Here is a 72,089-nt window from a genome sequence, read left to right on the forward strand (position 1 = left end):
CCACCCAGCCAGTGATGACATCATAGACGGCTACCAGGTTGGTCGACCATGACCTCCCCCTAGTGAATCCATGCTGACTACTCCTGATAATCTTCTTGTCTTCCATTTGTCTGGAGGTGGCACCTAGAACAAGCTGTTACATCACCTTTCCAGGGATGGAGGTGAAGCTGACTGGCCTGTAGTTTCCCAGACCCTCCTTCTTAAGCTTTTTGAAGACCGGAATGACATTGGCCATCCTCCAGTCTTCAAGCATCTCTCCCATTCTCCAAGACCTCTCAAGGATGATAAAATGTTTCCACAGTCACCTCTGTCAGCTCCCTCAGCACACGTGGATGCATCCCATTGGGGCCCATAAATTTACACATTGATGTTGCCTAGACGCTCTCAGACTATCTCCTCTCTCACCAAAGGTGAGTCTTCCATTCCCCAGACTCTCTCTTCCCTCCAGGATCCTGGAGATTCCCATGAGGGGGAGTCTTAGCAGTGAAGACAGAAGCAAAGAAGGCGTTCAGTATCTCCACCTTCTCAGCATCCCCCACTACCAAAACACCCCCCTCATTTACTAGAAGGTTCACATTTTCCGTAGTCTTCCTTTTACTGTTGACTTACTTTAAAAAAGCATTTTTTATTATCCTTTATCTTCTTTGCCAGGTTCAATTCCAGGTTGGCTTTAGCCTTCCTTGTTGCGTCCCTGCAGATCCTGACAACATTCCTGTTATTCCCAAGTGGTCAGACCCTTTTTCCACATTTCATGGACATTCCTCTTCCCTTTGAATTTATGCATGAGCTCCTTGCTCATCCACACAGGTCTTCTGCCACACTTTCCTGATTTCTTACTTATAGGGATGCACCAATTCTGAGCTTGGAAGAAGGGCTGTTTAAATGCTGACAAGCTCTCACAGACTCCCTTACCTTCTAACACTCAAGCTCACAGGATAGCTCCAAGTAGGTCCCAGAAGAGATCAAATTTGGCTCTCTAAAGTCCAGGGTAGCAATCCTACTTTTTGGTTTGCCTTTTCCACTCATGTTGAACTCCACTATCTCGTGATTGCTACACCCCAAGCTGCCCCCTACTTTTACTTCCCTAGCAAGCACACACTTATTAGTAAGGACTAGGTCCAGTAACACCCCACCCCTTGTCAGCTCCTCTACCACCTGCATCAGAAAGTTGTCTTCAGTACATTGCAGGAACCATCTGGTGCATGTGTGCCTGGCCACACTGCTTACCCTACAAATAGTCCCCCAGAAGAACCAAAGCCTGGGATCGTGAGGCTACTTCCTCATGAGCTGCTTGTACAACGCCTCATCAACTTCCTCCTCCTGATTAGGGGGCCTATAATACACACCCACAACACTGTCACCCGTAACTAGCCTGCCTCTTAATTCTCACCCACAAGCTCTCCACAGTACATCACATTCTCCCAGGTGGACTTCGATACATTCTAGCTGCTCCCTCACATAAAGAGCATCTCTACCACTCCATGTTGCCAGCCTGTCTTTCCTAAATAAAATAAATCATTTTTCCTCATATTTGTATGGAACTTCTTGAGTTCCAGTTTTTGTCCATTGCACATTGTTCTGCTGCTGGAACACTGTTGAGAAGAGCCTGGCCCCATTCTCTTGACATCTGCCCTGTAGATATTTACAAGCATTGATAAGATCTCCTCTCAGTTTTTTTCTTCTCCAGGCTGAATAGCCCCAGGTCTCAGCCTTTCCTCATAAGAGAGATGCTTCAGTCTCTAACCATTTTGTTTTGCTGCAGAGATAATCCCTCTATACAGTTGCTTTAAGTCAAGCAGCCTTTCAGTAGTCTTCCAGGGCTATTTTAGTTTTTCTGTTCATCACTGTGCAGACCTGTCTCTACATACTAATCTCTGGAAAGGTTATGGAGAAAATTATAAAAGGGGTTACTGAAATGTGGTTAAGAGCAAACCAATGATCAGACATAGTCAACATGAATTCGTCAAGAGAAAGTTCTGTCTTAGTAATTTGATCACTATCTATGTTATCATCACCTTCTTAGTGGATGAAGGCAGTGAACATCAACTTTCTGTATTTCAATAAGGTCTTTAATACTGTATCTAAAAGCAAATTTCTGAACAAATTGTCCAACCATGATATAAACAAGTTTGCTACACTGGGTGATGAACTGGCTCAATGGCAGAGCCATTGGATCATAGTGAATAGGGCAATATCTGGCTGGTTTCTGGTTGCAGTAATGATCCCCAGGGCTCCATTCTATGGCCAGTCTTATTCAATGTTTTTATCAGTACTAAACTGAGAGGTGCTTTTGGCAGAGAGATTTTGATAAATTGGAGTATTGGACAATGATTAACAGCATGTTTAGAGGCTCTTATCTGGGATGGAGTAATACCAGATAGGTATAGACTGAGAGATGAGTGGCTGGAGAAAAGCTCAGCGGAAAGGGATACAGGAGCGCTTGTTGACAGAAGGCTGAGCATGAGTCAGCAGTGTGCCCTAGCTGCCAAGAAGGCAAACTACATTTTGAGGTTCATTGAGCACAGCATAGCCAGCTGGTCAAAAGGGGTGATTCATCTGCAATATTTATCACTGATATAGCCTCACCTTGAATGTTGTGTGCCTTTTCTGGGCTCCATGATATAAAATGGATGTTAAGATCATTGAATATGTCCAGAGGAGAGCAATAAAGCTGTTGAAAAGACATGTCCTCTGAGAAGATGCTGAGGATACTTGGTTTGGAGAAAAGAAGGATAAGAGATGACTTAATTGCTTTCTATAGCTTACTGAACAGAAGAAATGGAGAGGAAGGTACCAATCTCTTCTCATGGTAACCAACAGTAGAATATGTGAGAATAGAACAAAGTTTCATTGTGGAGGTTTAGGCTGGATGTTAGGAAAAATTTCTTTACCACAAGGATGGTCAAACAATGGAATTGGCTTCCTAGCAAAGTGACTAAAGCTCCATGCCTGTCAGTGTTAAATAGGCATTTAGAAAATGCCCCAAATAACGTTTTAATTAGTCTTGAGAGGATCAGGCAATTGGACTTGGTGGTTTGTGAAGATCTCTTCCAATTGAACTATTCTAAATTGTAATCTCTAAATCTATCTCTTAAGTCCTGTTTCTGTTTGCTTCCTGCTTTTCTCAGCAGTTTCTCAGCAGATGCATTTGTTTGCTCTGTCTCATGCTACCCTTTTTAATTCTGTTCCCTACCTATCTTAACTCTATTAATTGGTTGCTGAGGAGACACGTTTCTTCTGGAAGGCTCTAATTATCTCAGCTTGGAACTGGCAAGGAAGCAAAGCAAACAAGCTACTTTCAGGCTACTTTCTTCCTTAATTATCTCCCCTCCCCAAAATTTTAAAACAGAAATTTCTGAGCTTATTTTTCTTCCTAAACTAGAGATTACTGGCTTACACTGCAGCCTTTATATTTGTTCACATAGAACTTGAGAGAGTACATGAATTAGATGATGTCAAATGTGAGATGGCAGACCATGATTGCTTGCAGTTTAAGTACCACACTTGTTACTGGCAGACACCCCTTTCCCTCCACTGAGGAATTGGAACCAGCTTTCTCCAAAAGGACTCTAAACTTTTTCTCCAGCTGAATCTCACCTATTTATCAAGCAAGAGAAAGCAAATTTCCTATTGTGTATTTTACTGAAAGTAGCTAAATGTAAAGGGGATAACAAACATGAATGAGTACTCCAAAGAACTTGTCACCACAATCCTGAAGTTATCAAAATACTAGATATTTTAATTAGATGTCCCTGAGGTTTCACACTGAATTTGCATTGATATATGATGAACATATTTCTCTGCTTTCCAAAATCTAAACTACAGAAACAACTTTATTGCTTTTATCATATCCTCATACTCAGACTTTTTATGCATCATCCAACTTTACCTCTCCTTTTCATATCCCAATATTTTTTTTTCAAAGCCTGCTTTTAACCTAAAGCCTCCTAATTCTCATTTGCCCCCTCCCTGCAATATGAAAGTTGGGAATATCTAGAGCCACAGAACTTCTTACTTCTGACTTTTAACATCAGGCCCCTTCTTTCTATATCCTTTCTTTTTCTCTTTTTTCTCTGTCTCTCTCTTTTTTTTTTAATCACTTCCCTTCCCTAATTCTAAACTTTTTTTTTTTTCCTTACCCCACTGAAACGAGTGATTATTTATTTCCTTTTCCTATCTGATCTCTCACCACATCTCTCTTTGTAGTATGAATATCCTGCTTTATAAAGCTGTCAGGCTTTTTTTTTTTCCTTCCCCTCTCTCCTTCACATGGAAGTGTTTGTCTGCACCATAATGTTCTTCTTCAAAACCAGTTTTTTTGTTATTGCTTTCTCATTTTCTTCCACATAATTCTCCAAATAAAAGTATAAGAACATTCTTCTGATAAAGTAATGTAGCGCTTCATCATTTTTATTTCTCTAGCCCTCCATTTGTTTCGCTTTTCTCCTTATCTATGTCATTTTAATGGACTCAGCAATCTCTCTGAGGCATGGGTAAGGGATCCCTATAAAACAGTAAATGACAATGGTGAAAACATGCAAAGTTTTTAAAGCAATGGAGATAAAAAAATAAAAATAAAAACTGCTGCCTCTAAATGAATTGCCAAACTCAATTTTGTAATGAAAATAGTACATCTACTGATTTAGGTCTGCTGTTTTCATGGTCCAAAATGGAGTATATAGAATGCATGAACTTTCTGCTTAAAAAAGTTATTCATTTCTGTTTTACACTATCTTTCTTACCCTAGCAAATATTTTTTTAAAACTTTTTAGGTAATCTAAGAATGATCGTAAGTGCTGAAGAATGATCATTTTTACCTAATTTCTTTTGTAAAGTACTAAATATGTTTTCTTGTGCACTGATGTTATTTTTTTTTCCACAATAGTTCTCAGTACCGTGGTTATACAGCATACTGAGATGGATTGTTTAAAAACAGTGTCTACAAAAATAACCACTTCTATGATAAACTTAATTGGCTCCCATTGGTTGTTAACTTTGAATATGGTTACTTGCTAATTGCTTGTTGTTTTCTCCTGAGCTGAGCTATTCACAGATCGGATCAGCAAACTGACACTTTTTTATAATAAATGTTACATGAAAGTCTTTCATCTTCTAGCTTTTTTTTTTTTTTCTTTAATCTTTCACAGTGAAAGCTTTGAAAAATAATATATTTTCTTTTTGCATTTCAGAATTCTATTCACTCATTAAACAAGTTGATATTTTATCTCAGATTTTTGTTCTATAGAGACTATATTTTTACTTCTTCATATAACTAAAATTACCACTAGGTAGCTTCTGCTTTTACTTTTAGTGTGTTTGTTGTTTGTTGGCTGATTGTTTTGTTTCAGATGTTTGGAGGTTGGTTTGTTTGTTAGACCAGATTTGCAGTGCCATGAGTGAAATTAGATGTCATATAGAGAATATATGTCAGAAAATATATAACATTTAGGTTAGGTTAATATTCACATTCCATAAAGGACAAAAAGGAGAAAAAAACAACCTAGCAAACAAGAACAATGGGTGAATACACACTACTGCTGTCTTCCTTAACTTGTGTTATGTAGCTGCTTTTTTTTATATCATGCAAGAGGGTAAATGGTAGAGACAGTGGCAATAACTACAATGCATGATAGTAATTATTGTCCTTACCCTGAATTTTCACGCGCTGTCAATTAAACTCTGCCTGTTCTTAATGAAATACTTAGTCCCAAAAGGTTGGTTACTATCTACAATTTTTGTGATGTTTAGAACCAGAATTTCTATGTAGGCAAAAGGAAATAAATACAGAAATTTCTACAAGATTCTACAATATTATTCTACAGCATTCCACAAAGTCTTCTTTAGAGGCCATAGGAGAGACTGAAAATTTCTCTAGATTTCTTATGCTTTTGAGAGAACAGAGGGAAGTAAATGGAAAAAGAGATCATCTCTATCCAAAGATTCTTCCCTTAGGGAAGAGGTTAATATTGTACATAAACACCCCTAATCCTCTGTGCTGAATCAAGTTACTTGCACACAATGAATTGCTAAGAAGTACTTGTAAATATTTCAAAGTTTTTTTTTTGTTTTTTTTTTTTTTTTTTTTAATACTAGGTCAGTTATTTAAAGGGCTCTCCAGCAAATGATCAGAAAAGTTAACCATGAACCTCTAATTATCTTATATAGTACTTTTTATTCTGACAATTGTATCTGAGTACTTTGATTACAAATTTTTTGTTCATGCAAATGTGCTTTTTTGAAATTCAGTATTTCCATATTGCTGAATTCTAAAATCTTTACCTAACAAATTGAAGGGAGAGAAGGAAGGGTAGTACCAGCTTCTTTTTTGAGGGGGAAATACAGGACTATAGTATAACTGTTCTGTGTGGTTGTGTTGACAGTGCTGTCTCCAAATAAGAAATGAGATGTAATGCATCCTGCAATCCATGCATGCCTCCTCTTGCAAATCGCGCATCATTTCTGTGTGGAAACCTTTAAGTCCTAAAATCCAGGAAAAGACAATAAAAACATTATCATGAACCTGAGGGAATTTTACTTGTTGATCGCTTTGATTGCCTGTTTAAGGCTGGATTCTGCTGTAGCTCAAGAACTTACACTTAAATAACAAGTTCTGTAGCAAACCTTTCCTCTTGTATCCTTGCAGAAAAGGATGAGACAGTAAAATTTGTTTATTCATCTGCACATGAGGAAGTCTACACCATTGGGGCATAAAGAAATCTTGGAATAGTGGTGCCTGAAAATAGCTAGAAACAAACACTAATGACTCTTTGTGAAGACTAATTTTCTTTGCAAAACTTTTATTTTGTGAGGAAAATCCATAAAGTATGTACTTAACCTTCTACAATATGAAGTATATATCAGCCAACAAAACTTCCTTCATGTCACTAATTTTCACTGAAGAATTAAGTTAAAACAACCAACAAAGAGTCATAAAATCCTGTCATTTTTTTTCTCAGTATCTATGCCATTTCTTTATTAGTATTATTCATGATTTATTCTGAAATACAGCTGCTGAGGCAAATGGGTTAAACATAAAAAGATAGTACAGTAAAGATACAGGAACTAGAAGATAGATATAAGTGCTAATTAGAGTAAGTTGTTTCTCTGGGTAAAATGAATTAACTGTAATCAAAGTTTATTTAAATTTGTCTTCATAAAACACTTTCTATAGCTTAATCAAGCCAATTGTTGAGAAGAATGTGTAATCTAAACCAAGCTCAAAGTTTTCAAAAAGCATGCAGACCATCTACAGAGAGTAAGACTTTGATCATTAAATAAATATATTTGTAAAATTTATATATAAAAACTTTTTATAGTAGTACTTTTTCATAGTGGTACTTGTTTATACCAAATTATGTCAAATATTGGATAAACGCTACTAACAGAATAACTGTATTTCATGTTTTTATTTGACTCTTGGGCTGGACTTTTATTATACTTACCCTATCTTTATCTAATCCTGGCTCTTTCTAGTGTTTAACAACAAATTAATACTTAATGACACAAAACATATGAATACAGTTAAATTTCACAGGTATGTTAAGAAGTAAAATAATAATAATAATAATAAAAAGATAATATTTAAATATGAATATAAAAGCTTTGAGCAAATATATACACCTGCATCGGCTCAGATTAAAAAAAAGATTTCAAAAAAATCATTCAAAAGCCTGTTTAAGTACACCTATACATTCATTGGAGACCTTATAGATTTATAAATGAGCAACAATCTTGAAATTCTGCGGATATAAAGAAACTACTCATTAATCTCTTCCAGATATTACGCAGCTTGCTATTTAAAACATCCCTTTAGTAAATTGTAAACCCAAATCTACTGAGTCAGTGTTATAAGGTTTTCTTATACTGTGAGTAAGCATTCAAAGCAGTGGCCTCCTCTTTCCAGACTGAAGAATCCCAGTTCCCTCAACAGCTCCTCACAAGACATATGCTCCAGACCCCTCACTGGCTTCATTGTCTTTCTCTGGACATGCTCCCAGGGCCTTTCTTGTAATGAGGGATCCAAAATCAAACAGAATATTTGAGGTGTGGCCTCACCATTGTTGAGTACAAAGAGATGATCACTTCCCTGCTCCTGCTGGCAACATTATTTCCAATACAAGCCAGGATGCCACTGGCCTTCATGGCTATAGAATCACAGAATCACAGAATGGCCAGGGTTGGAAGGGACCTCAAGGATCATGAATCTCCAACCTCCTCACCATATGCAGGGCCACCAACCTCCACATTTAATACTAGACCAAGCTGCCCATGACCCCATCCAACCTGGCCTTGAACACCTCCAGGGATGTGGCATCCACAACCTCTCTGGTCAGCCTGTTCCAGCACCCTACCACTCTTAAAGAACTTTCCCCTGACATCCAACCTAAATCTTCCCTCCCTCAACTTAAAACCATTTCCCCTTGTCATGCTGCTATCTACCTCTGTTTATAGGCTCCTTTTAGGTATTGAAAGCTGCAATTGTCACCCCGCAGCCTTCTCATCTCCAGGGTAAACAAGCCCAGTTCCTCAGCCTGTCTTCATATGGGAGGTTCTCCAGCCCTCTGATCATACTTGTGGCCCTCCTCTGGACCATCTCCAACAGCTCCCTGTCTTTCTTGTACAGGGGGCTCCAGATCTGGACACAGTACTCCAAATGGGGCCTCACAAGGGCAGAGTAGAGAGAGGCAATCACCTCCTTGTCCCTGCTGGCTACCCCTCTTCTGATGAAGCCCAGGATACCAATGTGCAAGAGCACACTGCTGGTACATCTTAAGTCTTTCATTCATCAGGACCCCCGGGTCCTTCTCTACAGTACTGCTCTCTAGGACTGCTCCTTCCAGTCTGTATGGATGCCTGGGATTCCTCCGGCCAAAGTGTAAAACCTTGCACTTTGCTGTGTTGAACCTTATTAGATTCATCCAGGCCCACCTTTCAAGTCTGTTGAAGTCCCTCTGAATGGCATCCCTACCTTCCACATACTGTGGCTACCTGCACCTACTGTTGACTCATGTTCAATCAAATACTGACCAACAAACCCAGGTCCATTTCTTCCACACAATTTTCCAGCCCCAACCCTATAGTGTTGCCTGGGGTTGTTTTGGCTCCTGGGGAACATCACTCGAGAGCAGCTGCCAGATTTAACTCCATTCACCACCACTCTTTGAGCCTGGTCTTCCAGCCAGTTGTTTTTGTTTTTTTTTTTCCCCAACAAAGCATGTACACGTACAAGCCATGGTCTGCCAACTTCTCCAGCAGAATATTGTGGGAGATAGTGTGGAAGGCTTTGCTGAAGTCAAGGTAGAATACATCAACAATTTTCTCTCATCTACCAGACTGGTCGCTAGAACACAAAAGGAGATCAGGTTGGTCAAGCGGGACCTGCCTTTCATGAACCCCTGCTGGCTGGGCGTGGTAGCCTGATATCTTGCATGTGTACCATGTGATCTAACTCCATAATCTTTCCTGGCACTGAGGTGAGGCTGATGGAAATTCTCCTTAGTCCTCTTCTTAATATTAATATGCTTATAAAGAAGTTTTTAGTTCTCTTTTACCTCAGTGGCCAGTTTGAGTTCAAGCTGGCTTTTTGCCTTTCTAATTTTCTCCCTGAATATTCTAACAACTTCTTTGTACTTTTCCCAAGTTGCCTATCCCTTTTTCTACAGGAATTAAACTCTCTCCTTCTCCTGGAGATTCAGAAAAAATTCCCTGTTCATCCATGCCAGTCTTCTTCCATGACAGCTCATCTTATTGTACACCAGGACAGGCTGCTCTTGCGCCCTTAAGGCTTCCTTCTTGAGGAGCAACCAGCCTTCCTGGACCCCTTTACCCTTCAGGACTGACTCCCAAGCAACCCTTCCTACCAGGATTCTGAAAAATTCAAAGATAAATCATCCTACAATTCACATAACAAATCTATCTTTATATAAATAATTAAGGACCTACTAGAAAACAAAGAAACTAAGCAACTCCGAAACAAAGTAGCATGTTACAGGAATAATTATAGTGTATTTATGATAAGATATCATGAAGTCTGTTATTTATAATAAGATATCATGAAGTCTGTTGGAATCAAAATTTTCATTCACAAAAAAATGCATTTTTGCTATCCTTATTAACACCTTGGGGTTAAAATTTAAACACAATCTCATTTACGGAAAGACCGTGAATTTAATACAAACTACATTTGCTATCAATCTCTACAACTAGCCCTTCATGAGATTAAACAATTAAAAACTATTTTTATTTTTATTTTTTTTTTTGAAATCAGCAAAGCAAAGATCAATATACCACTTCAAGGGGAAATATTTTTAAGGATTTAATAATATAGATGGAAATACGTTTCCATTTTGAAATTAGTAAGTTCCTCTAGCATTTATTTTATTGGGTCTGAGATAAATAAATAAAAATAATAATAACAGTGACAATAAATAAATCTCAAAAAAACTAAATTTTAGGAGATTGACTAAGTAGTTGACAAATTTTCACCCAAGTTCAAATATATTTATCATTTCTTGGAGCCTATATCCCATTCCAGTATCCAAGTTCAGGAAGAATGCAGGGTGGGATTCAGTTGTCCAATTCCAGGTATTTAATGTGCTTTAGTAGACAGGAGATTTCTTCTAACCTTTAGTTCTTGAAGCAGAAATGCATCAGTTTCTTGTAGATCCTTCATCAGTGCATGTCTGCCAGCTATATATGGATGTCACAAATAATCTAAGATGTTTCAGAAAGCACTAGAGGTTGTGTTTTGCTCTCCATCCCTAGTTTCAACAACTGGAATTTTAACACCTATATTTCAGATAGTAAAGTAAGTTGTAGATCTGGGCCTATTCAAAGAAATACTGTTCCGACGGAGAAAAAGTAGTTGAAATAATTGCCACTCAAATATGGAATGAAAAAAACATACATATATGCAGTAGTAATATTGTAATCTGGTTAGTGAGAAGTACTATCTCTTTCATTATGCAATATTATGGTAGACATTCTGTCACTACTATCCCATCAATTTAGATCAAAACATATCAAAATACTTTTACAATGTCGTGTTGAACAGCTCCAGGGCCATTATATAACATCAACAGACAGAAGAAGACAGGAAACTTTTTTTACCCTTTTCTATCCAAGTACTGCCATTTGTGTTTATTTAATAGTTACAGACTTATCTGAAGTGAAATTCTTTTGGAGGTTCTTGCTTCATTTTTTGTAGCCTGTGTAGCATGCAGTGTGGCTGACTACAAAGAGATTTTTCAGATTTGCAAACAATATATCTTAAACTCCTAACAGCTGCAGATATTATAGTAAAATTATAGAATCATAGAATCATAGAATCATAGAATCATAGAATCATAGAATCATAGAATCAGAATCATAGAACAGTTTGGATTGAAAGGGATCTTCAAGATCATCTAGTTCCAGTTCTCCTCCTATAGGCAGGGACACCTCCCACTAGATCAGGTTGCTCAAAGCCCATGCAGCCTGGCCTTGAATGTTTCCAGGAAGGGGGCATTCATAGCCTTGCTGTGTAACCTGTTCCAGTGTCTCACCACCCTCACAGTAAAGATTTTCTTTCTAATATCTAGTCTAAATCTACCCTCTTCCAGTTTAAAGCCATTTCCTCTCATCCTCTTGTTACATACCTTCATAAAAATTCCCTCCCCAGCATTCCTGTAGGCCCCCTTCAGGTACTGGAAGTCCACTATAAGGTGCCCCTGGAGCCTTCTCTTCTCCAGGCTGAAGGGCCCTAGCTCTCTTAGTCTGTCCTCATAGGGAATCAGCCCTCTGATCACCTTTGTGGCCCACCTCTGGACCTGCTCCAACAACTTCCATGTTCTTCTTGTGTTGGGGACTGCAGAACTGGATGCAGTACTCCAGATGGTTTCTCAGGAGAGCAGAGAAGAGGGGCAGAATCACCTCCTTCAACCTGCTGGTCATGCTTCTCTTAATGTAATCCAGGATACGATTGGCCTAATGGACTGTAAGCGCACATTGCTGACTCATTTTGAATCTTTAATCAACAGACACCCACAAATGATACCCTGTGATGCCTAGTAATCTTATTCTTCAGTATTTTCTCTGGCTTTTTTTCAAATGAACAGCACTTGCCTCACTGATTGTACATCACTCAGTTCTCAGAGAAGTAGTATAGACATCCTTCACATCTGAGGGGTTTCATCTCAATAGGTATTCAGGATGCGGCCTTGAGGTGCTATGGATATCTGGACAGTGCTCTTTGCTATTTAGGGAAGTGTTTTATGATAAAATAAAATTGAAAAAAAACCTGGGGAACAATCTCAGGCTTGGAGACAATGTAGCATACACAGTTTTGTGAAAAGTAATTATGTATATGTATCAGCTATATATAAGAATGAACTACTTAGAAAAGCTAATAATTCTACTTCATAATTATTTCATCATTTATAATCCTCAATTATAATAGAATTTGTTTATTAATATAAAATAATATGTATATTCTCTAGCATGATTGTTAAATTATTTCATGGAAAAAGAAATTCCTAAAGGCTAAGAGAAATCCTACAGCCCTTTTTTAGGAACAAACAACATGCTATTATGAGTCTTTGTGGCCATACATTTTCAAATTTATGTACAAAGAAATAAACAAATGGTTAAATACTGAGATATGACAGCCTATTAATATACTTGCAAATAGTAGATCAAATTTTGACAGTTTAGTCTCTTGTTATTTTAGAAGCAGGTTATGTAATAATAGGTTGAACAGTAGAGATACATGGGACAGAAATACATGCTCTCTCCATTACTAGTTTTAAGGTTTTTAGGTAATTTGTCTTGTTAGTTCTTTCAAGTAAAGTCACCTAGATATTTTGAAATTTTAGTTCTTATTTTATTTGAACATATATTTGTTTTAAGTGATGGATGCTTTTAATTATTTGTATTGCTCTTATGGTTGCTTGCAGGTATTGTTTACATGCAAATTTAATTCTGAATCATTCATCTTGTAAATTTATCTTCCTGATAAGCCATGAAACAATTAATATATATTTGCATTAAATGTTTGCTCTTTTACACACAAACCTGATGTTGTTATTGATTTTTTTTTTAATTTTATAAATAAAAGCCCCTAACAAAAATAACAATAAAGACTTAAAAAAGGCAAGATACCTTTATTAAGTATATACAAATTCTAATAAAGAATGTGATTTTCAAACCTGAAGGAGTCTGATCTGATCTGGAAATAGGGGTTTCTTTTTCCTAATCTCATTTTTTTGAGAAGACACTACAGGTTAACTGCAGGTTAAACAGAGAATGTGTCGACGGTTTATGGGCTGGTTTGGCCCGGTTCTGTGACTAGCCGGGCAGAGGGATTTTGCAAATCTGTGCCTCCGGAAAAGGGGAAACAGGGGACCCCAAAATAATTAAAGACAGCTGCAACAATCTGAGGAGAAAAAAACTAATTTACAAAATATGGTATCAGAATGCAAGATGAACTATGCATGTAAAAAGATAGGGAGAGCATCTGAGGAGAATGCTCACCTCCTCGCTTAATACACAACTCTCAATAATCTTTATAAAGACAGTAGTGTTGCATCTCTGTCATGAAGAAAAGTTTCTTCATGAAATCTTCATTTCTTCTTTCTGTCTACTGAAGAAAGAGAACATAAATTTTAAAATACTACTACTACTACTACTAATAATAATAATGATAAAACAAAAAAAGGCAAGTAAAGAATTGAACTTTGAGAACTACTTAGTGTTCCTGGTTGTGTTACTTATGGAGCTTTCTGTTGAACTGTATCATTCACTTAAAGTGGAAAAAATTAAATTTATTGCACATATTACAAATAAAATATTCAATAAGAAATACGTATTTCAAAATATATCACTAATGGCAGATTGTAAAGTTCCAAATGTAATAGAGAGGAAATCTACAGAGAAGGACCAGGATGTCTTGGTGGATCAAAGGTTCATTATGAACCAGCAGTGTGCCTTCGTGGCCAAGAAGGCTAATGGTATTCTGGGGTGCAGTAAAAATAACATGGCCAGCAGGTCAATGGAAGTGATCCTTCCACTTTATGTTGCCCAGGTGATACCACATCTGGAGTACTGTGTCCAGTTCTGGCGTCCCCCATTCAAAAAAAGGCAGGGATCTCCTAGAAAGAGGGCCACAAACATGATAAAGGAACTGGAGCAAGGAAGGAGGAAGTAACCTGGATGTGTTCAGCCTGGGGAAAGGGAAGATAATGATAAATGTTTATAAATATCTAAAGGAAGGTGGGAAGCAAACAGATGAGGTCAGGCTCTTCTTGTCAGTGTGTAATAATAGGACAAGGAGCAATGGCCTAAAATTGAATATAGGAAATTCCATACAAACATGCAGATGAACTTCTTTTTGGTAAGGGTGACAGAGAACTGGAACATGTTGTCCACAGATGTTGTAGAGACTCCTTCTATGGAAATATTCAAGACCTATCTAGGCACGTACCTGTGTGACCTATTGTAGGGAAACTGCTTTAGCAGGGAGTTTGGACTTGATGATCTCTTGAGATCCCTTCCAACTTCTACAATACTGTGATTCTACAATCACCTCAAGATTAAACAAAAATCACCGGTTTTATAAACATCAATTTTTGTCTTTCCAATTACGACCACACTGAGAAAGCTAGGTGAGCTTTTGAGGATGACAGAGGTGTTTTATGTATATTACCTATCACTGTTTGTCTAGTGCTACTAAAAGAATAGGGAAAATAATGGAAAGTGAGTATTAACTGAAGGAAACAGTTCACGTTATGACACAGAGGATTAAATAGGCAAGTCTGGAAAGTCCCCAGGTTTCTCCTGGTCAAAGAAGTTAAAAGAAGTGAAAAGAAAAAGTTAAAAGAAGATAAAAATATATGTGTCTGTAGAAATATTAGCATTATTGTGTATCTAATAAGAAGAATGTAAAATTCATGGACTTCATCACAAATACAGCATATTCATTATTTTTAAACAGTTAGCCATCTAAAGCCCATTAGCCTCACACTACCTCTCTCAAATGAACAAGAAATGTCATACCGTAAAAAGGAAGGTTTCTTAACAGTATGTTAAAAATCACATAGGAATAGTATTTGTAATTACTCATCCATAATGTGTTGACAATACTGAATCCTGTCAAGATGTTTGCAAAAACTTAATTAATGTGCAGAGGCATAATTAATTTCACTTTAAAGCACTCAGATGCCACCACATTAGTCACTGCAAAAGTGCTTGAAAAGAATAACATACCTATCTACATGCTGCTTTGAAAATATAACTTCAGTAAACAAGTGTTTGTGGCACATTTTTTAGAAAAGACAAACCATTTAGAAGCTGCTACTTAATAAATAACTTTGCAGTTTCATAGCCCTATATTAAAGGAAGAGCTGTAATTTCTCTCTTTTTACATGGCAGGTGAATTATCTGATGCTTGTAGCAAATTGTTTTGTCTGGCCAAGATATATGAATACATCTCCTGCATTTTTCTTTTTTTTTTCTACTTAGTTCATAAACTACAACCAAAGCAAATATAGATCAATTTTCCCTTTTTTGTCCTGCTTTTAGTATAAATGAACTACCAGCAAGCATAAGGTGTTACATTGCCACCAATCTGAGAGAAATACAAGAATATCTATCTTGTAGAAAAATAAAAAAAACTAATTTTTTTCAGTAATGCACCCTAGAATATATCAAGAGATTGACTCTAACGTTCTTGAAGTTAGATACCAATTTTATAAAATAATTTTTAAAAAATTACAAAAAAAAAAAAAATCCATACAAAGGTTTACTGACAATACTAAATGTTGAGGAACAGATTTAAAGAACGTTCTGGAGGAATCAGGGCCTGTGGGATAAACCTTACTATTCTTTGAAGCTATTTTTTCTCAAATTTGTTGCACAGATAGTGCACCAAATAGGCCAGAGGACTCTGATGGAGAGTCAAAACAAAAGAAAACAAAACTTCCAAAATATCAAATTCTTCAACAAGGTTCTACTTACTTATTAAATAAATAAATAAATAAATACTCAGTGAACAACGTATATTTATGAATATTTTTACAGTTTATTAGATAACTTGTTAATAAATAAATATAAATATAATTAAACAAATAACTTCTATTTACGGTACACTCTGAAGGATCTATCTTTTAATGAGGACTGTATGGAAAGCTGAGGACTAATTCAGCATCCTAAATTCCTCACTTAAGCCCCATTCAAAACTATTCCATAAATTTCTAAGAAAGATAATCTCTACCTCTCCTGAGTTCTAACACTTATGAGCCAACAAAACTCTCAAAATTGTTCATTCAGATTTCCTCTAATGAAAAACTTTTCAAAATAAAGTTGAAGTAACTCCAAATATTAGAATTTACTACTATATATGTATTTTAGTCCTGAAAAAAAATCTCCTTAAAAAAACTAATGCAGTTATTTTATTTGATAGTAATAATAATAATAATCAGGTATCAGGTATCTTAATCTCAGGGGGAAAAAAAAAAAAATGCCACTAGAGGAAATGTATACAATGTACCTACACTAGCATTTTCAGCTATCGAGCTATATTCAACTTAAGCTAACTGACAATTAACTTTAAGTGAAAAATTTTTAAAACACTAGGGAGGGAGAAGTAAGAGCTTGATAAATTAGCCCTAGAAGAATTGTTTCCTGCTATGGTAGGTAGTGATCTGATTGTATCAGATACTTAGCATCTCTTGTGCAGTTTTTGCTACTAGTATTTTCCACTGACTCTTGCGCTTCACTGGACTAAGGATGAAACAGATATGGTGCCTAGAAGGCTGAAAAATTTATTTTGTTGTACGTGGTATAATCTGTGCTGGTGAGAACTCACTTGGAGTACTGCATCCAGATGTGGAATCCTCAGTACAGGAGAGACATAGATCTGTTGGAACATGTCCAGAGGATAGCCACAAAAATGATTCAAGGGTTGGAACACTTCTTGTACAAGGACAGAAAAAGCCTGGAGGAGAGAAGGCTCCAAGTTGATCTCATAGTGAACATTCTGTATCTAAAGAGGAAGAAGGGGACAGACTCTTTAGAAGGATCTATGGTTATAGGATCATGGGAAATGGTTTCAAAGTTAAAGAGGGGAGATTTAGGTTGGATACAAGGAAAAATTCTTTTACAGTAAGCGTGGTGAAGCACTGGAACAGGCTGCCTAGAGAGGTGGTGGATGCACTGTCCCTGGATACTTCCAAGGTCAGAATGGATAGGGCTCTGAACAACCTGTTTTATCTGTGTTTGTCCCTATTCATTGCAGAAGAGTTGGGCTAGGTGACCTTTATAGGTCACTTCCTAAGGATTCTATGATTTGTGATTCTGCATCAGCATAAAATTTAATATAAAAAAATAATGAGCACTTTTTGTCAGTATTTAGTATTGTGTTCAGCCTTTGCCTTAGATCCAAAGAAGTTCTTGTCCATAAAACTGAAAATAACCCCCCCGCCTCCTCTGCCCCCTCCCCCCCCCACTGGAATCTGCTCCTTTGGTTTAAAAAACAACCAAGCAAAAATGAACCCACAAAAACATGACTGTTTTAAATTATTACTGTTTTACTTTACTTTGCTAACAGAATATTAGTGTACTTTTTCTTCTATAACTAGACATCATAACAAATAAGAAATATAATAAGAAATCTGACTGGCAGATGAAAGGTAAATGTTCTACTGTGAAGAAAGCTAAGGAAAGTTCAAACAGCATTTGTTATGGCATTTCTTACCAAATCTAGATAGATGTTCTTAGAAATATATTAATTGTTAAATATTGTTAAAAAGTAATATTTCTAATAGTAAGATTAGAAAAACAAAGAGTGTTGATAGAAACAGCCCTGTAGCCACTCAGGTCAGTGCAGAAGGAGGACAGGTGATGCTCCGGGCACAGAGCAGAAGCTCTCTGCAGCTCAGGAGAGGCCCATGGAGGAGCAGACTGTCCTCCTGCAGCCAATAGGTACCATATGGCACAAATCTCCATGTGCAGCCATGGAGGACCCATGGGGCAGCAGCAGATGAGACTTGAAGGCAGTACTGCCCATGGATAGCCCCGCAGGAGCAGGCCTGTGGACAGCAGCACGTGGTGGGGCAGGAGGGCTGGGGGAGCTGCTGCCTGTGGAGACTCATGCGGAGCATAGTGCTCCTGAAGGATGGGTCCCATAGTACGAACACATATAGAAGTAGTTCTTCAGAAGCACAGAGTGTATGAATCCAATTTTGGATCAGATTATTAGGGACTCCTGGATGCAACAGAGGAAGAGAGTGAGGAAGATGGAGGGGCAAGTGACAATATTATGGGGGGGAAGAGGGAGAGATAAGGTAGAACAAGATGGATGAGAGGAGGTTGTTTTTAGTTTGCTTTTAGAATTATGTAACGACATGTTGGAAAAGATCTCAAAAATCTTTGAGTTCCAACACACCTGTTGTCGGCAGGATTGCCAACCACTGGGTCAGAATTTTAATTCTCACTGCTTTAACCTGTTGTCAACAGACAATAAATTATATTATTCTCCCTATGCTGAGTCAGTTTTGTCCATGGTGGTGATTGTAGCTGCTGTTGCAGAAACACAAGAGTGCCCCACTGATCGATGTTGCATCCATAAAGCACTTTAAACCTTGCAAAATGTGAGGAGATATATCACAGAATCACAGAATCACCAAGGTTGGAAAAGACCTTCAAGACCAGCCGGTCCGACCATCCGCCTATCACCAATAGTACTCACTATACCATGTCCTGCAACACAAAATCCAAAATCCTTGAACACCTCCAGGGTCGGTGACTCCACCACCTCCCTGGGCAACCCATTCCAATGCCTGATCACTCTTTCAGAAAAGTAGTGTTTCCTAATGTCCAGCCTAAATCTCCCCTGGTGCAGCTTGAAGCTATTCCCTCTAGTTCTATCACCAGTTACATGAGAGAAGAGGCCGACCCCCAACTCATTACAACCTCCCTTAAGATGGTTATAGAGAGCAATAAGGTCTCCCCTGAGCCTCTTGTTCTCCAGCTCCTTCAGCCGCTCCTCGTAAGGCCTGTGCTCCAGACCCCTCACCAGCTTTGTCGCCCTTCTCTGAACCCGCTCCAAGGCCTCAATGTTTTTCTTGCAGTGAGGGGCACAAAACTGGACACAGTACTCGAGTTGTGGTCTCACCAGAGCTGAGTACAGGACGGCAATCGTATTTGGGGTTCTCTATCATATTTGAAAAATCGTGGCTGTCAGGTGAGGTCCCAGATGACTGGAGAAAGGGCCTCGTCGTTCCCATTTACAAGAAAGGGAGGAAGGAGGACCCCGGGAACTTGAGAGAGTCTCATCTCTGTACCTGGGAAGATTATGGAATAGATCCTCCTGGATGACATGCTTCATCACATGAGAAATGAGAGTGTGATCCGAGACAGTCAGCACGGCTTCACCAGAGGAAGGTGCTTAACCAATCTGATGGCCTTCTACAATGGAGTGATGGCATTGGTGGACAAGGGAAAGGAGACGGATATCATTTACCTGGACTTGAGCAAGGCCTTTGACATGGTCCACCATGCACATCCTTATCTCCAAATTGGAGGGATGTGGATTTGATGGGTGGACCACTCGATGGATAAGAAATTGGTTGAAAGGCCACAGACAGAGGGTGGTCATCAATGGCTCTATGTCCAGGTAGAGGCTGGTAATGAGCGGTGTCCCCCAGGAGTCTGTCTTGGGACCGGTGCTCTTTAACATCTTTATCAATGACATCAACAATGGAACTGAGTGCACCCTCAGCAAGTTTGCTGACGACACCAAGCTGAGTGGTGTGGTTGACATGGTAGAAGGAAGGGATGCCATTCAGAGGGACCTCGACAGGCTGGAAACGTGGGCTCAGGTGAACCTGATGAGGTTCAACACAGCAAAGTGCAGAGTTCTGCACTTGGGCCAGAGGAATCCCAGGTATCCATACAGACTGGAAGGAGCAGTCCTTGAGAGCAGCCCTGCAGAGAAAAACCTGGGGGTCTTAATAGATGAAAAACTTAACATGAGCCAGCAATGTGCCCTTGAGGCTTGGAAGACAAATGGTATCCTGGGCTCCATCAAAAGATGAGTGGCCAGCAGGGACAGGGAGGTGATTGTCCCCCTCTACTCTGTTCTTGTAAGGTCTCATCTGGAGTACTGTGTTCAGATCTGGTGTCCCCAGTACAAGAAAGACAGGAAGCTGTTGGAGAGGGTCCAGAGGAGGGCCACGAAGATGATCAGGGGACTGGAGCACCTCCCCTGCAAAGACAGGCTGAGGGAACTGGGCTTGTTCAGCCTGGAGAAAAGAAGGCTGCAGGGTGATCTGATTGCAGCCTTTCAAGTACCTAAAGTCAGCCTACAAACAGGAGAGGAATCAACTCTTTGAAAGGGTTGATAATGGCAGGACAAGGTGAAATGGCTTGAAGTTGAGGGAGGGAAGACTTAGGTTGGATGTCAGGGGGAAATTCTTTACAGAGAGAGTGGTGAGGTGCTGGAACAGGCTGCCCAGAGAGGTTGTGGATGCCCCATCCCTGGAGGTGTTCAAGGCCAGCTTGGATGGGGCCCTGGGCAGCCTAGTCTAGTATTAAATGTGGAGGTTGGTGGCCCTGCATGTGGCAGGGGACTTGGAGATCCATGATCCTTGAGGTCCCTTTCAACCCTGGCCATTCTGTGATTCTGTGAATTACTTCCCTGTTCCTGCTGGCAACACCATTCCTGATGCAAGCCAGGATGCCACTGGCTTTCTTGGCCACCCGGGCACTTTGCTGGTTAATGTTCAATGGAGCATCAATCAGCACCCCCAGGTCCATTTCCTCTACGCAGTCTTCCGGCCATTCCGCCCCAAGCCTGTAGCATTGCCTGGGGTTGTTGTGGCCAAAGTGCAGGACCCAGCATTTGGCCTTGTTGAAACTCATCCCATTGGCTTCAGCCCAGATATCCAGCCTGCCCAGATCCCTCTGTAGGGCCTCGCTACCCCCAGGCAGATTGACACTTCCAGCCAACTTGGTGTCATCCGCAAACTTACTGAGGGTGCACTCAATGCCCTCATGCAGGTCATCAATGAAGATACTGAAGAGGACAGGCCCCAGCACCGACCCCTGGGGAACACCACTCGTGACAGGTCGCCAGCTGGATTTAGCTCCATTCACTACTACTCTCTGGGCCTGGCCTTCCAGCCAGTTCCTGTCCAAGCCACGGCTGCCAGCTTTTGCAAGAGAATACGGTGGGAGATAGTGTTGTACATCTTAGAATAATAATTTTTGAAGTGCAATTGACTTGAACCTGTTTAGAAATGTGCCTTCAATTAAACAGCTTCAAAATACAAATATCTCATTAGAAAGAAAGTCTAGATAACTATTGCAAATGTAATTATAGTTTAATAGAGTCCAGAGATCTTTTCAGCTAACCAGATGTGGCCAGTGTTTGCTTTAGGATATGATAATTAAAGACTCAGTTCAGTAGTCTTCATGCAGACTTGTAGTGCTGTTTAAGATATCTACCACAGGATATGTGAAACATCTCCATGCTTTTCTGGAGTACTAGCTTGACAGGTTATCTAGAGTATGTATAAAGACCAAGTTCAGGCAACTGAACAAAACTTATTGTGTCTTTTTGAGCTTTTGAGAATTAGTCACATAATTTCATCTGGTTTTGTTAATTACAAAGACATCAAACATGAGATTGTTATTAATCTTGTATTTTATATCTGTGTTAAGTAAAATGGAGCACCACAAAGGAGTGGTAGACTGTAAAGTATCAATAATGAATGCACCAAAATGGTAGTCTAAACAATATATTCCTTTTATTTTATTATTGTCTATTTGTTTACTTATTAATTTGGTGTATCTCTTTGCTGGCTGTGGTGGATCAGTGCTGATTTCTTTTGACTAACCTGTCTCCTTCCACCAAATCTACCAGTTACTTTTAGGTTAATATAACTTCACAAACTCAGTGACACTCCAGCAGGATTATCAGAAACGTTCTCTCTACATATTCTGTTTTTTAAGGTCTAAATTATCACATTTTTATTTGTGAACATAACTCATTGTAATTGTCTGTATCATTACTCATCATCCTTCACTTTCGAAAAAAAGTATATTTTCAAAAATTTTCTGCATGCTTGTCATGGAATGCATCATGATTATAGTATATGTCATTCTTTTCAAATAAGATTGCTAACCAAGGAAAATAAGCTATTTTATTCAGTTCTTATCTACATACTTTCTCCAGTGTCAAATTCCTTCTTATTGTTTTCTATGGATTTTCAAGCTTCTTAAGTTTCACTTGAGTCACTTCACGTTAGCTTTTCAGAAATAATTTATTAACAAATTACTGATTATGAAATAAACATTATACTGAATTCTTCTGTCGAGTGTGGCTCATGGGGTGTCTAAATGACATTGGAATTTGTTCACTGAATATCTAACTTATTAAATCAATCTTGAATATGTAGTTTTATTTTTGGATACAAAAAATATATACATGTTAAAGTAAGTATATATAATATCAGATATGTTCAGCTGTTTTGTATAAACAGTGACAAAAGGTACTGCAGTAAAAAAATGTTATGATGTAGCCCATAATATTTGATGCTTTTTAATGGATCCCCCAGATTAGATATTTGTTTTTAAATACAAAGATGCAAAAATCATGTGTTTCCTACAAAGTTCGTTTTCTCTCTTTTCTTTGCATTTCTGATACACATGCTCCTATGAGTAGTTTTCCTTAATCTTGAACTCATAAGCATTATTTCATCCAAGGAGAAAACGGTTCGTATGTCCTCACAGAGGGGGGGTGGCAAGACTGAAGTTGCGGAGTGCCAGACACTTTTTTCTTGTTGGATGACACTTGGCTCTAGATAGGTACCACTGTTCTCTCCCTTTTTATTGTAGTTAGGTTTTATATCTTTCATTAGTACTGTGGTGTCAAACAACATGCCTTCAGCTGGAGGGAAAACACAGACTCCTCTACAAAGCATTGTATCTTTTTTATTGCTTTTTTTTTTTTTTTTTTTTTCCCCTTTGATGAGTTTCACAATTTTCCCCTGTAGATCTCATTCAAGTTATGTCAGTTCAGTTTTCTAAGTGTGTGAAATCAATGCCATGTTTGATTCAGTGGGAGATTTTTTCTGGCAGTTGATTTTTCTTATACAGGTTACAGTGGTGCAAAACCAAGACTTTAATGCTGTGAACTAATCCCATCAAATCCACATTACAGAAAAAAGTCAATATGGCTAAAGAGCTAGAGGTTTTGATATACTGACTGAATAGGTTTTACTTAATTCAAAGTTAGCAGTACAAATATGATATAAAATTTTGTGAAACACCAAGAAAAGCATTCTAAAATCTGAATATGTAATACTGACAATTTCCCTTTATCTGCTAGCTATCCTGTGAAATAAATAAATGACATTAGTCTGGAACAGTTTCTTCTTGGCTGTACTGTATTGACTATTTTTAATACTTAATGTTTCTTCATTCAAGTTAAAGAATATGTAGTATTATTCATTCTTTTGAGTCCTTTGTTCTTCTTGATGAGTAGTAAAGATTCATGGACTGCTTCAGTCATTTCTTTTAATAGTCTAGAACAAACATGGTCAGACTGTGCCTGCTTTAATATGAGTCATGGTTTCATGTTTTTTGGTTTTCAGTATTCCACATCATAAGATCCTGTAGTCCACTGGGAGTTAAAGTGTTAATGCTCCAATTCTGGATACCTATTCCCCTATACATTTACGGAAGTCACGGGATCTGGCCCTTCTGGGTGGGGCGGTCTCTCTTCCTGGTTGCTTCGCTGCTGGAACAGTGGGGCCAGTAGCTTGTCTCTAGATGGTAATGAAGCTCACCAACTAGGAGGCATTGCCAGAGATCCAGCTATTGACAGACGGATTAGTAGATGGTTGGATGGGGCTGCCACCCTCTGGGAACAAGTGTTAGTAGCCATGAAGAAAAGGTATCCCTTCAAAGATGGCTTAAAGCCTGTGATGAAAAAGTGGGATGTAGTTGAAAATATCCAATATTTGAGGGAAATAGCCGTGGTGGAAATGTTGTATAACCCTAACTTTGTTCCTAACCACCCACTCCATGTCCATGACCCTGAGAGAGTGAGGATGACGCCTGATATATAGCAGAAACTCACAACAACAGCACCAGAAAGATACGCCAGTACACTAGCAGCAATGTTTGACAGATACCAGGACCAACATAGAAGACCTTTAGTCTTTGAATTGATTCTTATGCTCCAAAACTATGAACAACAGCTACCCCCAACTCACGCTTCCATTTCCGCCATCTCACAAATAACAGACCAACTGAATGAAATGCAAGAGCAAGTGTATCCACTGATTAATCATGACAAACCTGTACTAGTACCAGAAACGTTTGATGAAGATCAGGATAATCAAAATCGTCTAATGAAGGAGCTGATCAAACTAATGCAAATCTAATTAAAGATGATGAACCTTCCTTCTCACATGTGCCATCAAAAATCTCAGCTGTTAAAGGCAAGCGCTTTTCCGCTTCAGTAAGGTATACTACATCGCAAATTCCTTTGTGGCGTTACCTATGTGACCATGGAGAAGACACAAGGAAGTGGCATGACCAAGCCACTCTGTACTACGAGAACAGGTGAGAGAATTACAGAACAGACCAATCACCAGTGCAGTTGCTCCAGTTACCACAGGTAATGAATAGAAGGGCCCTGCCCTCAGACAGGGAGGGAAAGGGATAATAGAGTTTATTGGACTGTGTGGAGTCGATGGACTGGGACATCAGAACCACAGAAATATAAGGCACTGGTGGATACCAGTGCACAGTGTGCTCTGATGCCTTTGAGTCATAGAGGAACAAAATCAATCCATATTTCTGGAGTGACTGGGTGCTCTCAAGAATTGACTGTGTTGGAGGCCGAGATAAGCCTCACTGGTAAGGACTGGCAAAAACATCCTATTGTGACTGGCCCAGGGGCTCCATGTATACTTGGTATTGATTACCTCAGAAGGAGGCATTTCAAAGATCCTAAGGGGTATCGATGGGCCTTTGGAATAGCTGCTGTAGTCACAGACAAAATTAAGCAGTTGTCTGTTTTGCCTGGCCTGTCAGAAGATCCGTCTGTTGTGGGGTTGCTACGAGTAAAAGAGCAAGAGTTACTGACTGCCACAAAAATAGTGCACACATGACAGTACCACACCAACAGGGATTCCTTGCTCCCCATTTGTAAGTTAATTCATCAACTAGAGTCAGGGAGTTATCAGCAAGACTCACTCACCTTATAACAGCCCCATATGGCCAGTGCATAAAGCCACTGGAGAATGGAGACTGACGGCAGACTACTGTGGCCTGAATGAAGTCACACCCCCACTGAGTGCTGCTGTGCCGGACATGTTAGAACTCCAGTATGAACTGGAGTCAAAAGCAGCCAAATGGTACACCACCACTGATATTGCTAACGCCTTCTTTTCCATTCCTTTGGCCAAAGAATCTAGGCCACAGTTTGCTTTCACCTGGAGCGGCATTCAGTATACTTGGAACTGTTTGTCCCAGGGGTGGAAACACAGCCCAACCATTTGCCATGGGTTGATCCAGACTGTATTGGAACAGGGCAGTGCTCCTGAGCACCTGCAGTACATTGATGATATCATTGTGTGGGGCAATACAGCAGAAAAATTCTTCACAAAACGAGAGCGAATAATCCAGATCCTTCTGCATGCTGGTTTCGCTATTAAGCGAAGCAAAGTGAAAGGACCTGCCCAGGAAATTCAGTTCCTAGGGATAAAGTGACAAGATGGACGTTGTCACATTCCAGTAGGTGTGACTGACATGTGATTGGCTGCTGAACTGTGGAAAAACAGTTCAGGCTAGGTCTCCACCCACTAGTAAGGGAGAGAATCAGTCTTTTCTGGGCATAGTGGGTTTTTGAAGAATGTATGTTCCAAACTACAGCCTCATTGTAAGCCCCCTTTATCAGGTGACACGGATGAAGAATGAGTGTGAGGAAGCATTGCAGATGAAAAGCTGCTGTGTGGAGCCCCACACGACAAGTTGCAGAGGCCACTGAAGGGAAAGGAGAATCAAGCCAATTTGCAGAGGTAAAGGCTGTCCAACTGGCCTTAGATGTTGCTGAACGGGAAAGGTGGGCAGTGCTTTATCTTTATACTGACTCATGGATGGTGGCAAATGATTTATGGGGGTGGTTACAGCAGTGGGAGCAAAATAACTGGCAGTGGAGGGATAAACCTCTTCCATTCACTGAGGATGTCATTTTATTGCAGAAGGTAATCGGATTAGTCAAGCATAATTTATCCTTGGTAAATCTGCAGTTTTCCCAGCCTCCTTGTCTTTTGTGCATGTGGAAATATCTTCCATTAGGGTCATCTCCATAATTTTCTCAGGAACTGAAGTGAGGCTACCTTAAATATAGTCTTCCAGATCTTTCCTGTAGAAACATACATGTAGATATGCTGTCAATATGTATTTCCTGTAGGCATACTCTTTCTTTTTTTTTTCTTTCTTGAAGAGGAGGACTCATCTGGGACCATCTCTGTTCTCTATGATCTTCCAAATTTGAAAGAGCTTTCTAATGATGATGTTCTGCTGTCCTTGAATGCATTTAGTCAGGTCCCACAGACTTGTAAATGTCCAATTTGTACAGATGGTATCAAAATCAATTCTTATGTATTGTTAGTGGGCCGCTATTTTGTCATTTTCTCTTGCCATAGAGTCCACGAAATTGATGTTGCCCTTAAAAGCAGAAGAAAAATAAGACTGAGAAATTCAGCCTTGTCTGTGTCATCTGTAACTGACTTACAACTAGCGGCAATCGTATGTCTCCCTAATGCCTGCCTTTGCTATTAACACATGGAAAGAAGTATTTACTGACAGTTTGAGTTCCAGCTGAACTTTTGGCTTCCTAACTGCATCTTTGCATGTTTAGGCAATATCGCTGTATTTCTCATTTGCCTCATTTCCATATCTCAAATTCTACTTTTCTTTGCATTTGAGGTCTTCCAGTATCTCACTGTTTAATAAGATTGATTGATTAGTATGCATGTTCTTTTTAATTTTTTTTAACCATTTATTTATTTTTCTTTTTTCTTTTCTTTGTTCCTCCTACCCTATTTAGGAGAATGGATCACACTTGTGTGTTGAAAATGCTGTTTATGAAAATCTCCCAGCATTTCTGACACTGTTTTGCTCTTCAAAACAGACTCCAAAGGGATTACTCCTAACAATTCTCTGAACGAGTTGAAGTCTGCTCAAGTCCATCAACTTTGTTCCTTTACTTATCTTTCTCTTGCCTCTTAAGATCATAATGTCTAACATTTTAGGATGACCGTAGGCAAAGCTGTTTTTGACAATCCTGTCTCCAAGCAGCACTTTGCTATTTCCAGGCTGTAACTAAAGAAGGGTAGCACTCTTTGTCACCATATTCATCAACTGTGTTAAGTTTGTCTTTGACCCCATGCAAAACTCTCCTTGATAATTTCCTTTCATTCAAACTGCTCTTTTACACAGCTTACAATCCTCCTCTTCTTCTCTTTATGTTTTCATGTAACTTTTCTTTTCACTACTTTTTCATTCTGATGTGTACTTATAAAACTTTTTTCCTTTTCCTGCTTTTTTATTTGTTATTTTTTTATTTTTATGTCTCTGCATAGTTGTAACTGTTTTTTTGGGTATATCTTTCTGATAAAAATTCATACTTGCTTAACCTATTCCATTTCAGTAATCTTTAATCAAGTCCTTGTTTTCAGTTTCATACAGTTTATTTTTTAAAACATGATTAAGTCCTTAAGAGTTCGTTGCATTATTTCAGTATGCCTCATGACATTTGTCAGCAATAGGGTATTTCATTACTAGTTCATTCACCTTATTTTACTGCTCCAGCCTTTTAGTCTCCTTAAGCCAGTTTTTTTTGTTTTCTTTTGTTTTGTTTTTTTTTCATTATGTGTTTTCATGATCATTTTTAGCTCTATCACCTTCTAACTTCAATAATTTTCCTCTAAGGATTAAACTCAAACTGAAATGCAAATGCAGGATAGCTGCTCTAGGATTAGCATTCAATCTCAAATATAGCTGACCCATGTCTGGAACATGCCATTCCCAGGAAGTTCCACCAGTGATTTTTTTATATTATTATTATTATTATTATTTTATTTTATTTCTGTAAAGTACAGGAAATCTTCACTGGAACCAGTGAAATTAAAAAAAAACAAAACAAAAAACAACAAACAAACAAACAAACAAACAAACAAAAAACGTACGTTGTCTCACTAGCTGTTTCCTTCAGATTTTTTTTCCTGTTTGTCTTCAGTTAAATATAATGAACTCGCCATTCTTACTTTCATACACCAAATTACTTTTCAAGTTATAGGGCAATTAACAGATTACAAATTCTGTAAAAAATCATTATAACAAAATGAAACAAAAAGTCACCACAACTTTTTAATAATCCGTAAGGCAAAAAACAAAGTTATAGTTTTATATTCACCATTGAATATATTCTTTTTATTGTTTTGTTTATTGTTTATTGCAATGTCTAATTTATCCTGACCTGTAGATTTACAGAACTGAATATTTGCATAAAGGCTACATCTCGAGTACCATATCCAGTTCTGGACTCCTCAGTACAAAAAAAGATAGGGATCTTCCAGAGTGGAGGGCCACAAAGATTATTAGGGGCCTGAAACATCTCCCTTATGGGAAAAGGCTGAGACCTGGGAGTGTTCAGTGTGGAGAAGAGTACTTTTAGATCTGAGATCTCCACAGTGTATACATAAATCACTGTACATAAAAAAAAGGTGCAGTAGTCAAATCATAGAATCATAGAATTGCTCAGGTTGGGAAAGATCTTAAAGATCATCAGGTCCACCCAAATGGACGAGGCCAGGCATTTTTTCAGGTGTGTGTAGTGACAGACCAAGGGGCAATAGGCAAAAACTCCAACAACATAGGAAGTTCCATACAAATATGAGGAAAAACTTCTTTTCTGTCAGGGTGATAGAACATTGGAACAAGCTGTCCAGGGAGGCTGAGGAGTCTCCTCCTGTGGAGATATTCAATAACAGTCTGGATACCTTCCTGTGAGACCTACTGTAGGAAATCTGCATTAGTAGGGATGTTTAACTAAATGTTTCCCAAAGGTTCCTTCCAACACCTGTAATTCTGTGATTCTGAAAACCTCCAAGAATGGTGAGTGCTGCTTTTTTTTTTAAATAAATGTGTTCTACTTACTGACCAGAATATAAAACGTTCTACTTGTTATCCTGCAGGTAGTTCAATTTGCTAGGAAAATCTTGTTGTGCTTCACAAGATGTAAGATTTCTATCAAAAGATCAAGTATTCTCCTAATTAGAAAATAACCACAGCAACAAAACAGTAATTAATTACATAGCAGCTTAGACATATTATGGATACTGTTATTTATTAATAATAACAAAAACAATTGCAAAAGGAAATAACAGCTATTGCCATATTTTATTGTTGTTATTACTTTGGTGGTGGTGGTGTTATGTGTACTTCACTGTTATCTGTTAAGATTAGTTCTTCATCTTCTTGTACCGATATACACTGAGAGAAGATTTAGGCTACCAGATTTTTATTACATTTGAATACAGAAGAAATGGAATTGAGGAAGAATTTATACAGAATCTTTGCATCATACAATTGCTTTGGTTCAGAGATCTTTAAAAACCTTGAAGATTATCTTGTCCAGCCCCTTATCCACAAGCAGAAACATCTTTCACTAGATCTGGATGCTCAAGCCCTATCTAACTTGATTTGCTTTAATAGGGCATGCACTACTTCTCTGGGCAACCGGTCCCAGAATCTCACCACCCTCATCATAAAAAATTTCTTCTTTACATTCAATCTAAGTCTACCCTCACACCTGATACAGCAGAAACTTCAGGCCAGCATCATACAGTCATACAATTGTAAAAACATGCAAATAATAAATCATTTTCTGATTAGTTTGAAAGTTTCCATTCAGACAAAACTCACATAAAATTACATGTTCAATCTGAGAAGTTTAAAGCACTTATTTTGGGCATCTAGGAGTCAAATTGCAACAAGATGTCAGAAATTGGGTTCAAGGAGAAAATGCCAAATTCAATAAATACATGATTCAAGAAACACATTATTAACATCATTGACAGTACATGGAGCAGAAGCACATTTGCTAGAAGCACTAAATTAAACACAGCTGCAACAGACACCTGGGTTAATAAACAGTAATTAAAGTGTTCGTACCAATCTTTTTGAATAGTATAGAATTGAATATATATGTAATAGAATACATAACATACACACAGTGTGGAAATCAAAGGGAATCAAAGCTGTAGCTTCCATTTCTCAGCTGAGTGCACTAAACACTAAGATAACTAAAGAGTGGATAGGAAAAGGAGAAATGTTGGGCGTTGAACTTCGCCTGTTAAAATGGTCCTCTTGTGTAAAAAAGAGGAAAAAAAGAGACAACAAACTGTAAGCCAGATTGCTGGACTTTTTTTCTCAAAGAAATGTGAATATGAGCAACATAATTTTGATGATGAACATTAAAGAGTGTAAAAAAAATGGATTATAAAATGGAAAATAATAAGTACTTAGGATTATATTCAAACACTTCAATAAACTTTTGGAATTACACTCAGTATAACAAAATAAAGCTGTGAATACGCTTTATTTGTGGTCTTAGATATATCTGTTGAACATCTGACATAATTAACATGTATTAAATTTGTTCATGCTATCTTTGTTTGTTTGTTTTTAACAGAACAGCAAATTTCATTAAGCTGTGATTGTCATTCTTAATATTCTAACTTAAATCCCTTAGAAATTTAGATCTTTAGTTCCTGAAAATAAAAACTAAGATTCACGGGTGTCTCGCTCCAATTTATAGGAGGGAAATGAGGTTCTTGTAATATCAGTATACCTGGCGTGAGATTAAGAAACAACACTTCATATGTTAGTCCAACCAGTTTATTATAATCCTAATCAGGGAGACGGGGAAGGGAAGGAGGGCGACAGAAAAGATAGGAAAGAAGCAAGAATTGCGTAAAGTGGAGATAGTCACCACCGGGATCCAGCAGCGGTCCCGTTGCACGACTTTTTGATGGTCTGAGGTAGAAGCAGCAGGGGGGAGAGAGAAGCAGCATGGCCGGCCTTGGGCAGCAAGCAGGTGGCAGAAGGAAGTTGCAGAGCCGATCCAGGAGGAAGCAGCAGGACTCAGGTAGCAGGCCCAGGGGAGTCCGCCAGCACGCAGGAATTCTGTGGTGAGGGATCTGATGGCAGACACCTACCCTCATGGTTTTCGGTTCCTCCTTTTATCCTCCTTTTCCTCCTGCCTAGGTGACATCCCTGGGTGCTTGAGTAGAATCATGTGAGTATCCCCCGAGATGGCCATCATCCTGAGATAAGTCCACATAAAAGACCGCTTCACAGCTATTTAGCTGCAGCTTATCTCTCTCCCCTTGCCCCTGGCCTTGTCCATCAAAGTTCTCCAGACAAAGGATTTCACCACCTTTGCCCAGGACTTGCCTGGACTCGGACAAGTCCATCTGTGTCCCCAGCAAGCTTTGAGACACTGATGTTAACAGAATAATATCTTACAACGGGTAAATTAACAAAGGGTATGCTTTATCCTCATGTGATTTGTAACCACTGTTTTCTTTCTAAGCTCAGGGTAATTTTTTAATTAATTTTTATCAATGAGAGCAATTTAATCTTGTAGGAGCTTTACTATCATTCCAGTAATTTAAAATCTTTAGCTAAAACATTTTGTGGGGTAGTAAGGGCAGATAACTATTTAACAAAATACATTCAAATTATACATTAAAATTTACTTCATAAAACTTTGGGCCTTTCTCAAATTATTCTGCCAAATATTTTGAAAAATTAGAAACAAGATACTCTAGTATTCAAGATAGATTTAAATTTTCTACTCCACTATTTTAAATATATTTAGCCTACCTTAACTATTGTTCAGCAGTGACTCCTTAGGACCATTGTTTTATATTTGTTGTTAACTAACAACAGTGCATATTTTGAATGCTTTATGCATCCACACTGTACAGAATCATAGAATCACAAGGTTGGAAAGGACCTACAAGATCAGCTAGTCCAGCCGTTCTCCTACCACCATTACTACCCACTAAACCGTATCTCACAGCACCTCATTCAGACACCTCTTGAACACCGCCAGGGACAGTGACTCCACCACCTCCCTGGGCAGGCCATTCCAGTGCCTGACCACTCTCTGAGAGAAAAAGTTTTTCCTTATACCTAATCTAAATCTCCTCTGGCGCAACTTGTGACCACTTCCTAGGGTCTTTTTTTTGCTTGGGAGAAGAGGCCAACCTCCTTCTCATCATAACTTCCCTTCAGGAAGTTGTAGAGAACAATGGAACCTCCTCTTCTCCAGACTAAACAATCCCAGTTCCCTCAGCTGCTCCTCATAAGACTTGTGCTCTAGACCTCACCAGTTCCATTGCCCTTCTCTGGACATGTTCCAGGGCCTCCAAGTCTTTCTTATAGTGAGATGCCCAAAACTGAACACAGTATTCAAGTTGTGGCCTCACCAGAGTTGAATACAGTGGGGTGATTAACTCCCTGCTCCTACCAACTTCTCCATTTCTAATGCAGACCAGGACAGCACTGGCCCTCTTGGCTGCCTGGGCACACTGTTAGCTCATGTTCAGCTGAGCAATGGGTCCTCTCTTCTTCACAGTCATCAAGCCACTCTGCCTCAAGCCCATAGCTTTACATCAGGTTATTGTGGCCAAAGTGCAGGACGCAGCAGTTGGCCTTGTTGAACCTCATCCCATTCATCTCAGCCCAGCAATCCAGTCTGTCCAGACGCCTCTGAAAGGCCTCCCTATCCTCAGGCAGATCAACATTACCTCCCAGCTTGGTGTCATCTGCAAACTTACTGAGGGTGCACTCAATCCCCTCATCTGGGTCATCAGTAAAGACATTAAACAAGATGGACCCCAGTACCAACCCCTGGGGGTAATGGGTGGCGAGCTGGACTTAACTCCATTAACCACTACTTGTTGAGCACAGCCCTCTAGCCAGTTCTTTACCCAAAGAAGAGTTTACTTGTCCAGGCCATGGGCAGCCAGTTTCCCTAGGAGAACACTATGAGAGACCGTGTCAAAGGCTTTGCTGAAGTCTAGGCAGACTACATCAACAGCATTTCCCTCATCTACCAGTCTAGTCACACAGTCATAGAAGGAGATTAGGTTGCATGACCTGCCTTTCATGAATCATGCTAACTAGGCATGATGCCCTGGATGCCACGCGTGTGCCGTGTGATCTCACCCACGATGACTTGTTCCAGAACTTTCCCTGGTACAGAGGTCAGGCTGACAGGCCTGCAGTTCCCCAGATCCTTCTTACAGCCCTTCTTGTAGATGGGAGTCACATCGGCAGTCCTCTGGGACCTCTTCAGATAACCAGGAATATTGATAGATAATGGAAAGCAGCTTAGCAATCATCTTCACCAGTTCCCTCAGCACCCTATGGTGGAACCCTTCTGATCCCAGACTTGTGACTGTCCAGATGCAGGAGCTCTCCAATATCTCTTCCTGAATCGCCAGAGGTGTATTCCATGATCCAACCCAGACTTCCGGGTCAGGGCTTAAAGTGCCCTGAGGATAAGTGATCTGACTGTTAAAGACAGATGTAAAGAAGGCACTGAGAACCTTAATCTTTTCCTTATCCATAGCGGTCACATTCCCTACTGCATCAAGTAAAGCACGGAAACGTAGATAAAAAACTTCTCTTTCTGACCTAGGCTCATTTATAATATATTCCAAACAATATTTTTCTGCAAATTTCCTACAAAGATAACATAAAAATCAAAATTATCTCCACTGCTGACAAAATAACAAATGTTATTGCTGAGAGAGACTGGGAAGCTTAGATGTTTCTTTGAAGAAAAAGCTAATTATATATATATATATATGCATATATCTACAAAACAAAAACCTTCCAATATACCAAAATAATTATTTTTTAAAATCCTTTCACTCTATAGGCAACACTGGTCAGATCACACGTTCTTCATTAAGAACAGATAGTTCCATTTGCTAAGAATAAATAGTATCTGTACAGAAGTTGGGTTCTTTTCACATCTTATTTTGTATTCATGACTGAAAAAAATTCTCTGTAAAATACAAGTCAAAGCTGAAAAGAATGGAAGGTAGGTTGTTTTAACATTGCATCCTTTTAGGCTTCAAGTAAACTTCAGGAAAACATCTATTTTCTGTTATTTGCTTACTCAGAAGAGACTGTCAATTTTATTGCTTACAGAACAAACACCTAAGGAATTACAGTGCTCTGCAGTTTCTGAGTCAGATTAAGCTTTCTGTATATACAGTCTTTCTTAAATACTTGTTTGTTATTAAGTCTATACTTGTCATGCATCTAATTACCATTGATCTTGTTTTCATCCTTGTCCTTGTGAAGATTTGTCTCTTTTTATTTCTGATTTTAATTTTCTTTACATGCTGACTGCAGTATTGCAGAAAGAAAATGATTCATATTTATATATGAGAAAGTTGTCTGAATTTTAAGACTCTCTGCTATTTAGTCCGTTTAGGATTCAGTTTTCCTATGATGTATACAACAGCTTACTTGTCAGAATTCACACCAGCATCACTTTTGCCTTGGATAATGAAATGGTTAAAAAAGATTACAGAATCTATAGATAAGCCTTTGTCCAAATATATCTTAAAAACTTAAATTTATATATAAATAAGAATAAAATGTATATCTAGAAGTTTTAAACAAAAACTGTCAGTTCATGACAGAGATTGAAATATACTTGTTTTCAAGACCAGTTTTGTATATTGATACAATTTCATAGGCTGATATAAACATTTAAATTTCATTGGCTCTGATGCCTCTTCAAGAGACCACTTCAGGATTTTTAGTCTCTTTTTTTTTTTTTTTTTCATTAGTCAGAGTCCTATTCCATTTTCATCACATTATAATAATGAAATTGTAATAATAATGAAAATAACAATAGCAAAACATGTAGAATGAAACAAGATCATGACAATGCGTATTATGAAGAACAAGCTCATCTGAAAGAAGACTCCTAGTCATCAAAGAAATTTAGTTTAATTCAAAGTTAACTAATATTAATAGCTGGAAAAAGAAAATTAGAATTCCTTATGTCCCATTAAATGTAACAAACAATCTTCTCAAATTGTCTTATATTTTGCTGCCACACTAAAACATACGCCATATTCACAAGACAAAAAAAAACAACAACAAAAAAAACCACCATAATTTAACTGAAGCTGCAAATCTTCATGTTTATTGCCTCATTTTCTTTTAAAAATGATCTTGAAATATCTTAAAGGCAGGTTTCATAACAAAGGATAATGAATAGTAAGCTTTATAATACCTTCGGTAGCTGAAAGAGTCACTTTAAATTGAATACATTTTTTAGAATAGCTGAAAACAACAAACAGCAGAAATATAAAACCATGATTCTTCATTCAGATAAAAATGGATTGTCAATTTATTATTTACTAATATAGCCTGAATATTTCCAGAATTCTGTAACTGGTTGACATCAGAAAGATGAGGCAATTGTTTTAAGTTGAACACAGAAAGAGATCTAATGTAACATACTATTATGGCAGTCTAGTATGTCCCTGTTGAATTCCAGCTGCTCCACCAGAAAAGTAAGATATCCTCTTAGAACCTTTATTATTTCTTCCAGTTTCACATAGATATCGTATTCAACTAGGACTAATGATGGTAGCTGGCAAAGGCAACAGAACTATGACCTTGAGATTTGTTGACTTCTCAGAACAGTACCTCTTAACGCTTACACATCTGTACTGCTGTCAGCCATATTGTATTCTCACTCATGTGGCCTAAATGAAAACATTTTTAAAAGGATGTAAGTTATTTTTTCAGAATGATACTTGATCTTTTCTACAGGTACATGTAAATTCTCACTTAGTTTAATGGAGACAATATGTAATTCTCTTGAATCTCAGTGATCAATTTAAAGATCGGTGAAATCATTTTAATTATTCTTTGAATAGTGTTCAGTTGACATAGCTAAACATGTTTCCCTAATGGCTTAACTAACTACTAAGATATATAGAAATTATTAAACACTACAGAAGGAGTTAAATTCTTGTTCTTCTTGTCATTTTGTGTTTGCTTGTTTGTTTATTTTGCGTTGTTGTTTTCTTAATTATCATTTTAAATAAAAAATAATTCAGTAAGTAAACCTTTAATATATCTAGTCAATTTCATCTGTGTGAACTCTCATTATGATGTGTTTTTGCTTCAGTTTTTATTCATAGTTAGTGTGCAAAAGTTATTCATTTTAAGTACTTTAATTATTTCAAAGTTATACAGATTTGAAGACCTCTTGATTCTTTATTGTATTTTGGATTAAAACATAATTTGTGCTGCATAAAATAAAACATAAAATATACAAAGGTCTTCAAGACATTTTTACAAACAATTCCGAACTTGAAAAAAAAAAAAAAAAAAAAAAAAAGAAGTTTTAGAAGCATTTTCTATTTGGAGAAATAGTGCAGATCATAAATGAATTTAAAAAGTTTGTACCTCCTAAATTTAAGATGCCAGATGGTCATGATAATAAGAGGTAAATTAATCTATCCCCCAAAATTCCTTTGCAGATTTAAACCTAATCTTTTTTATCTGACATAATGAGGACTCAATTATATTCTGCTTCCTGAATATGGTGTTTTTAACCTAAATAACTGAATTGCATAAATTTGCATCTAAAATAATGTTGACTAGGTCCACTCTTCCATACCCCTTCTGCCCCCCACCTCCGGCCCACAGGAACACTTACTGGTATCAGACTGGGAGACCTTGTCAATTGGGAAACAGCAGAAAGGGGGAAAATCGGAAGTAAAACATGAACACAGAATTAACACAACAGAGCTGATCATAAGAAATATATCTTCCAGTCATACTAATTAATGAGCTATCAAGAAACATCAGGCACCACTTCTAGGAAGATCAAACTGGACTTGGCAACTAGTAAGATCGTAAACTTTGAATGATCCCAAACACGGAACTGAGAGGGGTGCAAAAATTGATAGGGCTATACAAACCCAGAAGAGGATACACAAGAGGATGGGGAGCGGGGAGTAAAAAAAAGAGGTAAATAAGTAGAACAGGGACTGGTCACGTGTAAAATAGGGCCAGTCAGCATGATTTCCTGTCTGAGTCTTGTGCCTGATTTGCACAGTCTGCCCTATCTTATTAAATTGTTTTTTTGCTACCTGTCTATTCTTACTATCTATCCTGTGTATACATGTACTGTAAGGACTATGTGCTAGCTACTATTGAGGTCCATGTTTATGCAAGTGAAATTTAGTGTCAGCTACTAAAGTCAGACTTGGGATGAAGGCACCACACGGCCTGTGGTAACAGCTACTACAGTCAGTAGTTCTTATGTCAGTAGCTGGAAAAGCCATAGCTCTCTGGATCCAGGGACTGTTCTACAGACCTCCTTCCTAGAAAAAGCTCACAATCATGAACCTGCCAATAAAGAAAAATTAACAGAAGCTATATCTGAAAGACACTGTGGAAGATTTCAGAAGCGTTCTCTCTAACAGTAGCTATTGCTGGAGCTTACTAACTGGAAAAATCAGGCTGGCTCATGTAATTTAATGTAATCCATAGAGAGAAGGAGAAAAAAAAAATGCATAATATGTATACATTTACATGCATGTGTGCATGTAGCTATACATCTAGAAGCAGAGATGGTCACAGCTGACTTAAACAGAGAAAAAAATATCTTAGTTATGGTGTTTTATTTTCACCTGATCTTATATAACTCTTATCGAAGAAAAAGAAGATTCTTACAATTCTTAAGAAATATAGGAATTTCATTAACAGGACTAAATATCTCTTAGTTTAAGCAAAAAGAAATTAGAATATCTGTCATATTAGAAAGGATGAGCGAGCTGGATCTCTTTAGCCTGGAGCGGAGGATGCTCAGGGGGACCTTACCAGTGTGTATGAACACATGAGTAGGGGAATGTCACGGGGTTATCCCTAGATATAAGTCCGTGACAGGGAGCACAGGCTCCGGGAAAAAGAGAAAAAAAGAAGGGATAGTAACGGTTTGCCACGAACCGGCCAGCCCCGGGCCGTGAGTGCTCTGAGAGAGGGGGAAGAACAGAGAGCTAGGAGATAGTTTTAACGAATAGAATATACAATGGCAACAATCTGAGGAGGAACAATAATTTACTGAATTTAACTAAATCAAACAAAATGAGAGAGACAAGAGTATCCAAAATGTGAGTCAAACCACGATACTGCATGGGAAAGCACGTGCTTTTCTCCACGGCAAGTTGAGACGGCTGAGCCGGGGCCAGATGGAGAGAGGCAGACGCTCGGGTCCCCTCCAGAGCTCCAACCCACTTCCTCTTCCTGCCAGATCCTCCGAGGATACCGCCCCCTCCCCTCCCATCAGGATACTCAAAGTGCCCACAAAAGGCAGTAAACGGAACAAGAACATTAACTCATTAACTCCCACTGGACCACATGGTGTTCTGATGAGGAATACTGACAACAAAAAATCACAAAACCACAACAGGGAGGGACAGTAAAGAGGGACCTGACATTTTTCATTGTGGGCACAAAAATACTGGTAGGGAATTGCACTTACACATAAGAGAAAAGCTTATTTCTATGATAATGATCAAGTACTAGAGCAGGCTACTCAGAGAATGTGTAATGCTCCCCTCCTTATAGATCTTCAAAGCTGTCTGGACAGAGACCTGAGGAACTGGCTCTAGATGCCTACTTGAGCAAGAATGCTAGACAAAATAACCTCCAGAAGTGCCCTCCAACCTTCACCATTCTGTGAATCTCTGATTCAGTTCTGTCTTACTTCTGGAAGAGCGACAGATTCCAAATCCAGTCTTGCTAGCTTATATCTAAAAATCTATGATTTCCATCTGTCCTGATATTTATAAACTAGCACTTCCATAGTAACTAAGCATAAAAGCTTTTCAACCTTTTTATAAAGTTTAGATGAATCTGTGAGCAAATATATTGAAGCAGTATTTGAATTAGTCAGTAAAAATATGCTCTAAACTCAATTCTAAAGGGAAAAGAAATTATTCTAAATAAATTTTCTGTGATGATGTCATAAGACCTGTTTTCTAACATAGACAAACATTTTTTTTCTACGTTAGAAGACAAGCATGATTTTTTTTCTCTACATTCTTGAGAAGATCTTAACTGGACACTGAAGGCAATTAGTAATTTTCTATTCACTGAAATCCAGAGCTCCAGCACAACAGTGGTTACTAATTAACTTCACATGGAAATTTCTAAAGACTCCAGTTTTATGGTTTAGAAAGAGGCTTTTACAGCAAAAAACAAACATATAGAAAGCATTTTCATACTTCTAGATATCCAATTTGCAAAATTATCAAAAAGATTTCCTGGACAAGCAAGATGCATCCCTGGATATTACTAGTATTTTTTATGCTTCCTCTAGGCATTTCCCATCAGTAACAAGACCATTAGTTCATCTTCAAAGATTTGGACAGTAAAACTTTTCACTTTCTTCATCAATAAATTGATTAATGAAGTCAGAAGAGCTCCAAAAAATATTAGAGACAGAACATTTGTTAAAGGTTTTGTTTAAAAACAAACAAACAAACAAAAACAACCACACATTTTAAATCCTACTACTATTTTACATTTTATTTTACATATTAAAGATGAGAGATACACCTTGTATTAAGATTAAGAGGAAGCATTCCTCATTACCTCCTTATTCTTTAGGGCTTTATTTTGGTTTTCAGAAGTGCAGTATTTGCCAAAAATATCAAGACTTCATCAGCTTAGTTTCCATCTTTTCCTCTGAAGATCTAAGATTAACCTGATAAGCATGAGGAAAAATGAAGAGAGAAAATCTGCCTTCTGCTGACAAAGTGGCAGCAAATAGAACTGCATTGGATGGGCAGGGACTGGCAGTAAGTGCCCTGCTGGTTAATGCCTTGTGTTTGCTTTTCCAGCTGCCGTCTCTGGCCTTGCAGGAGATGTTGTCATCCTCCCTGGGATCCTGTTCCATGCACATGTGAGAGTGTGTTCAGTAATTATTTTTGAACAATGGAAGTCTAAGAAGATAGCAAAGGATGAAACATGACTAGCAAAATACTTTACAAAATGATTTTGGAAAATTCTGAGAACTACCACCTCTCCCCATGCTGTCCTGCTGTGGTCCTGGTGGCTGTGTGGCCCTGCCAGAGGAAAGGCAGGTTTCCCACAGGGGCTATGGTTGCCTTGCTTGGTGGGGGCCCCTGATGAGGTGGCCCTTCTGGTGGGGTGCAGGGTGGGGGTGAGGGAATGCAACAGCCCCTTGTGTCACAGGATGGGTGTCAGGCACTTCCCCATAGCTATTCCAGAAAGCAGCTGTATGATGGGGGAGAAACACACCCTCATATATTTCTATTTGTGCTAAATGTGTGATTCGCAGCAACAGCTGCTATGCTGCTCTGATCTGGCTTCGATTTTTTTTTTCTTTTTTCCAGTTAATATTTTATCAAACCAGTTTTGTTCATCATGGAGAGGAATGATTCAGATAAATCTGCATTTTCTGATGTAAATATATTTAGTTGAAATAAAAAAAATCCCTGTCTACTCTACCCAACACACTACATTTTAGCAACCTACATAATCACGGGATTTAGGCATATAATTGAATACAGTTTTGTTATGTAGGAATTGCTTTATTAAAGTCAATCATTAATCAGGCTCCTACTGAATGATTCAAAGAGTTTTCATCACTGCCTGCTCTTATTAATCTCGGCCTAAACAGGTTGGATAATGCTTCAAACCAATTACTTTTGTTTCTCTGTTCCCAGTCTCATGCGCATCTAAGAATGCTATTTGCTTTGTATTTGTTCTTATATGGAGAAGAAAATAAAAGCATAATCCTTAATATTTTGCATATGTCTAAGTATCCATATTTATACATATAGTCAAATTAGTGGAAATGTATGAAAATGTACAAGATTACTGCAGATGTATGTTTATATGCTGTCATGGCAGACACCATGACAGATGTAAAAGATTTTGTTCTAGACACCAGCAACAAAGAGAATGGAATTTGGAAAATGTACAGTATAACTGGAGAACCCTGCAGACAAATCTCAGATTTCAAATACAGACATGTCTGTAAACATTATGCATGACCAAAGAATAGCTGCTTCAGAAGAGCTTGCAAAACCACTGACCTGCACAAATTTCAGGAAAGAACTAGGAAATTTTAAGAACTGTGTACCTGAACTGTAACTTATTCTAAGAGAGCCTAATTCTAACAATGAGTTGTAAATTAGAGCTGTTAAATGTGTAGCCAAAGTGGAGACTTGTGACACCTGTAAATTAAAAATAAAATAAAATAAAATAAAATAAAATAAAATGTTAATATATAATTGAAATTAGTTTGAAATCAAATGTAAGCCCATTAAAATGGTATAAACTGCAATAGTATCTAATATTTTAGTATTACTGTGATGACATAGCCAGACACAGTGAATAAGGATTCTGTATAAATATCTGAACGCTGTTACCAACAGAGGGCCAAAGACATATAATTTCACATTCAGTTATTCAAATTACAAGAGAAAAAACAAAGAACAAGAAAAAGTGTGAGAGGCAGGAACACATAGAATTTCTGCTGAAATACAGAAGCAGCATAACTGGCAAAATCAAAAACAAGATAAGCATTGCTGGCAGCAGATAAGATATTCTCTCTGGGAATAATAATATAAACAAAACCAAGAATGGCTGAGCAAAGATGCAGAGGAAACAAAAAATGTTATTACTTTTGTAGTGATTTCTCTCACCAAAGAGCTCTCAAATCTGATCATCATCACCTCTGCAGCTAAGGGACTGCTACAGATTTCAGTGTTGCCTTTATGACATCAATTTAATGGCACTATATACATATTAATTTAAGCCATAAGAATTACATTTTAACAGTTTTGTATATGTAGTGATGATGACTAATAATATGTGAGAGTGAATCATTTGCACGAAGTGTACTATAGATTAATTAATTGAATAAGGTTGTTTTTTAAACTTTTTGACATGCCTGCTTTGTCAGCCATCTGAACACTCCTTTCTTAGCAATCTCTAATCTCCTGACTGTGTATAGATATGGAACACATTTTCTGCAACAAATACTTACTTCAGTGAAGAAATAACAGAACTGGCTGATTAGTGTGATTATATACTCTGTCATAAAATTATCAGATAATGGAGAAACTCTCAGTTGAGACAATGTAATGGTAGATATACTCATTATTTATTTCATGATTCCCTTTTTTCATGAATGTAAGCATTCATGTAGCTACTTATGCCTTTTCTAGCTGTCTTTGTGTATGAAATGTAAGAGAAACATAAAGTAATTCCTTCTAATGTATGTCTTTTATTGGCATTTAAATGTGTTTTAACCCAAATACGCAGGTTCAGCCTCACACAACAGCTTGCTCACTTCTCCCTCAATGGGATAGGGAAGACACTTGAAAAGGTTGAAATGAGAAAACCTGTGGGTAGACATAAAAACAGTTTAAAAGGTAAAACAAAACATCATGAGCAAGCAAAACAAAACAAGGAATTAATTTACTACTCACCATTGGCAGGCAGATGTTTAGCCATTTCCAGGAAACAATGACTTAGAAAAACAAATACCATTAATACTAAACTTCCCTTTTTATTCCTTCTTTACCACAAGATTTTATTGATTAACATAACATTATATCGCTCTGGAGGTGTTCAAAATCAGGTTGAATGGAACCCTGAGCAACCCGATCTGATAAGTGTCAGCCCTGAAAGGAAGTTGGAATTAAATGATCTTTATGGGCCTTTCCAACCCAAGTTGTTCATATATAAGTCTGTTATATGAAATCACAAAGATCTGTAAAATTAGGCTTGCTGACTTCACTTAATCTGCTAATGTTTTCGGTAAACTACATCTGAAGTACTTCAAATGTATAGGAACAAAGGGTTTAAAAACAATAATTCTTGAAATATATATAATGTCCTGCTAGAATGTTCATGTCATACACTTCTTAAGTAATTTTTCAGGAATAATTGCAATGTCTTTATGTGTGTCATGGTTTCATGATTTTTGGTTATCAGTATTCCACATCATAACATCATGTAATGCACTTGGGGTTTGACTGCTGATGCTCAAGTTCCGGGTGCCTGTCCGGAGGAGAAGAAGAACTACATTTCCCCAGGGGACTTTGCGGTCAGCGAGGAGATATAACTCCCGACAAGGTCACCTGATTCTTTCTTCTTTGCCTGCACTTCTTCGCTTGCGCTTCTCCGTCTACGCTTCTCTGCCTGCACTTCTTCATCAGCTCAACTGGACTGCACTTCTCATCTCAGCATTGTGGTGAGGCCGATCCACCTTCCAGACACACATTCTCTCTCTCTCCTTATATTCTGCTGATACTATATTTAGTAAATTAGTTTATTTCACCTCAGATTGTTGCCGCTGTTTTCAATTATTTCGGGGTCCCCTATTTTCCTTTTCCGGGGGCGTGGATCCACAGATCCCTCCGCCCTTCTAGTCATGGAACCGGACTGAACCAGCCCGTAAACAGTTGACATTCTTGGTGGAGAATGCGGGCAACAGTTGCTTTTTAGCTTTTTGAACAAATCTCTCTCTCCGCTCTCAGACAGCTTCATTGGGAAAGTTTATCTGTTTCACCAGTACTCTCTGAAAACGTGACCTTGAAAAGTCCAGGCGGACTGCCAATACTCTAGGATATTTGTAAACTTTGAGCCTTGCTATCTTGCTTCTGTAAAAGAAAAAAAATGCTTTCTCTACTGAAACTGCCTTTTAACGGGCTGCATGCCACTGTTTCTGCTTTCTTAATGCTAAAAACATACTGGGCCTTAATTAAGCTCACCACTTTGCTCTATGGAGCAATATGTATATATAATCAATTGAAAACATGGATGGAAATAACTATGTGGCATCTGCATACTATGTGGCATACCATTCCAGAGGGAGCTGCTAATTTTACAGGACTGGGGATCTTTAAGCAGGTTTCCAGCCTCTCCTTTGAATTCTTTATGCAGATTTTCAATGCTCACCTGATTACATTATTAATCTCCCTGAATGTACTGCTCACCATTTCACTCAGTATTAGTATTTATTATATTTTGAGGAAGTCTGCCCCAAAACCAGTAAATACTGAGTGGCAGGGAATGTGGAGAGGCCTGGGAGAGACTTTAGAGAGATGGAAACCTTCGGTGTCATGGAAGTTTACTCCAGAACACCTGAAAGACCCTGAAAATTTAAACAGATATTTGAGACAGGAATGTTGCAGCTCAGGAAGATCTGAGGAGGCCCAAATGATTTGGGGCCTGGCTAATGCTTACCGGGCCTTATTCAATACTATCCTGGAGAGGGAGAGAGTTTGTGAAATTGAAAAGGAGAGTCTCAGGGAAACAGTGTAAAATGAGCGAGAGTCTCCTGGTCGAGAGAAAAGGCCTCCAATCTGAGAGAGATGCCCTCCGAATTGAGAGAGACTCCCTGCAATCCAAACTCAACAGTCTTCAATCTCAACAAGACACTCTCCAATCTGAGCTAGATACTCTCATAATCGAACGAGACAGGCTCCAAGCTGAACTGGAGGATGAGAGCATTGGAACTGACCAACCTGATCAACTACAGGAAGCACCACAATTGATGTCAGTTGCCCCTGTAAGAGGACGGAAAATGAAACGAATCTCGACTCAGTTAGAAGAGAAGAAAGAAGAGGAGAGAGGTCCAGAGGGGTGGCTCCAAGATCCACAAGAAGCACCCCTAAGTCCAGGGGAGGGGCCCTCAGTAAGACCACGGTCACCGACGCCAATGAGGGCAACAACAAGTCCCGAAAGAGTAAGAGGTGAGCAAGATATCGTTACCATTGTTGATCAATCTCTGAAAATGAATGAAATTCGAAGTCTGAGAAAAGACTTTTCACGTCACCCAAATGAGCCTATTGCCACTTGGTTACTTCGATGTTGGGACAATGGGGCCAACAGTGTGGCTGGATAGTAGAGAAGCTTGCCAACTGGGTAGCATTGCTAGGGACTCAGCCATTGACAGAGGTATTAGTACATGCCAGAACCAGGCCTTTACCCTCTGGAAGTGGATGTTGTTAGCTATAAAAGAAAGATACTCCTTCAAAGACGATCTGATGCCTGAGAAAAAGAAATGGGCTGATATGGAAAAAGGCATCCGATATTTAAGAGAATATGCTGTGGTGGAAATGCTACATAGCCCCGATTTCATTCCTGACGAGCCAGACCAAGAGCATGATCCCGAGAGAGTCAGGTGTACACCAAACATGTGGCGTACATTCACAAAGACCGCACCAGAAAGGGACGCCAGTACATTTGCAGCAATGTATGGCAGAGGGGAAAGAAGACCCCTTATAAATGTATTGATTAATAAACTTCAAGACTTTAAGTTACATTTAAGCCCTCTACAAGCTTGTGTTTCAGCCATTACAAAAGTAGCTGAAAAGCTGGACAGAATGGAGAACAAACAAGAAGATATAATAGACAAACTATCAACCGTGCCTGATGCTGATAAATCCATGGTGGTAACAGATACATCAAATGGGGACCAGAATTCCCAAAACAGCCTACTGGAGGGGCTGATCAACTTGATTTCCTCCCAGCCGGTGGCATCCAGTGTCTCAGCTATCAAAAGAAGACGTTCTCCTACTTATCTACCAGTGGCTCTGAGTATAATATCAATGGAGAACTATCCTCACCACTTCTGGTTGTGATGCTTAAGTGTAAAATACCTAATACATCATTACTCTTCATTCTAGACAATAAGTAAGGCATTTGTTAAAATCCTGCTAAAATAAAAGACAAAAATATAACTGTTGTTTATTCAAATAGAGCCTTAATTTTGATGAGAGTATTATATTGTTTACCCTCCCCTTTCCACTGTCTCAACAGAGATCCAAAGCTATGTTGTTATACAAGTTCAATCATCATAGGAACTTGCATATTAAACTTAAAACTTAAAGATTTACTGTAAGCTTTTGGAAACACTGTAGTAATAGTACATATACATCCTATCAAATATCCGAAGGAATATGCTATGTCTACTTTCCTTTTGCCTTTCAGCTTTTTATGTTACAAATAAAAGTCTCAGTCAATATTTTACATATCACATTGTTTCCTGTGAAGATTAATGTGAAACTGAATTTCATTTTGTTTGTTTACTTGGTTGCTTTTTTGTTTAATTTTGTTTCTATCAAAACCTAAACAAAGAAAAAAAGAGAAATTATTAAATATAGAATGTGCTAGCACTGAAGCACATATAATCTGGGAAGAGGATGAAGCTTCTTTGAAAGTAGATGGAATACCTGGATGTCAGAGCTCGTAAGGAAGCATCATAATACCACGTATGAGCAGTTTGACATGTTCAGACTGAGGTTTACTGAAGCCTAAGGCTTAGCTGTGTCCCAGATCTGTAAAGTACTACTAGGATCAAGGCACAGAAAATATAATTTTTTTTTTTTTTCTATTTTCTTTTTCTATTGTTACCCACAAAATTCTTCAGGAGGGGAAAAAAAAAAAAAAAAGTACTATCTCAGTACAAGTGTTGGAGATGATTGCTTTCTTTAACTCCTGAATGCTGCTACATGGTTCTATATTGTGTTTTCTCCTGGCTGTAAGTACTACATTTCAGATAATTTTATTGTCAGTATTTCAGTGTAATTTTTATTTCTTTTGACCATCTCAGCTATTTTGAAGTACAGTGTAAAGTACTGTTTTAGCAATAATAAGTACTTACTTAAGAGTTTAAATTATTGGAACTCAGATCTCCAATAAACTTTTAAAATCTGTTTCCAGTCCAAAAACTAAAAACTACTGTGTTTGATTTGCAAACACCTTCTGTGAACAGAGGTGAGGCCTCACCTAGAGTACTGTGTTAATTTTGGGCACCTCAGTACAGAAAGGACATTGAGGTGCTGGAGCAGGTCCAAAGAAGGGCAACAAGGCTTGTGAAGGGCTTGGAGAATATGCCCTGTGAGGAGAGATTGAAGGAACTGGGTCTGTTTAGTGTGGGAAAGAGGACGCCGAGGGGAGACCTTATTGCTCTCTTCCAGTATCTGAAAGGTGCTTATAGAGAGAGTGGGTCTGGTCTCTTCTCACTGGTGACAGGTGACAGGAAGAGGGGAAATGGCCTCAAGTTGCACCGGGGTAAGTTTAGGTTGTATATCAGGAAAAGCTTATTTACAGAAAAGGTTGTTAAGCATTGGAATAGGCTCCCCAGGGACCCATCCCTGGGGATGTTGAGTCACCATCCCTGGATGTGTTTAAAAACCATTTGGATGTAGTGTTTAGGGGCATGATTTAGCAGAGGGTTGTCAGTTAGAGTAGTATGGTTGGGTGATGGTTGGACTCAATGATCCTTAAGGTCTTTCCCAACCTGAGCAATTTTATGATTCCATGATTCTGTGAGCTCTGCAGAAATCATGCAATTCCACACAGCATTTGAAATTAATAACCACTGTAAATCAGGAAATGAGAGAAAATTAAACAGAAAAGGCAAAAGACAAAGCAACAAAAGCAAGCTTTACCACTAGCAAAAGTAGGCAGTACAACATTAGTGAAAATCAGTTGCCAAAGAAACAGTAATGCAACATAACAGAAAATGAATGTTAATATTAGACAGAAAGATGAATTTCTGACTTGTTTTAAAAATAACTGAAAAATAAAAGAGATCACATTTTATAATACAAATAATTGGGTGATTCACATATTCAGAGTTTTTTTTTTTTTTTTTTAATTTTTATTGTTATACTGTGTGTGTGTGTTTTGTATTTCCTAGAACTGGTTAAAACTCTGGATTTTATAGAATTGTGAGGTAAGAAATACTGAATTTTTGAGTAAATTTATAGATTCTTTTGGTATAAACAACAGCATGCCTGTAATCAGCTGTCTAATTTAACCAAGGCAATTACCTGGGAGGACTGGTATTAGAAAGGATAAATATAGGTCTGAAAGCTCTGAAAACTAATTATTTTTATTTTCAGTTGCATCTCACAACAGATTTAATTCACCCTCCCTTATGCAGAGAAGAATGCTAATTTAAATCAATTAATCATTTTGATCAGTTAATAAGTACTTTTTTTTTTTTTTTTAAGCCATGAATGTGTAAATAATAGCCACAGTATAGAATGTTGAAAAAGAAAAAATTAAATGTTTGTGGGTCTTCTTAGAAACTATAGAACAAATGCATTCTCATTCTGCCTAACACTTATCATTAATCATAAGGGAAAAAAAAAAATCTAAATTCAATTGAACATTTTATCCAGATAGTACTCTTCCACTGATGGTATAAAGTCTGTCTTAAATCATACATCTTGCCTTCAGTATCACAGAGAATATAACACTGAACTTTGTGGCATAATAAAGAAAGCGGGGTAGTATCTGGAGGAGGAAAAAAAAACAAAAACAAAACAGTTACTGACTGTAGCAATATCATCATTTTGTTAAAAAGAAGAACCTCTGAAACTAGAGAATTAAAGAAAGAATAAAGAGATAAAAGGGAAAAAAAAACATCTTTTCTCTCAATAATATGTAATGAAGAGTCAATCTATCTTGAACATTCATAAAAATTTCTTTACTAAATCAGTAGGTTGCTTAATCTCTGTGATAGTGTAACTGGATTAGGCTCTTTGAAATGTTATAGTTAGCAAACAGAGGAAGAAAAATGAGCTGTATTGATATGTTTAACTTATCCCTATATAAACACTTTCTAGCCCTAGCATTTTTGTGGGGTGCATCATTTTAGCTTAATCTTCTAAAATTATTCATGAAAATAAAATAAGATAAAAATAGACTCATATGTTGCTTTTCCAATATGAAATAAGTGGATGAGATTCAAACCAATTGAATGTGGCTGAACACTTTCAGAAACAATGTCCACTCAGAACTCATATTTCACACACAACTGAAAACATTAAATTACATACACACTTAAAGGTAATAATAATAATAGAAATTAATGGAGTCTAGTATAGGAATAATATTTTTTGTATTTCCACCTTTTGCACAAAACACTAATCCTATTTTTTAAGGAATGAATATGATAATTTGTGTGTACAAACCATAGAAATCATTAGCTAATCGTACAATATCCTGAGTTGGAAGGAACTCACAAGGGTAATGAAGTCCAGTTCCTGGATGAGTGAATGCGTAGAAGTCATTTTATAACATCTACCTTATCCAATCTTAGGGCACAGATACAACAATTTTTACCATGATGAAGCAAGTTATGTTACTGGTTTATAATGAAATCTGTCATGATATCTTACTTTAATTATATACAGATGTTTTTCACCACTATTTCATTTAAAACAAACAAACAAACAAACAAACAAAAACACCTTAGTCTATGCAGAGAGTTCTGTGTTTGTATTTTGAGTCTGGAAAGTGTTTTTCCTGTATTATTTCATGTGGACTCTGACTATGATTCTACAGTTTCTTTCTTCCAGGATAAATTCCTGACTACTTGCTTTTGAAATACTTTGAGTTCTAATAGTTAGGTTTTCTTAATACTAAGAACTCCTCATGAGTTTAAGGGGAAAGTACTGCCTTTTCTTAAAATGGAATTCTAACAAGGAGTTAAACCAGTCAAAATATATTTGACCTGTGAAAAGACATAAGCTGCATGGTATAAGAATTCTTTGCTTCATTTCAGACAGAAGCTTCACATCAATTTTGTGTTTCATGTTGGTCATAAAAATCCCCTTCAACCTCAGCATAAGAAAAACAAGCCTGAAGAATAGTAATTTTATATTATTATTCTTGTAAAATAATCATCAAAACAAAGTAATTAACTAACTAAACACAATTCCAAAAACAGAAAATATCAAAATTATAGCAGGGATTTGTTCTCAGGGTTACACAGCTTTTGCTCGACTTTTTACATCAGCAGTACTCACTCAAGTGTGCTAAGAATTTATATTTACTTTGTTGCAGCCTATTATTCTATAAGCATGTATTTTTATGGACATTGATATGAACATTGTTTTGAATACAATTTGTTTTATATGGTTTGATTGCTTAGCCCTTAAAGTAAAATTACTGCAAATAAAGAAAGTCACCACACAAAGAAAAATACCCCGAGGCTGACATCATACTTTTTATAGTGTTCCATTTCTGTTTCAGATTAGAAGTGCAATAGTATCTTGTTCTTTCTATGTGTCTCCTAATTCTGTATTTTGTAGAATGAACAAAATAAGTAATAATGTCATATTGCAGTGAAATGAGTCATTATCCATTTAGCAACTGGATGGAAAACATAGCATGCATAATATGTCTATATATATCTGTTCATACCGGGTATGTGCAATTGCAAAGATTATTCATACTTAATACATGAAATAGTGTAGTCACTAAGCAAGGCTTATCTCTGTGTTGAGTATAAGTGCCAAGATTCTGGCAGTGAGGTAGACAGAGGGAGACCAAAGTGGTGGCTTTTTTTAGAAGAAACATGAGGCTTCACCATGTCAGACACAGCCAGCTACAGATAGCCCCACCGGACCCACCTGAGGACACAGCTGAGCCTGGTGGTCAAATTGTGGCATTTCTATGAAAATGCATTTAAGAAAGTGAAAATTTAAAAAAATAATAATAATAAAAATAAAAATAAAAGTGAGAAAGAATAGTGAGGAAAAAAAAGTGTGAGAACAAACTCTTCTGAGAGCATGGTAAGAGAAGGAGGGGCAGGATGTGCTACAAGTAATTCACCTGCAGCCTGTGGACCGTGATGAAACATCTTGTACCTGAACAGCCCATTGCAATAAATATCCACATTGTAGCAAGTGTAAGGCACAAAGCCACAGGACATACCCTGAGATAAAGTGCAGTTCATGGAAAGCCCACATACGAGGAGGATCCTGGAAGGAACCTAGGCCTCATGGAGAGGAACCTACAAAAGAGCCAGTGGTCTATTTGGAGTTACAGCCCATGAGTAAGACATGCTGAAGTAGTCAATTCCTTGAGGGCTGGAAGGGATACATACAAGAGCAGGAAAAAAAATATATGTGAGAAGAAAGGAGGAGCAAATGATGAACTATTAAGAAGACAATTCCCATTTTTCGTTTCCTTTGAACTGCTTGAGGTGCAGGGAAGAGTCAGAAGAGTCAGTAATGAATGAGTGAATTTGAGCTTGGAAAAAAAGGACAGAGCATATCTTTAGCTTTAGCTTTGATTCTGACTGTCCAGACTATTTTAATTGGCAATTAATTAAGCAAATTTTCCCCAAGTTAAGTTTGTTTTGCTTATGATGCTAATTGCTAAATTGACTCCCTTTATTTACCTTGACCCAAAAGCTTTTATTTTCTCCTCCTACCCTGTTGAGGAGGGAGAGTAAGAGAATGATTTGGTGGATGTATGGCAGTCAGTCAAAGTTAACACACCACAGACAGATTTTGTTTTGTGCCAAACACAGAAATATTGCAAAACAATGAGTTTGTGTGGAGAATGTTATACCCTGATGATATCTCTAATTAAAATAGAATGATAAGCATATCTTATCAAGTCCTGAAACAATCACATTAGGTAATGGTCATCTTTTCTCATTTTTCAAATTTTGTTTCATGAACAAAAATATGAAAGTAGAAAGTGAAATAGAAGTGAACTACACTCACTACCACAGCTAGGTGATATTCAGTAATTTGTAGGTTATAGCAACAGTACACAAAGCAGTGCAGCTCTTATATTCTGTTTGTCATTTCCTATTTTTTTTTATTTTATTTTATTTTATTTTAATCAAAGATTATAATATTAGTTAGTTGCAATTGGCACCAGAACACTTATGGGAGGCTGAGCATGTCCTGTTAGACTAAAAACTTTAAAATACGTTGTGTGAGAGAGAATAGAGTATAAATAGATAATTATATCAAGTTCTAATCTAGTATTTGGCATCATCTACTTGGTCTCTATTTCACATGGTATACTGTGTGTTTCATGTCCACCAGCTTCTGCAATATACAAGTGTACAAAGACTTCCTTCTCCACGGTTGGTGGAAATCGAGAATTTTTCTAGGAGGAAAGAGAATATGGGCAAGAGTTTTAAGATGAGTTATCTTGGATTATAGAAGTGTTTATTTATCTCTTAATTTTAAAGGAACAGCACATCTACTCTTTTAATTATGTGTCCAGTAGATCATATAGAGATGCTTATTTTCACTTTAAGAAATCCTATACATGTTGCAATTCTTGTAAATTCACACATTGCCTGAAATTGCATAATATTTAATGTTGTCTAAACTCGGATTTCATTCTGAAAGCTTTCTTTCAACAGAAATTTCAAATATATTTTTGAGAAAAAATGTATCTACCTGCTACTAATTTTAGCTGCTTGTTTGCTGCCTTCAACTAGACCTTAATGTTAAAGGCAAGCTAAATTCTAAGGTGCCTTTTAAACTTTATTCTGATTAAAGTCTGAAGTGGATAAAAGAAAATCCTTTGATCTCAATTTGTGCAGTGGTCCTCAGCCTTTCACAGTCTTATTCTTAAAGTACTCCCATCAGGGCCACACAGTCAGGTGGATAGACTTTTCAGTATTATAACTCTAGTAACAGTTTTATTGCATTACTAATTTTTGACAACTTAACCACATTTGAGATCAGAAGTATTCTTCAATTTGTGTGAGAGGAATGCTCAATGAAAATATGAAATCATGTTTGTTTTTACTGATTTTGATGTAATTTCTGCTCCTTATTTCCCTCCCAGTGCATATTTTCATTCTAACAATGACTGTACAGTTACAGCAGTGACCAATGAAGTGTAAGTCAGATGTTTTAGTCTCTGTCATATAAATATGACTAGTAAGAAAAAAAAAAAAAAAAGATTGTGTTTGTTACTTTGTGGAAGCTTCTATGAATTGTTGATGCCAAGAGTAGTTCAATAATTCAGTTTTTTTCATATTATTTTCCTAAATTGAATGAAGACCCTAAGTATTCATAGTTGAGCAAACAAAGAAATACAAAGGCTATATATACATATAAAAGAATGAAAACAAAGTAATTTAAATGCACAAAAATTAAATCTTTGTAAGAATACAGGAGTCATGAATATTTTAACAACACAAAAAAAAATCAAATTTATTTTAAGAAAAAATGTGGAAAACTCTTGTGTAAACTGGCTTCTAAGTTTATGTTATCATACTTCAAAATATTTCAGCTTATCTAGGTTGTCAGTTGTATTATACACAGGTAAAGGTTCGTCTTTTATGTGGCTCATGCAAAAGTTGAATGCAACATTCATTTATTGCTTCTGTCTTGTTCAATTTATCTACTTGTTGTTTCATTCGCATTTCAGAATATGAAAAAAAAAAAGCAAGAAAAAGAGCAGTAAAATAACGAAACCATGACACAACATTCTATATCTAAGTAAAATTTTGTAGGTATGTTGAACACACCATTATGCACTTAGAAGGTAAAACAAACAAAGAAGTTGAAAAGATAAAGACATCGATTGGTTCTAGATTATCTGCAATTATTTCTGTAATTGGGACATAAAAATATCTAAAAATAGCTGGAAAATGCTACTAAAATAAAAATTACAAAAGTTATGTATATATATGTTTTTTGTAGTTAATGGTGAAAATATATATTACAATTTATTTTGGTGCTACATCCACTAATAATTATATGTAGTTATCTCAGGATATAACAGAACAAGAAAAGTTACAACTGAAAGGATATTTTATTACTATAATAAAGAATCTTCCATGGAAGCCCAAAGTGATTAAAAGAGTTGTTTAGAAATAAAAATTCTGACAGACTAGATGGTGGTAATGGAAAAAATATATTTTGTAGACCACCTGCTTACAAAAGATATGCTTAGCTACCATAATCCAAGTGAAAATAAATAAATAAATAAATAAAAAGGATAACAAACAAGCAAACAAACAAACAAAACTTAGCAAAAGGAAATTGCTAGATGATTTAATTTATATTATTTTCAAATTTGCAGGAAAATTTAACTCCAGGAAAATTTAACTATTTGCAATTATTCAAATATTATTAGGGAAAAACATTTAATAAAGTAGAAAGAATATTGAAAATGTATTGAACATAAATTTCTGCAAACAAGATTTCTTTATGGAGTTATTACGTGAAGAACAACAGTTTAATACTTAAGTCATCCCGTTCCTCCTAAAGGTTGGAAAATTCTCCTATGGACTAATCTGTCAGAGCACTTAAACATCTATGAATATTTATGTACACATCAGTTCTTCTGTAAACAACAAAATGCATTTGCAACTTTTGCCTTCAGTTAAATGAGCAGAAATTATCCTATATATTTCAAGAAAAGATTTAGTATGAAGGTTTTTCTAGATGTTTAAATAGTAGAGTTTGTTAATAATATTTGTCAAACACAAGTTAAAGGGTGACATGCACAACTCTGAAAAGATCTTATCTTACATATTACTCTGTACAGTATCTTACTTATCATGAGTATGCATGCATATACGATAATGCTATGCAACAAGAATTCATTTTAAAAAATATTTTGTTATTAAACTGTAAGACCTTTATCTACAATGATACTGAAAAATTGTGTTTGTGACCAAGTCTAGTCAGCTTTACCAAAATACTTTTAATGAATGCTTTTTAGAAGCAAACTTCCTGGCAAAAGTTAAGATTTCATGCCAAGATTTCTTCAAATTTTAAAATTTATTCCAAACATTTATTTATTTATTTATTTATTTATTTATTTATTTATTTATTTATTTGGAGAGGGTAAGAGATGGAGGTATAACAAACCATATATTCTTATAAATCAAATGGATGAAAAAAATAAGTATTTATTGGGCATAAAACTATTTGGTACAGAGACTTAAAAATAATAGAAATCAATCAAACAACAGTTTCAAACTGTTTGACTACAGAATTTGTTGTCACAGTGTATTATAAAATTGAGAACTATGTTTGCCTTGGTAAGATGACAAGACATATCTGTAGAAGAAAATCCTACACACAAGCATTTACCACACAAATATAATTACTCCCTCTGGATCTACAAATTCCTTAAGCAAATCATCAAAATATAGAGAATATTTTGGATGATAAATTAATTTTCTCTGATCTCTATCCTTTCAACCTCTTTTGCCTTTGTGTTTCCTTATTTCATTTCTTCAGGAGATTGTCAGAAGTTTTGTACTGACCTCAGCAGACTTTGATGCAACTCATCTGCTGCTTGGTATCTTTCAAAGACTTCCAAGATACAGAGAACAAGGAAGAGGACAGTAACAGTATTGTTCGATGGTGTGTGAGACAAATCTTGATGAATATTTGAATTCCCAAATGTGCCTTGAAATATCTGGAAACACTGTCTTTGAAATGAATTAATAATTGAGAATTAGTACAGCTACTGTACATTCTTTTCTGCGCTTTTTTTCCTCCCACGTACATCACAATCCTTTTGCTTGTTCCTGTTTTGAAAAGAGGATATTCTTCAGATATACTCACTTCAAAAAGTCATTTACATGTCTTTGCCGTCTCCTTAACTCCTTGTTGTTATTTAGATTTGAGAGATGTCCAAAAAATGAAATAATTTTGTCTTGCTTCCCTCTATTGTGTAGAAGGAATGTGTTTTTATTTCAGGCAACATGCCAATATTTTCCTGCTTCTAAATTTTACAAGCTATTCAGACAGAGAAAATCAAAATGCAAAGAGAACTACTCAAAAACAAAATTGAAAGAAAAATAGGAAAACCTGGATGGCATTATATACCTACCAAAATAAATAAATAAAAATAAATAAATAAAAAATAGCGATATCACACAGGTTTTAATCGTAGAATAACAATGGTAGAGATTGGAAGGGGTTTTTAGAGTTCCAACAACCCTGGTCAAGCAGGACCACCTACCCACCTACAGCAGGTCACCTAGGACTTGCTTGTGAATATCTCAGGGGAGGAGAGTCCACAACCTCTCTGGGCCATCTATGTCAATACTTGGTCACCTGCACAGTAAAGAATTGTTCCCTGACATTCAGATGTAATCTCCTGTGTTTTAGCGTGCACCTACTTATAACATCACCTGTAACCATTGAAAATAAGCTTATAATATAATAATAATAAGCTTATTATAAGCTACATAGTCAACATTTTAGGCAGAATTATACTAGGTTATATTTGAGGGTGTTGTGAGATTATTCTTCCCTTCACTAAAATAATACAGAATTAGTTGTAGTTCACTGTGAATAAATTACTAGCCATTTTCCTTCTTCATTCTTAGCTTCTAGAAGAGAATGTAAAGATAAAGAAGATAAACTTTAAAGAAGTAAAATCTTATCTTATCTTATCTTATCTTGAACAACCTGCTCCTTCTTCTATAAGATATACTCACTGAATTAGTACTTTACACAGCTTCTAATTACTTCCACTTTGTCAGTGGAACACCTCGATCTCATAAATCTTATAACAAGACAAGAAGTATGAAAATGATTACATTAAAAATCTTTTTGTATTCAACACAAAGGATAGGTATGGACATCTAAGCCATCAATGAATTAGTTCTGAGGGCAGGTTCTAGAGAATAAAACGTGTATATATGATGAAGTACATACACATTGTATTCTACACAAAAGTGCTTTCCAAACACTGGAGATTATGAAAAATTATGAACACTTACACAAATACTGGAAAATTTCTTTTTTAATAAGTGCATTACATATAAATTAGTTGTTTACTTGGAAAAAAATAATGCTGTTAAAACACCATATTGACTTCATGGAACATATTAAAAAATATGTATCACCTAAAATAATTATACAGTATATCTTTCTAACTCATATTTTCTACTTGAAAATAGCCGTTCACCTCAATATCTGAGATTTAACAAACAGAATGTCTGTTATTTCCTGAAACTAAACTGTGAGAACAAATTTGAAATAAGAACTGAAAAATGTATTGGAAGTGATTCTTGTAAAATACTTTAAATCTAATACACAATGTGTCTGCTATCATTAGTTATATTATGTTTGTAATCTATTTAGAAGTATATTTACATTAAAATAGTGATCTAAGTTGGATAACAGTCTGTCTTTACCTGTAGGCTGCACTGCGGGGTACAGGTGGGCCCAGCAGGTGGTTTCTCAGGGAAAACGTACTTAAGAGAGGGCAAAGCACTTCACAGTCAGCAAAGAAAAAAGTGTGAGAAGCAGTTCAACAGAAACCATGAAGTAAAGAAGGAGTAGGAATGAGCACTCTAGGTGCCAGGAGATTCCCCTGCAGCCATGGAGAGGATCCACACTGGAGGAGGAAAGTTAAAGAATGACGATGAATTGTTATGAACATATCACAACCTCCCTTCCTCATCCACCTGTGCCATTAGAGGAAAAGAAGGGAAGTAGGAGTCATAGAATCATAGATTGTTTTGAGTTGGAAGGGATCCTCAAGGATTATTTAAATCAACTCCTAGATCCACACAGAATCACCTAAAATAAAAACATATTTCTGAGAGTATTGTATAAAAACTTCTTAAACTCTGGCATCTTAGTGTCATGAACACTTCCCTGAAGAGCCCAATCACCCTCTCAATGAGGAACGTTTTCCTAACATTAAACTTGAACTGTTCCCTGATACAGCTTCATGCTGCTCTCTTGGGTCCTATGATTTGTTATCAGAGGGAATATCAATTGATATATAAAATTAATATACACCTAACCCACTTATTAGAATGGCTTTCTGGAACTCAATTAAAAAGAGAAAATGTATTATAAATTTTAAATTGTCTTTATCTCAAATAATAGATAGCATTGAAAAATGACATATGAAATATAAATGTAAAATGAGAAGTAGAAATTGGAGCAAACATAAATCTATGAAATATAATTTTCAATTATATCTTGTTGTTGCACATGTTAATTGAATGCCAGTAATTAAGGGAAAGGAAACAAAACAGAAACTTAGCTGTTATCTACTGAGAGATTTTGTACGATAAAAGTTTTGAACTTTGAATAGCTTTCATAGGGTGGATGAGGATCAACAGTTAATATACTCTTCCAGTCTAAAAATAAGTACCTGAATCTCATTAGTCACACCAGACAACAATAATAAAAATAAAAGGTAGAACATACATCTTTTTCAGTAGCGTGCCTTTGTTCAGTAGATTGACTTGCTGCTGAGTTCTGTGAATGTTACAGATTTACCTGTGTCATAAATGAGACTGATAATCTTTAGGAAAGGGAACTATTCCAGCGATACAAAGGGCTTAGAAGAATATCATCTGAGGAAGCCTCTAAGCTGAGGACAGTTGGGGAAGAGATGAATACTTGAAAAATGAAATATGAAATGTGCATTCTGACTGTATTTTTTCCACAAGTATTTTCTTTTAACCACAATGTGACTCGGGATACTTGGCTCACCCGGTATGACCTCTAACATGTTCTTTTATTATTCTATTAAGCATCATATCCATCTCATATCCATTTAATTGTGGAAAATATATTGGAATAAGTATATTCAGTGTAAAGACTGATGGTAAAGTAACAGAGGAGTAAAAACATTTAGCCATCATTCCCATTATTTCAACAACAAATATATTGTTAATGGATTTCACTACACATCTTGACACCAGAACTGAAAACTTAGTGTAAGCTAGTCTATCAGTACCAAAAAAGAAGTCATCAAGGAAATCAGTCCAAACTCTTCTCAACAATGCACAGTGAGCAACAAGCATAAGTTAAAAGATAGGTTCAGACCATATACAAGGAGAACATTTTCAATATGACAGTAGTCAAGCAATGGAGCAGGCTGCCCAGAGGCTGTACAGTCTCAGATCTTTGAAAGTTTCAAGACCTGTATAAGAAACTGGTTCTGACCTCAGATCTGATAGTGCTTTGGATTCTGGACCTTCTGAGGTCCCTTTCTACCTGGTTTATTGTATGATCCTACGATTCTGTGGTCAGTTTACATATGAAAGTTCAGGGAAATGTTAAGAAAATTACTTTTTTTCCCCCCATAATATCTGTAGTCTGAATTTAAATATCATATGGGCAGAAAATAGAATATTGGCTTTTTTTGTATACTGATCAGTGCAGAAGCATTACAGAGCTTTTTGGACTTCCTTCTCCTTCCCTGCTTTTTCTGTAGTAAGCACAAGTCTTCCTTTCTTATAAGAAGACTGGTAATAGGGTTATTTATTGAATGCAAATTTTAAAAAGTTTTACTGTGGAAGTTTAACGTTAAGGTGATCAAGGCTTCTTTCTTTCACTATCTACTCTGTAGCCAGGATGCTTGAATGTAATCTATACTTATACCACAAATATTGCAGTTCAGAGCCTAGTATAAACAGTTTCAGAGAAGTATGTAACAAATGCTCCACATCTATAAGACAGAAAATTTGTATTATGTTGTTTTTATGTATGTCATACTTTAACTATCTCATGTGCCACAAAGAATAAAAATGTATGCTAATATATATTAATTACATATATCTTTATGGCATCAGAAAAGACTGGGCAGTTTTAAAATATGTCAATAAACATTGTCTATGACATGATCCTAGGCAAATAATAAACTTTTCTATAGCATAATGAACTTTGACATAGCCCATCAAACAAAGAATAACCTACCTCTCATCCCAGAGCTATAGAGGAAAATATTTCGTGCCAATTCTTTATGTAAAGTGCAGTTGCATGTTTAGACACTCTCCATAAGATTTACTTTGCAGAAAAATTAGTCTAAGACGATTAAAACTCTGTTTTTTACTGCCCAGATTTTAGTAAGTCTTTAGTAAATCTGGTAATATTACTACTTTTCATAATACCCAATAGTCTTGAAGTAACTTAAGCCAGAATTTTAGGTCTCTTTAAGGGAGAAAATTCTCCATTATTCTTGACTATAGAACAACTAGTGAACTATTGCAATATTTAAGTGTATTAAAATAACTTACAACAGACACATGTTTTTATTTCCTTGAAAATGTATAACAATGATTGTGTTTCAGGAGGGTTTGATACAGGGATTTGGAAACTTATGGAGATAGCATGATAAACATATATAGCAATATATGCTTGGAAAAGAAGATCCATATTTCTATATAGGACACTGGTTATGTGTAGATTATGATTATAGGGAAAAAATGTTCCATAGATTACAGAATCACAGAATCTCAGAGGTTGGAAGGGATTTCAAGAGATCTTCTATAGCGGATATCCTACAATAGGTCATACAAGTAGGCATCCAGATAGGTCTTGAATATTTCTGTAGAAGGAGACTCCACAAAATCTCTGAGCAACCTGTTCCAGTTTTCTGTCACCTTACCATAAAGGAATAATTCCAGATGTTAGTACAGAACTTCCTATGTTCATGTTTTAGGCCATTATTCATTTATAAATAGTGATACAGGGAAGAGCCTGGCCTCATCTATTTGCCTCCCACCTCCCTTTAGATATTTACAAAAAACAGATTCCCCCTCAGTCTTCTTTTCCCCAGGCTGAACAGATCCATGTTATTCAGCCTGTCCTTATATGGGAGAAGGTCCAGGTCCTTTATCATCCTTATGGACTTCTTCTGGACTCCTTCTAGGAGATTCCTGTGTGTTGTTTGCTTGTTTGTTTGTTTGTTTGAACTGGGGAGACCAGAACTAGACACAACAGTCTGAATATGGCCTCATCAGGGCAGAGTAGAATGGGAGGATAATTTCCCTTGACTTTCTAGCCATGCTCTTTTTAATGCACCCCAGGATATCATCTGTCTTCTTGCTCAAAGGGCACACTGCTGGCTCATGGCCAATCTGTTGTCCCCCAGGACACCCAGGTCCTTCTTAGCAGAGACTGTCTCGAGCAGATCATCCTCCAGCTTATGATGATGCATGTAGTTGTTCCTCCCCCCGTGCAAGTTTCTACACTTGCTGCTGTTAGACCTCATAAGTTTCCTCCTTGCCAAACTCTTCAGTCTGTTCAGGTCTAGTTGAAAGACAGCACAGCGTTCAGGTGTGTCAGCCACTCCTCTCAACTTCATATCATCAGCAAATTTGCTAAGGGTGGACTGAATCCCTTCATCCAACTCACTGATGAAGATGTTGAACAAGACCGGATCCAGCACTGACCTTGGGAACATCGCTAATTACAGGCCTTCAACCAGACTCTGCACTGCTGATGACAGCCCTCTGAGCTCTGACAGTCAGTCGCTTCTTAATCCACCTCACCATCCACTCATCTGTTCCACATTTTCTAAGTTTCATAACAAGGGTTTTGTGGGAGATGGTGTAAAATGCCTTGCTGAAGTCAAGGTACCCAGCATCCACTGCTCTCTCCTCATCTACACAGCTAATTATGGCAATATAGCATGCTATCGGATTGGTCAAGTATGATATCCCTTTGGTAAATTCATACTGACTGCTCCTGATAACCTTCTTCTCTTTCAGTTGCTCAGAGATGGCATCCAGAACATGTTGTTATATCACCCTTCCAGGGAAGGAGGTGAGGCTGACTGGCCTCTAGTTTCCCGGATCCTCCTTCTTGCCCTTTCTGAAGACACATTAGCTATCTTCCAGTTTACAGGCACCCCTCCCATTTATATCTTTCAAAAGTGATAGAGAGCGGTTCAGCTATTACTTCTGCCAGTTCACTCAGTACTCAGGGCCCATAGATTTGTGTGTGTTGATTTTGGCTACATGCTTTCTGACCAAATCCACCTCAATCAATGAATAGTGTTCCTTTTCCCAAACTCTCTTAATTCCAGCGTCTGGGATTCCTGAGGACTAGTCTTAGCATGAAAGACTGAAGCAAAGAAGGCATTCAGAATCTGTGCCTTCTTAGTGTCCCCTGTTAACAAGGCACTCTCCTCATTTAGTAGGGAACTTGCATATTCTCTTGTCTTTTACTGCTGGCATACTTAAAAACAAACTAACTAAAAGCTTTACCTTCTTTGCAAGGTTTAATTCTCAGAAGGCCTTTGCTTTCCTCATTACATCCCAGCAAGTCCTGACAATATTCCTATATTCTTTCCAGCTGGACAGGCTCTTTTCCACATTTCATGGACTTCCTTCTTTCCTTTCAGTTTATCCATGAGTTTCTTGCTCATTCACACAGATCTCTTGTCACCTTTCCCCGCTTTCTTTCTCTTAGGAATGCACTGATCTGGAGCTTGGAAGAAGTGGTATTTAAGTGCCAATCAGGTCTTATGGACCCCCTTACCTTCCAACACTCTAGCACATGAGCTACCTCCAAATGATTAATATTTACCTCTAGATCATTAATATTTACTTTTGTTGTTGTTGTTATCTTAAAAAAAAAAAGAACTTGTGGGATAATTTTTCTTCAGAATTACATTTTGCCTAGTAGATCATATTTTCCCATAGTTGTTCAGATTTTTCTGATTTGTTTTACAGCAAAAGGAATAATTGTACTATGTTATACAACATCATGCTTTTATTTTGTTACATCTTCATGTTTTTGATACTATGGAATTTCTTCAGTTCTGTAAATGAATGAAGTCTAACTACAGAATTTCAAAATATTAAAAATGTTCTCATATGAATTAAAGCAACCACATAAAATTTCATTATGGTTATTCAGTTAGTCCTTGGTGATAAATTGCATCTGTTTTATATGGTGTGAAGCCTTGATGTTGTAGTAGGCGTTAACGAGGAGTCAGGATGTGACGGGATAGGACCTCCCCTGCTCTGCTATGTAAGTCATCATGCGTTCTTAAGGGGTGTAGACGAAGCACGTAGGATATATAAGTCACTGTTTAGTCACAATAAACGCCATTTGCTGCATCCTCATATTGGTGTCAGTGCTGTTATGGTCCTAGCGAGGGGAGATCGCTAGCCCTCGGTGGACCAGACCTCGAGAATGGGGACAACACCTTGAGGATCATATTTTCACAGCAGAGGCTCCAGGCTCCTCTGATTTGTCTAGGTAAATAATATATTATGATCTTCAAAGCACAAATTCTCAAAAATTGCGTGTACACATTTTTCCTTCTAAAGGAGTTTAAGGGGAAGATTTACATTGGGAAGAACATTATTCTTCTGTTTTATTATTCTGTTTCTTTTGCAAAGCCTGCATAATAATCTGTAAGCAAGCAAAATAAAAATAAAAATAGCTTTTGCATCTTCCTCCTCCTGTTGTCATGATTTTATAATCTTTTTTTTTTTTTTTTCCTCCAGAATTCCACACTTGTCCAGGAGTGAATTCCAGAGGAAAACTCAAAAACGTTAAGAGGTGACAACTGTGGTAGATATTTGCCTATGTCCTCCTTTATTCCCTGCAACTCATAATCATCCTGCTTCAGAGTGAATCTCTGGGTAGTATTTTTAAATATCTGTTTATTCTAAGAAGAATATGGAAACACATGCAAGAGAATTAGCAAAAGGCTCATGTTGATTTGTGCATCTCAAGACTATTCAAAATTCTCAAAAACTGTTTTAACTCATCCATAATAAGAATTGCCCTTGTTAATAGTTTCCATAGTAAGGTTCCTGAACTGCAAAAATGGTGTCAATACTGAGTACAAATAATGGAACAAATTCACAAAGAGTTTCACAAGAAAATATGCTATATATAAACTGGCAAAACCATAACAAAGCCTAGATCAATGTCAGCAATAATAAACAGTGCTCTGAGATGTACTGATAATATTGGTGCACACTTGAAATCTTAAAGGCAGAAAGGGACCACTGAGGCAATAGGAGAAAGCTACAGGGAAACTCTAGTGAAATACTTAAAAGGAATTAAGGAGTTATCTTCCATGAAGGTGACAAGATCAGCTGCCCACCTGAAATACCCTACACTAATGCATGCAGCTTGGGAACAATAAAATAAAATAAAATAAAAATAAAAATAAAATAAAAAATAAAGAGGAGTTAGAAGTTATAGTGCTACTAGAAAACCATGATGTAGTTACCTTCACTGAAATATGGTAACATGATTTCTACAACTGGAATGTGTTTATCTGTTTATCGATGATGACAAGATGTTTAGAAGGGGAGGAGGCATTGGCCACTATATCAAGAAAAGAATAGAGTGTGAAGAGCTGTTGCTGAAGAATGGTTACAAGCTAGCTGAAAGCTTATGCATGAGAGTTAAAAAATGAGGCAAAAAAAAATGTGTCCTGTCATTGGTCTACTACAGATCAAGCAAAGCCTGTTGAAGAAGTCTTCTTCCTCTAGCTACAGGAGGAATAATGATCCTGATGGGGGACTTCAACCACCCTGACTTCTACTGGAAAACTAGCACAGCAATCTGTAAGCAATCCAGGAAGTTCCTGGAATGCAATGACGATAGCTCCTTGAACCAACTAATAGACAGCCCCACCAAGGAGGATGTAATACTGCATTAGCTGCTCACAACCCAAGTTGTGCTCTTCTGAAATCTTATGAGCAAATGAGTCAGAAGGTGGGGACAGAGATTATAAATGTTGATCCCACAGTACGTGAATACCAGATTTGAAAACACCTGAAGAACCTTAATACTCATAATTCTATGGATCCCAATGAGATGTATTCCAAATTTCTGAGGGAATTGGCTGATATAGTCATCAAGCCATTCTTGAAGATCACGGAACATATCCTCCTGGAAGTGATGCTAAAGCATATATAACAGGGGGAGGTAATGTGAGACTGATTGTGGATGACACCTGGGTGGTGCGGTCAGTGTTCCTAAGGAACAAGATCCATTCAGAGATATCTAGAAAAGGCTTGAGGAATGGACCAAGGAGAACTTTATGAAATTCAAGAAATCCAAGTGTAAAGTCTTTCACCTGGGCCCTGGCAACCTCTGTTAACAGTACAAGCTTTAAGATGAAATATAGAGCAGAGAAGTACTTGAGGTACTGGTGGATGGCAAGCTGGACAGGAGCTCACTGCTCAAAAAGCCAAATGTATTCTTGACTGCATCAAAAGAAGCAAGCATCAAAAGAAGAGGGAGGTTTAGTTTTTGGCCCCTCACTACAAGAAAAAATTGAAACACTGTAGAGTATCCAGAGAAGGACAGCAAAGCTAGTGAGGGATCTGGAGCACAGGTCTTAATAAGAGCAGGAGAGGGAACTGAGATTGTTTAGTCTAGAGAAAAGGAGGCGCAGGGGAGACCTTATTGCTCTCTACAACTTCCTGAAAGGAGACTGTAGTAAAGTGGGTGTTGGCCTCTTCTCTCACATAAGTACTTATAGGACTAGAGGGAATGACCTCAAGTTGCCAGGGAAAGTTCCAGCAGGATATTAGAAAAAAATCTCTCCTCCAAAACAGTGGTCAGGCACTGGAATGGGCTGCCCAGGGAGGTGTTAAGTCATCGTCCAAGGAGATGTTCAAGAAATGTGTAGATGTGGTACTAAGAAACACAGTTTAGAGGAGAAATATTGGTGATAGGTGGACAGTGAACTAGATGATCTTGGAGATCTTTTCCAGCCTTGGTGATTCTATGATTCTGCTTGGTTCTATGATCCTGCCCCTCTCCTCTGTGTTTTTCACATCTGGAAAACTGTGTCCAGATTAGAGTTTCCAGTACAGGAGAAAAATGGATCTATTTGAGTGCATTCAGAGGAGGGCAACAAAAATGACTCCAGGGATGGAAAACCTCCCTTATGAGAGTAGACTGAAAGCTGCAGCTGTTCAGCCTGAAGAAGAGAAGATTCTAATGTGACCTGAAAGCGGCCTTTCAGTATCTAAAGGGGAGCTACAAGAAAGAAGGAGAGAGACTCTTTAGCAGGATCATCTGTGAAAGAAAAAGGGAAAATGATTTCAAACTAAACGAGGGAAGAATTTTACTAGATATAAGGAAAATCATCTTTATGATAAGCATGATGATGCACTGAATGAGACTACCCAGAGAGGTAGTAGATGCCCTGTTGTCAAGGAGTTATCTCTAGATCTATCTTTGTCTGTGATAGGGGAACAGCAAGCCCGCAGGCCCATGGCCCGAAAAGGGGAGGGACTGTCAATGATTTATGGGCCAGTTTGGCCTGGTTTTGTGACTAATGGGGAAGAGGACCCATGGAAGCATGCCCCAGGATAAAGGAAGAAGGGGGGGGAGGAGGATGGTAAGGAGATGGGAGATGGACCAAAAAACAAAAAAAGCAGCAATGATGTGGGGAGGAAAGTTAATTTACTAAATACGATATCAGAATGCAAGATAATACAATATAATACAATATATAATTGGAATTGAGGCTAATAAATCAATTAAAATGAGAGAGAGAGTGTCCAAAATTGAAGGTCTTACTCTAAATTGAAGGCAAAACAGCTGGGGAGCACACCAGCCAATGAGATAGAGAGTGAGTCCCGTGACTTGCCAGGACCTTTATCTTTCCCTCTGAAAGCAAAATCCTCTGAGGTATTGCCACGGAGTCAACTAGATCAATCTATGCCCATGACAAAGGGGCAGTAGGCCCCCAAAAATGGGAAGGAAAAGGGAAAATGGGTAGGGAGATGGGAGGTGGGCTCAAGGAAGGAGAAAAAAAAAAAAAAAAGGAACAGCAGCAACAATCTAAGGAAGAAAACTTACTTTACTAACTGTGATATCAGAATGCAAGATAACACAATAGAATACAGTCTAATTGAAAATGAGACTAATTGATTTTTATTCCTTAATGTTAGGAGGAATCCATTAAGTTAGATAACTAGTAAATAAAATGAGAATTTCCTTTTCAGTATTTTAGGGATAAATAAAACATATCTGAGCCTGTAATTTCTCCTACTGATAAGTAAGATCCAACATAGACTTGTATATAGATATTTTCCAATGGTTCTTTGAAAAGATATTAAAATCTTTCCACTCCTATTCTTATATCTTCCTTGCTGAAATTCCTTTTATCTTTTGCTAGCCTACTAATGAATTTCTTCTTAAAATTTCATAACTTTCCCACAACTCTGTAGCTTTCCAGTGCTCTTTTTGTTAGCAGATTCAAAATTTAAATATACATTGGAATTCATTCATTATATATGTACACATGCACATATATGCTACCTCTTCAACTTCAAAATAGAACTTCCATAATTCAACATTTTTCCAAAAGAAAATGTTTTCTACTAGAATTATTTTTGAAATAATGTGACCAACACAATATTCTGAGTTAACAAATATGAGGAAAATTCCACAGAGCATTACAGAACATATAGCAAGGTTTAGAAAAGGAAAGAGGGGGGGGGAGAGGGAGAGAGGAAGAGATTTGCGTGACTGCCGTTAGCTTTGCTGTTCTGTTCCTACTCAGTACTTATTTTGAGCTCTCAATCAGGTCAATGCTTTCTAATCTTCCAGTGTTATGTTGGAAGCACTGCATGATAACACAGTAATATTAAACACATGATGCTATCTTTTGCATACTATGATAAATCTAGGTAAAATGATTTCTTGCTAGTTCAGTTTTGAGCAGTTTTCAGATCATAAAATTTTTAAAACTTACTGAGATTAACAGCATGACCAGAGTTAATGAAATGACAGCATTAATTACAAGTCAGAAATCTGATCAAGATTTATGCAGTGGAAACTGCTGAAGAAAACAGGCACCAGATAATCCTTTCATAAATGTTAATGAGCTCTCTTGTTAAATAAAATAGGATCATAATGTTATTGAAAAAAAAGAAACTACCGGATCCGTGTAAGATAAGACTATTGTATTGAAAATATAGCTTATATCTTTAACAATTATTTCAGCAAAATGCTTGAATAATCACTGCTGCGTTCTTCAAGGAAGGCTGCAGAAATTTTCCAAAGGATGAAACACTTCCCTATGAGGACAGGCCAAGAGTTCTGGGGCTATATAGCCTGGAGAAGAGAAGACTCCAGGAAGACTTGATAGCGGTTGTTCAGTATCTAAAGAGAAGGTTATAAGAAAAAAAGGGGAGAGACTCTTTAGCAGGGTCTGTAGTGACAGGACAGGGGGAAATGGTTTCAAACTAGAAAAGATTTAGATTGGATATAAAGAAAAAGTTCTTTACAATAAAGGTGGAAAGAACTGGAACAGGGTGACAGAGAGAGGAGGTAGATGCCCTGTCCTTGGAGATGTTTAAGATCAGGCTGGATGGAGCTCTGAGCAATTTTATCTAGCTGTAGATGTCCCTGTTCATTACAGGGGAACTGGGAAGACTAGATGAGCTTTAAAGGCCACTTCTAACTCAAATGATTCTATAATTCCATGTCCAGGAGGCTTTTGTATATCTTCAAGGAGAAAGAAACCACAGTAAGCTTGATTTTTTGAACAAGTCAAACTAGCATGAATTTCTCTGTAACTTTACAGGCAAAATCTCCTGCAAAATATATAGACATTCTGAAAACATATTTCTTTCACTTTAAAAAAATCTCTCAAGCTAAATGGTTTTGCAATACCTGTATTGCTGCTTTTCCTTGCTTTCAATTTTAAACAAAAATTAAATTTCACATACAATGGCAGGTATCTGGAAAATGGGTAAAATCATTGCTACCCCATAGGATGTTGACATAGTCGAGAAGACTAGCTGAATTGCTGAGTAGTAAATATCGGTGGTTATTTCAGAGTTTAGGCATCTTTAAATGAAAATACAAGTAAAATAAAATAAAATATTTAATGTTCCATTAAAAACACTATGGATTATAAAACATGTAGGAAACCTGTGGGAAGATCTGTGCCTATTGAAAGGAATTTAGACAAAATTTAGACTCAAAGAAAGCAAATGTGATGTGATGAAAAGCTCTTAAACATGAAACAGTTGCACTAAGCATCCAGGTACTTTAATATGATATCGTCTTTAATTTTAGTGTACAAACCTATCTATTCCAATTTGTTTCATCTTAAAGTATGACATTTCACTACTGATCTTTATCATCTATTTTATTTAGGAAAGAAAGATGACAAATCATTTTTATCTATTTATTTATTTTCTAATAGCCAGTTAGCATTTTTCTCTGAAATGTCCATGTAGGAGATGAGTTGTGTTTTTTTTTTTTTTTTTTTTTTTTTTTTTTTGTAATTAGGAGCATGCTGCATTTCTGTAGCCATTTCTACAGCTAGAGATGCTATCTCTTATAAAGTATTCTGCATTCAATCACAAAACTGAATACAGCTCTCTGCTGTGGGCAATCTGATCTAGCTGTTGATGTCCCTGTTTATTGCAAGAGAGTTGGACCAGGTGATCCCTAATGGTATATTCCAATTTTAAGGATTGTATGATTCTGTGATTCTATTTTCAGAGAGTAACAGATTTTAGCTAGCATGCAGGTAAATCAAAACCGTTAAAACACTTCCAATGCAAATAGAAAATTATCACTCATCTAAAATATTCCAAGATATCTACGGTTTCCTTATCTCACTTTATTTCTGACATAAGCACACATACAGATAGATAGATAAGTAGCACTTGCAGCACCTCACAATTCTGATCACTGACAGTGTTCTAATTCACTTTAGAATTTATAGGGCTTTCTGGTACTTCTGAAAGAGCAGATACAGTCTTTCTTTGTCTCTTTGTAAAATGATCTCAGAGCAGGCACTTGTAATTTTCTTGAGCAGTCATTAGGAAATTCCATTGGTTAGCCACTTGCAAATGTGGTGAATCTGTACCATCTGGCATGTAAACCCTCACTCTTGCTCATTTTCTCTTGCTCATTTTCTGTCGTTCAGTGGGATGGTGGAGAGAATAGGGAAGGCTAAGTAGAGGAAACTCATGGGTCAAGATAAAGACAGTTTAACAGGTGAAGGGTAAATAATAAATAAATAAATAAATGTCCAAGCAAGAGGTGTAAAAGCAACCACTGTTCATCTTCCAGCTGTGACCTAATCCAGTCAGTCCTTGAGAATTCACTACTTAGTAAGAAAAAAAAAAAAAAAACAGAACAAAACAAAACAAAAAACACAACCCAAAACCCTCCTTGATGTGGGTCAGAGCAATATGGAGGAAGTCTTGTCATCATGCAAGCACTATTATGACAATAGATAAAACATCCCTATGTTGATAAACACTTTTGGTCACAGAAAATACAACATCGTATAGGTTGCTGTGAAGAAAACCCAGTCAAATAAATTATAATTATAAAAAACGTAACCACAAAATAGAACATCTGAGACCAAAGTGAAGGTAATCTGTGGGTATTTCTGTCAAGTCGATCAAGCCAGTAAATTTGCTTGTCAAGATGTAAGATATTATTCTGCTAACATTAGTGCCTCAAAGCTTGCTGGGGACACAGATGGACTTATACAAGTCCAGACAAGTCCTAGGCAAAGGTGGTGAAATCCTTTGCCTGAAGGACATAGATGAACAAGTCCAGGCAAGTCCTGGGCAAAGGTGGTGAAATCCTTTGTCTGGAGAACTTTGATGGACAAGGGAAAGAAGGTCATGGCAAGGAGAGGAAGATAAGCTGCAGCTAAATAGCTGTGAAGCGGTCTTTTGTGTGGACTTACCTCAGGATGATGGCCATCTCGGGGGATACTCACATGACTCTTGCTCAAGCGCCCAAGGGGTGTCACGTAGGCAGGAGGAAAAGGAGGATAAAAGGAGGAACCGAAAACCACGAGGGTAGGTGTCTGCCATCAGATCCCTCACCACGGAATTCCTGCGTGCTGGCGGACTCCCCTGGGCCTGCTACCTGAGTCCTGCTGCTTCCTCCTGGATCGGCTCCGCGACTTCTTTCTGCCACCTGCTTGCTGCCCAAGGCCGGCCATGCTGCTTCTCTCTCTCCCCCCCTGCTGCTTCTACCTCAGACCATCGAAACGTCGTGCAACGGGACCGCTGCTGGATCCTGGTGGTGACTATCCCCGCTTTACGCAATTCTTGCTTCTTTCCTCTCTTTTCTATCGCCCTCCTTCCCTTCCCCATGTCCCTGATTAGGATTATAATAAACTGGTCGGACCAACATTTGAACCGTTGTTTCTTAATCTCACGCTGGGTATATAATATTAAAAGAACCTCATCTCCCTCCTATAAATCGGAGCGAGACACAAGAGTGTTCATAACATTTTTCATAGGCCTAAGTCACATGATCTGCAGATATGAAATCAAGTGCATTCTGAGAACTTAACCAGTGCCTAATTTTCTTTAAAAGACATATGCAAAAAATAGCAAAGACATTGTAGGGAAAAGTAACTCAGCAAAATTATGGATAAAATATAAAGAGGTTTTCTATTTATTATGAATTTTCTTGTTCACCATCAATGAAAAGGTTTTTTTTTTTTTTTTTTTCCCCAAGCGTTTCATCACATGGATATTCATAAATAAAATCAAAATTTTGTAAAAGACAAGCTCCAAATTCTACATATTCTGATTTATCTGACCTATCCCTTTGGCTGCACAAAACTAACAAAACTAACTTGAAGAAGAACATTATTCTGAAAATAAACTAGGGAGGAAAATAACTACAAGCCATTAAACAAACACTGCTGATAATAAACTGTAAATAAATGTGAGCTTTATGACTTACAATGGAAAAATAAAAACCCATATGTGAAAATATCCATCTCCTTATCTTCTGTTCCCTTTGTTATTAATTTCTGATGTTTATTTGGGTCACATCTTTAATACATTATTATTTGCTGTATTAGATTTCTAATACAGGAGTAGTTTGATCACAGATACAGTCCCATACAGTAGTGAACTAGAACTGCGCTATAAAAAAGAAAAAATAAAATTAGTCAGCATAAATGTAAATTGAGTTCTTTAACATTGCAACTCATATAATGTCTGGCTGGATGGAATTAAATACTGTCCTGTTAGATACATCTATAATTTTTTTTTTTATATAAAAACAGATTTTGAAAGATAATCTAACCTTCAGTTAATTTCCTGAGTTTAAATACATTTAAAAAAATCTGCATCATGTGTTGTATAGTAGTTCATTTACTTTTAAAATATTTTTTATTCTGTAGATACAGTGTCTATCCACTGTATAGCTACATACATTGATCTTTTAAAATAAACAGACTAATTTATACGAATGTTAATCCATTGTTTCAAACTCTATGAAAACTAATGTTTTCTCCTTTCCAGCTGCATCAGATAGATACATTCTAATTTTGATATTCCTTATTACACTCTTTTCAATAAAGATTGAAATTCTGAATGATTACCCTCTGGCAAAACCTTTGCAATCATCAAGCACGGTAAACCAAAA

This window comes from Meleagris gallopavo, chromosome 1, assembly GCF_905368555.1.
Source record: "Meleagris gallopavo chromosome 1, MGAL_WU_HG_1.1, whole genome shotgun sequence".
In the NCBI taxonomy this organism is placed as follows: domain Eukaryota; kingdom Metazoa; phylum Chordata; class Aves; order Galliformes; family Phasianidae; genus Meleagris; species Meleagris gallopavo.